The sequence below is a fragment of the Muscardinus avellanarius genome (genome assembly GCF_963383645.1).
Source record: "Muscardinus avellanarius genome assembly, chromosome: 1".
Taxonomy (NCBI): Eukaryota; Metazoa; Chordata; class Mammalia; order Rodentia; family Gliridae; genus Muscardinus; species Muscardinus avellanarius.
In genome coordinates this window covers 225,468,406-225,540,494 of record NC_137786.1, presented here as the reverse complement: position 1 = coordinate 225,540,494, position 72,089 = coordinate 225,468,406, and the positions used below count along the sequence as shown (strand labels likewise).

The 72,089-nt window shown below is 40.4% G+C and overlaps 3 protein-coding genes across 3 annotated transcripts; all 3 read left to right on the top strand.

The window, feature by feature from the left end:
* Window positions 1-6,863: 6,863 nt before the first annotated feature.
* LOC308279696 (glycine N-phenylacetyltransferase-like) lies at window positions 6,864-19,509 on the top strand (the record flags this gene model as incomplete). The annotated part of the gene is made up of 5 exons (XM_080719813.1): window positions 6,864-6,941; window positions 12,301-12,408; window positions 13,726-13,852; window positions 16,541-16,712; window positions 19,107-19,509. The coding sequence occupies 5 exons, from the start codon at window positions 6,864-6,866 to the stop codon at window positions 19,507-19,509; spliced, it is 888 nt and encodes a 295-aa protein (XP_080575939.1).
* Window positions 19,510-29,521: 10,012 nt separating this feature from the next.
* Window positions 29,522-39,327, top strand: LOC308279698 (glycine N-acyltransferase-like; the record flags this gene model as incomplete). The annotated part of the gene is made up of 5 exons (XM_080719814.1): window positions 29,522-29,599; window positions 31,021-31,128; window positions 33,933-34,059; window positions 36,434-36,605; window positions 38,925-39,327. The coding sequence occupies 5 exons, from the start codon at window positions 29,522-29,524 to the stop codon at window positions 39,325-39,327; spliced, it is 888 nt and encodes a 295-aa protein (XP_080575940.1).
* Window positions 39,328-53,727: 14,400 nt separating this feature from the next.
* LOC308279681 (olfactory receptor 5B3-like) lies at window positions 53,728-54,666 on the top strand (the record flags this gene model as incomplete). The annotated part of the gene is made up of 1 exon (XM_080719799.1): window positions 53,728-54,666. The coding sequence occupies one exon, from the start codon at window positions 53,728-53,730 to the stop codon at window positions 54,664-54,666; it is 939 nt and encodes a 312-aa protein (XP_080575925.1).
* Between the last annotated feature and the right edge of the window lie 17,423 nt (window positions 54,667-72,089).

Below are 72,089 nucleotides of genomic sequence, written 5' to 3'. Positions count from 1 at the left end.
TATTTTGCATAATTGTGTCAGGATTAAAGGAAATAAACTCGATACGTGCTTATCATTGTATAGCTTGGGAGACTAAAAGTGTTTCTGAAGCATTTTTCCTGTTTGAATCGGTAATAATTACTTTACAGTGGAATCAGACTCTGCACAACAGAATTCCCTTGTCAGCTATGATCCATCTCATGATCCTGTACTGGCATCTCCCCCATCCCTTGTAAAAACAATATAGATTCAGCCGGGTTCGTGCACACCCCTTAGCCAGACAATTCCAACTGATCCCAGAGGTAAAATTAGCTCTAAAAACTATTGTACAAGTCTCAGATACTCAAACCAATTCCCCAGGGTACTTGCTAGAGTTTGATCTTTCTTTGAACCCAGAGATGGTGAGTCGTCATCAGTTTCTGCCTTAGTGTGATTTTTACAGTGGCTACAATCTTGCATGAAACTAAAACTAGGGGATGATTCCAACTTTGTTACTCTAGGGGATGCAAGGTAAGTAGACTGTGGGGATTGCAGTGTAGCCCTTGGTTTCTGGCCCTTAGCTGACACTTAGAGAAGATGAGCTGTCTCCAAAGCCAATGAATGGTTAAAAATTTATCAAAGTTGATTAGCTAAGACAACTTAGGTTCAAGTAACAAAAATCAACCTGTGCTACCAAGATAAGAACCAAGATACTATATTTACATAAAAATAAGTTTAAAAAATTTTTCTCAGCCAGAAATGTAGACAGTCCAGGAAAAAGGATAGACCCTGGAAATGGAAGACTGATATGAGCTCAAAGAATACTCCCTGTGTTTTGTTTTCCCTGGACAGACAGGCTTTAAAACCCATAGTGTTCTTTGTTCAGAGATGGATGTAACATTTCTGCTTTCCCTGACTTAGTAAGCAACAAATTCAGCTATTTGTTTCAGATATTGAGTAATATATCTTTTCTTCCAACCATCTCCCTCAATAACGAGACTTTTTTGGCCTAAGGATATTATTTTTACTGCATATATTTAAGATATACAAGATATTTTGCTATACGTAATAAAATGGTGACTATAATCAAACAAATTAACATATCCATCAACTCACACAGTTATCTTTTTGCATGCATGCGTACATGTGTGTGTGTGTGGCAAGAGAAACTAAAATCTAATCTTTTAGCAAACATTTCATATACAATGCCATTTTACTAACACAGTTCTTATGCTGTACATTGAATCTCTAGACTTATGTCTTCTATACATCTGCAATTTTGTATTCTTTCTCCTACATCTCCCATTTCCCCAACCCTGCCCTGCTTCTGGTAACCACTGTTTCATTCTAAATATTTTCTTTCCATCTTTCCTTGATGCACATAAAAGAGAAACCATATAGAATTTTTCCTTCACACACAGGGGAACAGTCTTCAACCTTAGGAGATCGTGCCCTATGCCACAATATGGATGCATCACTGAGATCAACTTGAAGACAAGAACTTGATGGGCTCTTGGTCAAATGGGCATGCTTCTAAGGCCCTCATTCCCAGACCTAGTCTTGATCCAGTGCCAGGTAAGTTATTTTAAAAAAAATGACTTGAGCTTTCATTGCTGATTTTTTCTAAATCTTAGGATCTGTAAGCAAACCGATATTTGTATAATATAATTAGGTCTATTGTTTTAAGGATACTGTGTTTGGCAAATGCTCTCTTTACTTTTGCTTTTGGCCTACCGGTACAGAAATCTTATTTGTGATAGTATGTTTTTGACAGTGTTGTATTCCTGATTATCTTGTGTCTAGTAACTGTAAGGAGGATTCTTTAAGGAAGCTGAGGCCTGGTAGAACTTACATCCAGTCCTAAGGACCAACAACCATAATTCCATTAGAACAGTAAACAACCAGACACAATTGGTCTAACTTTGCCTTAGAAATCTCATCAGAATTTCCCTAAGGATTTTTCACTTACAAAATCGTGCAAAGAAAGGTCACTTGGCCAAATCCTTATTTTGAGGTCCAGAGCTGTGAAATCATTGGCCACTTGGCCTTTTATAGCCTTTACAGAACTGGTTAAAAATTAAAATAACTGATTTAATAAAATGTTTAAACTTTCTTACAGTCAATAAAATTACTCTATGGTTGTGTTTCAATGTATTGAAATGGGCAACTCATTTCTGTGATCCAGGCCCCTTTAAGAAATGAGTACAAAGGCACCTCGAAATTCACTAACAAATCCAACCAGGGCAACAAGCCCAACCAGGGTAACGAGCCCTAACTGACCAAATGGCTAAACCACTCTGATGGTTAAGGGAGCATGGAGCCGTTCTAATCAATCAACCATGAAGCCTGTACAAGTTTTTGTTGCCCCAGTGACTGCAGGTTAAAACTTTACACTGCAAGATGTAATGTAACCTTAATTTCACCTTTTCAGCTAGCCAGTCAACAAGTTACAAGTCTTTGCTATCTGCTTCAGTCTCCTGCGAGGGGTATAAAACTAGCCCAAGCCTTTTGTTCGGGGCTCTCATTCCTCACAGCTGTGTCTGTAGAGCTGAGAGACCAGACTCAAGTGTGTAATAAAGCGTCTTTCAAATTCACTATTGGCTACTGGTGTTTCTCTCCTGAAGGCGACCCATATCAGTATCATTTTGCAATCTGTTTTATATTTGTTCTTTGTTCCTCTTTTCCTATTCCCTTTTTCTGCAGCTAATACAGTCTATCTCCTGTATTGGCTTTTAGCCATTCATTCCTCTTGGTATCTGCTTTTAGTAGTTAATTTCATAGTTACAACATTGCTTCAGCCAGCGTTCTCATGGCTGTCATCCTAAACACATGACCAGTGCACAATTTGTAGGACAGGAGTCTTATGTGCTCACAGCTCTGGAGAATTCAGGGGTTCAGTTACAACCTGCAGAGCTCAGGTATGACAGCGGGGGACAGAGAGTGAGAAAGAGCAAGAATTCTGCTCTCAAGACGGGTGTGGTGACCCACGCTTGTAATCCCAGCATTTGGGAGGCTGAGACAGGAGAATCGTGGTTCACAGACACCTCGGCTACTTAGTGAGGCCCTTTGCAATTCAGTGAGACCCTGTTTCAAAAAAAAAAAAAAAGAAAAAAAAAGAAAATGGGGCGGGGGAGAAGATTCAAAGATAGAAGCACAGTCCCCAAGCCACACCCCCAGGGACCCCTCCTCAGCAATGAAGCACCATTTACAACATGGCTGCCTTGTTTTCATGAGGTCTAGGGGTGATTCTAAACTCAAACCATTAAAATAGGCATTTTTAACCTATCACACTCTTTTTTAAAAAGATTAATGAGAAGCCACATATAAGTATCTAACAATATAATCTGTTTTCTCTCTTGTGCTATTTTTAAGTAATTTATTTCTACATTTGCTCAAACACTACAGAAAAGTTATAGTTGAAGTAAGCAGCCAATATTTTAAAACTTAAGAATGAAAACATGTTAGACTCTATTTGAACGCTTTTTTTTCTTTAAGTCTAAAATTCTATTGAGTGGGATTTTCTTTTGGCCTGCTATCAGTATTCCTTGCAGGGCACCACGGTTTTACTCATCTGAAAATGTTCTCATTTTGCTTCCAGTTTAAAAGATACCTTATTTTTAATGAAACCTTATGTTGAAGGTTGTTTTTTGTCCCTCAGCATTTAAAAAATGTCATCTTCTTGTCTTCTGTACTTATTCTGTAGCTTCTGAATGTCAGCCATCATCTGTATTATTTCTCTATGTAATGAATCTTTTTTTCTTCCCTCTGATGCTTTTAAGATTTTAGCTTTATACCCAGTTGTAGGTAGTTTAATGATAAGGAATCAGGCTCTGGGTTTCTTTCTATTTATCCTGAATGAAGTTTACTGAAGTCATTAAAAAAGTATAGGCTCCTTATCCAGTTTGTCTTTCTGACTAGGTAGTCACTTTTAACCCCAGTGGTTGGGGAAATAACTCTGAACTCTGATTCTAAACATTTAATCTTGATTTGCTTCTTGCACTTGTGAAGAAGAGAGGGAGAGGGAGAGGGAGAGAGGGAGAGAGAGAGAGAGAGAGGAAGGGAGGGAAGGAGAGAGGGAGAGAGAGAGGAGAGAGAAGGAGAGAGAGAGGGAGAGAGGGAGGGAGGGAAAGAGGGAGAGAGAGGAGAGAGAGAAGGAGAGAGAGAGGGAGAGAGGGAAGGAGAGAGAGGGGAGAGAGAGGAGAGAGAAAGAGGAGAGAGAGGAGAGAGAAAGAGGAGAGAGAGGGAGGGAGGGAAGGAGAGAGGGAGAGAGGAGAGAGAAGAGAGAGAGAGGGAGAGAGGGAGAGAGAGGAGAAAGGAGAGAGAGGGAGAGAGGGAGAGAGAGGAGAGAGGAGAGAGAGGAGACAGAGAGGAGAGAGAGAGGGAGGGAGGGAAGGAGAGAGAGAGGAGAGAGGAGACAGAGGAGACAGAGAGGAGAGAGAGAGGAGAGAGAGGAGAGAGAGAGGGAGGGTGGGAAGGAGAGAGAGAGGGAGAGGGAGAGAGAGAGAGAAAAGAAAAACAAAGTAACATAGAGAGATCTACCTGCTCCTAGCCCTGGGCCAACTGGTTTCACAGCTCAGAGTTCTGAATAGTGAGTAGACCTATGGAAGCAGAAAGAAGCTCATCTTTCTGTAGACGAGTTTCAGAATGCTCAGAGCCAACCTCTTTGACAGCTATAGAGCCACCTCCCGATCTGGGACCCAGAGGGAGGGGCTTGACCTCACACTCAGCTGTGGGAAGTCTGCACGGCTTGGTGCAGGGGTGCTATCAAGCACTTCAACTCAGCAGTTTCTGGAAACACAGACCAAAGACACCTTTCAAATCGGTATACTCAGAGGATACCTTTTATGTTCTAGAACAGTCTGCTGACGCTTGTCTTTTCATAGAGGCCTCTGCAGAGTCTGCATGGGAGGACAGCTTTGCAGGTGAGAATGAAGGAGAATTTACATTCTGGGACTCCACATCCTCATCTCCTTTCGCTTCCTTCTGAAATGCAATGAATCAAAACACTCCTGCTGGACGGGCATGAGAATTTCTGGACTCATTTGCACTGAGAATTTTTCCAGGGGAAAAGGAAGTTAGTTCTTCTATTTGCAAAACCTATATCAGGCAGCTACTATATTCAGGAAAATATGCCAGATCTGTCAGAAATTCTTAACTGGATGTTTCCAGGTGTGGTAAACATGAAGAGTCTCGAGAGTTTGACATTAGTAGGTGGGTGGTGACCTCCGGGAAGCAGTATATTGTTATATATAACATAAGGTGTATACATTCTAAGCAAACATTATTTTATGTAATCCTCTGGTGACATTCTATTGTAGTCAGCACTAACCTGGGTAATTGCTATGTAGGGAAATTGAGTGATTTTTTTTTTTTTTTTTTGCAGTACTGGGGATGGAATGCAGGGGCATTCTACCTTCGAGCTACACACCCAGTCCTACTTTTTATTCTATATTTCGAAATAGTGTCTCACTGAGTTGCAAAGGGCCTTACTAAGTAACGGAGGCTGTCTTCTAACCGCAGTCCTCCTGTCTCAGCCTCCCAAATGCTGGGATTACAAACGTGCGCCACCACGCCCGACTTGAGTGATCTGTTTTAAAGTCACAAAGAGACCAGGTAGATTCACACACAGAAACTATATGCAGTGGGGATGGATTGCTTATTTAAAACCATAAGAAGGAAATGCAAGTTAAAAACTCATCTATAATGTTACAGCGCCGCTTTGTGTTTCCTTCTAAATTATATCTTTATATGTGTTAACTACAGATGTGGCCAACAAAAGACTATGTGTCTATGCTTTGTATACTTTCTTCTTCAGTCTAAGTACCCAAATGACGACTGCTGAAAAGGTTTCACAATGTCTCTTTTAGGACTTTGCTCATTGCCAACGTTGGCAGCTTACCAAAGTGTTCTAGCTCCTTTGGGTTTCCTATGAAGAGGCTCAGAGGAAAATAATTTTCATTTTTTGTCTCCATTGTCAGGAAAAGCTATGCTTTATTTAGGCATCAATGCTAGTGATACTGGTAATGGCTGACACCTGTTGAGTAATACTGTAGCCAGGCACTTTTTTGTTGTTGTTGTATACTTACAACACATTTACCTCGTGCCAGGTTACATGCATTACTCCCATCTAATTATTTTCAGTTTTTTTTTTCAGTCGACAAGGATGTTATGCAGAAGCTAAATCACTTAACAAAGTATTTTGGGATGGCAGATTAGGTTGCCTGTTGCTTCTGCTAAAGACAGAACTGTTAACTAGCCTGCTGTGATCATTATACACTACACACTTATATCAAATCATCACACGCTAACTCATTAATTGGTATAATTGCATTAATAAATAAGAGAAATAGTAATCATAATAACTGAGGCCTACTGTGTTCCAGATACAGCTCCAGGTTCCTTACATGCATCGTTACCTTATTTAATTATCTCATCCACTTTAGGAAATAAGTGTTATAGTCATTGCAATCTATAAATGAGACAAACAAACAAGTCAAGACTTATGGAACTTTCTCAATATTTTAAAGGTTCAAAATGGTGGACTCATGCTCACCTGGATGAAAATTTAACCTCTGATGATGCTCATATATGCTTAGAAAATAGACTGGTTAACCTCAGTGCATCCTTAATTGTTGGAATTCAGGGGGTCATAAAAACAAAAATGAAAATTGTAGAAATATTTTAAGAGCTTAAAAAGTTTTATTAAAGATAATTGAAGCAGCAAAAGGCACCTGCACTTACCACTAGCCCTATTTTTTCTTGAAGTTCTGGAGAAGTTAAGTGAATGGGGCACCAGTGAGACCACAGGCCAAGGATTAAAACTGCCTGTGGTGTTGTGTGTCTTCTAGCTCTTCTTATTCCTTGATATTTCTTGAATTTCTCTCTAGGCCTAAGTACCTGCCAAAATGCTCCATTTGAAAAGTCCACAGCTGCTGCAGGTGCTGGAGAAGTCATTAAGAAAGAGCCTGCCCGAGTCCTTGAAGGTGAGAGTGGAACATTCTCAGGGAAAACAACTACTTACTGCCTATGAAGGAGGTGTCCAAGGGAGGGCAGATTCAGGAGCACCTGTTGTGTTCCTGGTACCTTGGTGAAAGGCAGGTGCATTTTATAACTGAAGAGGAAGTGGAGGCTCCATTGTGTGGCCTTTTTAAGAATACAGCAATAATGAGTTGCAGTACTATGACTTGAATCTTGATTGATCTTTGTTATATGATGATTGAAAACATCCCCTTGTCATCTACCAAAAGATGTCTTCAATAACCCTGGGAGTTTTTCAGAATTGTAAGGGTTGACCAAACACATTAACATTATTTTGTTTTTCTAAATGATCCTGTATATGATTAAGGGTTGTCTACATGATTCTTCATTGATATTAATAATTAGCCAATTCCTGTTTTGTCAAATCCCAAATGGTATGTGTAATGTTGAGTGAGCAAGAAATTCCTTTTAGAAATGGATCAGTATTCTTGTTCATGGGTGGTTTTCCCACACTACTATATGTTGAAAAAGGAAAAAAAACCTTATCATTAGGAATAAGGAATATGTTTGTATTATGGTAAATGCATCAACTTACCAAGAAGACATAAAACACTGCTAAAATTTATACACTTGCCAAAAGAGACTCAAACTACATGAGACAAAATCAGAAAGAACTGAAAAGAAAAATAAACTCAGTAGTATAATTATAGACTTCAACATTCCTTCAGGAATTTTTATTTTATTTATTTTATTTTTTCAGCTTTTTATTTTTTATTTATTTTATTTATTTATTTATTTTTAAAATTTTTATTGGTGCATTATATTCATACATCATATTGGGGTAAAAAACTTGTGTGTAGAGACATGCACACATCACTGATTTAACCCCTACCCAATTTCCACCACATTCCCTCCCCGTCCCTCCCTCCCTTGCTTGGCTTAGTGATTGAATTCGATATGTTTAAGTACATTGTGTGTTTTAGAGATTTTCCTCATCCCCCCTCCTTTCTCCTCCTTTAGGTTGTCTTGTTTGTTCCTCCATAGGATTTTCTTTTTCATCTAGAGTTCCTCCTATGACCCATTTCTCCCTAACTCTCACATATTAGGGAAAGCATCTGATTTCTTATTTTTTGTGACTGACTAATCTCACTTAGCATAATGTCCTCCAGTTCCTTCCATTTCCCTGAAAATGATGTAATTGAGGGTTTTTTTTAATGGCTGAGTAAAATTCCATTGTGTACATATTCCACAGTTTTGTAATCCATTCATCTGTTGATGAATGGATCATCTTGGCTGGTTCCATAGTTTGGCTATGGTGAATTGTGCAGCTATGAATATAGATGCACATGCATTAGTTTGGTAGTTTGGCTTCCTATCTTTTGGGTAGATACCCAGAAGTGGTATTGCTGGATCAAATGGTAGATTTGTTTCCATTCTTCTGAGGATTCTCCATAGTGTTTTCCAAAGTGGTTGCACTAATTTGCAATCCCACCAACAATGTCTTAGAGTTCCCACTTCTCCACATCCTCGCCAGCATCTGTTGTTGTTTATGTTTTGAATGATTGCCATTCTAGTTGGAGTTAGGTGAAATCTCAGGGTAGTTTTGATTTGCATCTCTCTGATTGCCAGTGGTGTTGAGCATTTTTTCATGCATTTATTGGCCATTTGAATTTCTTCTTTTGTGAAGTGTCTATTTAGTTCACTTGCCCATTTTGTTATTGGATGCTTTGTTTTCTTAGTGTTGAGTTTCTTGAGTTCTCTGTATATTCTAGATATTAGTCCTCTATCGGAGGGGTAGGTGGCAAAAATCTTCTCCCATTCTGTTGGCTCTCAATTGAGGTTCTTGACAGTTTCCTTTGCTGAACAGAAGCTCTTCAGTTTCATGCAATCCCATGTATTGATTCGCCTTTTAATTTGTTGTGCCTTTGAGGTCTATACAAGGGACAGGGAATTTTTAGAATAAACAAAAAACATAAGTATATTAGAAACCTGAAAAATCTGAGGAATCAACACAAGCTAATTGACATTAAAGGAATGCTTTCCTCAAAAAGAGCATAATGGGTAATTCTGTTCAAGTGCTCTTGGAACATTTACCAATATCATATATTTTAGAATGCTCTAATAATTAAATCATATTAAATAGGTCATATAAAATAGTGGAATTAAACTTAAGAATTTAAAAAGTAAAAGTAACTAGAAATTCCCCCAAATTCTGCAGAGCTCCACTCTGAGTCCCTGGAGGGCATGCTGAGCCTGGCCCCTGGGAGCTTTAGACACTTCTTGCATGGAAAAAACTGCTGAATTACACCCGGTTGTTCCGCAGCTGCTCACCTCAGCTCCCTGTCCACCCCTCCTCTCTGGAGCCTGGTGGGTTGTTGAGTGTGTTGATCTGGAGCCGTCGCAGGCCTGGTGAACTTGTCGCAGCCACCGGAAGTATGGCGCTGCTGCCGCGCCCGGATGGCATATCTCCTCTCTGGTTTTGAGCTCCGTTCTGAGTCCCCCTCCTCTCTGGAGCCTGGTGCTGTGAGAGAAGATGGCACCAGCATGGCTCCACCGCAGCACTGAGGGCTGGTTTCTTTTTCTGGTGTTTGGCTGTTCTTCTAGCCTTCTTTTTCTCTGTTCCTTGTATTTACAGTTTTTATTTCTCTATTGATGGTGTTTTCTGGCTATGAAAAGCACTGATTTTGTAGTAATAGAGATCAATTGTTAGCGGGACTCATAAATGCCACTTTTCTCAGTCGCCATCTTCCCAGAAGTCTGTTCTGTTTTAATGATTTCTATATGCTGTTGACTGTGCTTTCAGTTTTGAATGAACTGTCTTCTAACAGTGATATTCTGTTTTCCGTTTCTTCTAATCTTTCAGATTTTTTCCTATTGCTGTTTTCATTTCATTTATTGACTCATTTTATTTCAGACCTCTTTCTGATTGTTTCTTAATGTCTGCATTTCCTCTTTCATTTCCTGTACACTTGTTGTGAGGCTTTCATTATACTGAAGATTAGGATTCAGAATTCTCCTTCTTGCATTTCTTCTAGTATTCATTATTTTCCTTATTTCCTCACTGTTCCTAGTTCTCATATTTTCAGGGTTCTCAGACTTGTTTTTCTCATGTTTTGACATCTTCTCTTTTGTGTGTGATTCTGTGGCTATTCTCTCTGATCCAATCTTAGTAGTAGGGATTTAGAAGTGTCAGCAGGTAAGCAGTGCTTTTTTCAGTGGCAAGGGTTGGGTAAGGGGTAGAGGAGCTGGAGTGATGGGTACAGGAGTTGGGTAAAGTAGAGGATATGATTAGGTTGAGTAAGAAATAATTTAAGTATAATAAGCTATTATCTGGTGGAGAATGAGAGAAGGTTAGATAGTATGGATATGAAATAGCGTTAATATACAACAAGGAGATATAGTAAGGGGAAAATAAAAGTTTTGAGAGAAGAAAGTAGATAGGCTAGAGTGAGGAAGTTTGTGAAAGAGATGAGAGGAAGGAGCAAACAAACACAAATAAAGTAATAAAACAGATTATAAAAACTAACAATTATAAATTAAAGACAAAAAAAGAAAAAAACAACCAAAAGAAAAAAAAAAGAAATAAGAAAGAGAAAAAAGGACAAAATAAAATAAAAAATAACTAGCAACAGTGTGATAGAAAACAAAACAAAACAAACTAAATACAAAAAAAAAGCAGTCCTGCTAATTTACATATATATATATGGCCGGGACCCTCATAATATCTGTATGTCTGTTCACTGTGGTAGATTCTGGAGTATATTCCAATGTCTCTCATTTGTTCTATTGTCATTTGTAACCTATTGTCAGCTTTTGAATCCACTCTATGAGTGTTTGCACCCCTCTCTTGCCTTGACAGCTTTGTGTTTAGGTGTCAGGGCATTGCACCAGCAGAGGGTGTCCAGTGTAATCTTGGAATGTCGCTCTGTGACCCTGTGCAGGTACCATTCCTTGAGCACCTTTCCTGTGTCTCTGGAGGTTCTAACTGGACTATTTCTAGAATGGGCCGCCTAGCCTTAGCTTGAGAGGGTCCTGCAGCTACGCTTTGTGGTTTTCCACTGAATACTCAGTAATGCAAGCGGTTACCTGGCTGTCCTGCTGCCAGGTCTCTGGAGGGCATGGTGAGCCACTGTGGGTGCTGCCTCTGGTGAGCGCGTGAGCTTTTGGATCTTTTTCTGTGTCCTTAAAGCGTGTTGCTGGTTGCTTAACATGTTGGAGCTCTGCCGCCACTTTCTGCACTTCAAGTTCTTGGATTATTTTGGGGTATTTTCTTGGGGCTGCAGCACCAAAGTCAGTAGGGCTAGAGCCGGCACTTGTAGTTCAGGCAGCTGGCCCAAGATGGTGCTGGCAGTCAGGCTGGTGGCCACACTAAATCAGTCATACACTCGGTTTTTTTGCAGTGGATCTCGTAGTTCAGAGTACCGGATTTCTTCCACCATGGTTTCTGTTTCTGTTTTGGTTCATGGGCTTTATTTGTTTGTCAAGATGATGCCTTCTCAGTAGTTGAACTTTATTTGTTCCAGCTACTGAGATGTGATGAGTCCTGCAGTTGTCATTTTGAATCTCCCCTATATTAGGTAGTTTTATTGTTTATAAAATTGCATGTCGGTATAATTATGTAAAGGAAAATGGAAAGAATATAAGACTAAATACCACTGTATAAGTGTGAGTGATTGCTAATTAATTTGTTTATCTGGAAACAATATAAAGCTAAATACCACAGTATAAATATGAGTGATTGCTAATTAATTTGTTTTCATTATCTGGATATTTCACTATTTATTCACACACATATATTATCATTATAATTTAGTGCATAAATCTATTTCTTCCTTCTGGGCATAGTGTTGCATGACTGTAATCCCTATTTGGTAGGTTGAGGCAGGAGGATCAGTCTCCACAACAACTTATCAAGACCCTGTTTCAAAAACAAATAAATAAATAAATAAGTGAATAAATAAATAAGTAAATAAATTAATAAAGCTAGGGCGTTAGCTCAGATAGAATGCCTCAGTAAAATAAATAATAAATAAATAAATAAATAAATAGAATTAGAGGTGTACCTCATAGGTAGAATGCCTCAGTAAAACAAACAAACAAACAAACAAACAAATAAATAAATAAAATTTAAAATGGCCTGTGGGTGTGGCTCGGTGGTAGAACATCTCTGGGTTTAGTTCCCAGTACCACACACATAAAAATCAATTTATTTGGGTAGTTATATATTACTTCAGCACCTACCTAGATGCTCCATCAGTTATACACCTCAATTTCAAAGAAGCAAGTCTTGCCCTTGCCAGAAATAAGCCACTTCACAGTCACTTTGTAGCGTGCCGATCCTCTCACCTTGTTGCAATGCCGTAGGTCTATGGAACTGTCTTCCACATGAACCAGGGAAATCCATTCAAGCTGAAGGCTTTGGTGGACAAGTGGCCTGATTTTAATACAGTAGTTGTCCGTCCTCAGGAACAGGTAAGTTGCCAGATGTGAAATGAATGTGACTTTATGTTCATGGTTGCTGTGTATGTGACATAAACCTGGGTGTTTGGTAGACCCAGGGAAACAGAAATGAACCATAGCAATTGCGGATGAATCTTGACCTCAAGAAGCTCAGAGCCTGGAAGAAAACACAGATAAGTAGGTGAATTGCAACACAGTGTAAAATTGGGTAGCACATACGAGACCATTTATGTTTTTTGTTATTAAAAACGTTCCTGATTAAAGATTAGACTCTAAAAACACAGATGTCACACTTACTGAGAGATGACTAAAACTAATGATTTCAGAGGGTATGGGAAGAGGATTACAGAGTCTTCAATGTAGACATTTCACCAAAACTATTCAAATTAATTTTGAACTGATGCATTATAATTTTACATAATAGTGTGATTCATTCTGATATATTTGAAACATGCATGTAGCATAATTTGGTCACTTTTACTTCCCTGCAACTCCCTCATCCACTCTTTCTCCCTTCTTCTGGGCTTCAACTCCTAATCTGTTGGTCTCTTTCATTTTTCATGAGATTAACACACCCACTTCTCCCTGTTTCTCTCCACTTTCTACATATGAGAGAAAACATACAACTCTTAACTTTATGAGTCTGACTTATTTCTTTTAACATAATGCTCTGAAGTATAATTCATTTTCCTGTAAAGACATAAATGTATTCTTCTTTATTGCTGAGTAACACTCTTATGTATGTATGTATATATATATATATATATATATATATATATTATATATACCACATTTTCTTTTTCCACTTATTTGTTGATGGACACCTGGGCTGGTTCCATAATTTAGCTATTGTGAATTGTGCTGCTATAAATATGAGCATGCATGTACCTTTATAGTTTACTATTTTCATTCTTTTGGGTAAACACTGTAGGGTGATGTAGCTGGGTCATGTACTGGGTTCATTCCTAGTCTCCCAAACTAGATTTTGATATGAAATAGATTTTGAGAGGATGAAGAGTTTAACCCTAACCCTAAACAGAAGAAATAATTTCTGAAATATATGAAGGTAAATATGAATGGAATATATAAATATTTGGTTCAGCAAAAGTTTTTTTTAACATTAATTGAATACAATCATTGATTTGGTGTGATGTAAATGGTCCAGGAATGGTGATGTTATGTAAGGGAAATAAGCATATTTAATATAGTAAGTAGTAAAATGAAATACTAGAGACAAGTAAAATAGTAGTCAAATAAAATGCTAGAGACAAGTATTGCAATTGCATGGTATAAGCAGTTGAATTTATTCCATGTGGCCCAACCAAACAGGAGATGACAGATGACCTTGATCACTACACCAACACCTACCAAGTCTATTCCAAGGACCTGGAGAGCTGTCGGGAATTCCTTGGCACCTCAGATGTCATCAACTGGGGACAACATTTGCAGATACAAAGTAAGGGGGCTGGAATGTGTGCTAGCTGCTGGGGTCCCCCAAGTCTACCACTGCGGGGTCGCTCTCCATTCCCGTCACCTTCCCATATAACCTTAGCCACCTTCCACCAAACCTCACAATACCAACCTAATTAACAGATTTTTTTTTATCTATCTATCTGCCGTGGATTACAATTCAAATATCGCAGATTATGTGGTTGATCTTAGGAACCACGAGTAAGGTAATTTCTTGTCAGAGGAAGATTCATGATATATTTTTATACTTTTACTGGTGCAATGTAATTACACATCACAATGAGATTCAAAGTAATGCAAACATCCACGTGCATATCACTTGGTGTTTCCCTCTGTATACCCGCCCACTTCCTCCTTTCTCCCTCCCCATATTTGATGGTGAGATTGATAGTGAAAACTTATATACATAGAACCTTATTAGAACTGTTTCCTTCCTCGATCCTTGTTTTTCTCCTCCTCGCTTACCTTCCCCAATCCCCTTCCACTATTTTACCATTTTATATCCTTATTTGACTGAAGTCCCCTTTGCTCCCTATTTTCATCCTCAACTTTTGCATATGAAAGAAAATATTTGACCCTTGACTTTCTGAAACTGGCTGAACTCACTCAGAATAATATTCACTAGTTCTATCCATTTTTGGATAGAACCAAAAAAATGACATAATTTTGTTCTTTATGGCCGAGTAAAACTGTGGTATAAACACCACGGTTTCATAATCCATTCATCTGTTGACAGACACCAGGGTGAATTCCCTAATTTGGCTATTGTGAATTGTGCCGCTACAAACATGGGTATGCATGCATTGCTATAATATTCCGATTTTAATTCTTTAGGAAAGATACCAAGGAGTGGGATAGTTGTTTTTAGGAACCTCCAAACTGATTTCCATGGTGATAGTACTAATTTACAATGCCACTAACAGAGCATAGGATGCACAGGAGTTTCTTTTTTCCCACATTCTCACCAGCATTTGTTATTGTTTGTGTTCTTTTTATTTTTTTGTGGTACTGGGGATGGAACCCAGGGCCATTGTACCTCTGAGATACACCCCAGCCCTACTTTTTAGTCTTTTAATTTTTTGAAACAGGGTCTCACTGAGTTGTGAAGGGCCTCTCTCAGTAGCTGAAGCTGTCCCCAATTTTTGATCCTCTGGTCTCTGCCCCCCAAATGTTGGGATTACAAGTGGACACCAACACATCAGGCTCTGTTTGTGCTCCTGGTGATTGCTGTTCTAACTTGAGGGAAACTTCCATGTAGTTTAGGTTTGCATTTCCCTGATTGCTAGTAATGTCCAACACTTTTCATTCATTGACTGGGTTATTGTAGTTCTTGTTTTAGTCAAGTTTTATTTATTTTTTTTTGAGTTCTTTATATGTTTCAGGCATTAGTTCCCTATCTGAGGAGTATCTGGCAAAGATTTTCTCCTATTCCATATTCTCTATTTAGGCTCTTGATTGTTTCCTTTTCTGGGCAGAAGTTTTTCTAATTTAATGCCATTCTATTTACCGATTCTTGGTTTTATTTCTGGAGCTTTGGGGATCCTACTGAGGAAGTCTCTACCAATGCTCATGTGTTTGAGATGTCAACGCAGGTTCTTGTTCTTAGCTAGTTAAGAAAAAATAGCCAGAAGTACACTGCTGCAAGCTTAAGCAAATTTTATTATTACAAGGTAGAAAGAAGGGGCAGAACAATCAAACCACTGCATTAGACGGACACAGTGGAGGGCCTTGAAAGTAAGACACTGAGGTTTCTGAACGTACACATTTTTTATAAGAATTTACCATCTCCCTTTCCCACACAGTCTAACCAATAATCTTTTTTTCCCCCAAATGCAAGTGCAGCCTGCCACTTATCTCTGCCATGCAAGCCCTCTTTGTTAGCCTTTTTTGCTCACCTTTATAGGGACAGACTGGTCTGATACCACTGATCAAAATGTGTTTGTTGGTGAGCAAGGTCAAGGGCTACATGGATTATGTCCACTTTGTCTTTGGCTTTATTTTTACTCTCAGATTTAAAGCATGTATTGTCCACCTATGTCCTTGGTGAGTTCTCAGCCTTTCCCTGTCTCTGTCTGCTAAAAGTTTCTTATTATATTAAAAACTTGTCTTATAATAAAGAAAAGAAAGATAAAGGAATATAGTCTTTTAAAGTATGAAGGTTTGGGTCTATAACTATTTTTTGTAATTAGTAATTAATATTGGGTTAATACAGCTTATTTTTTAATCTTTTAACTTTAGCCTAAACTATTGTGAAAATCTATATAATTCTTTTTTTCTAAGTGCAAGTTAGGTTTTTGTGTTTTAACATTTAGTACTCAGCTGGGCTAACATTCAGCTTTTAGCTGACCAAGGTCAATCCTGGCTGACAGTTTAGAGACAGAGAAAGGGATTTTATTGTTCTGCCTAAGTATGAAAGCTTGTTCTTATTAGCAATTAATACAGCTCTTATTAACAATCAGTACAGGCTCCATCCCTATCAGGAAACATCCACCAAACTTAAGATCAAGTATTATTTTTGTTTTGAGTAAGAGGAAACCTGCTAAGGAAGTGACTTCATCAGTTAGTAGCAATGCCAGAAGTAAGAGCTGACCCCGATTTTGCACACTTCCACTGGGCCACTTCTTGTATCTGCTACATGGATGGTCATTTCTTTCTTTACTTTGCTCCCTTCCAGGTTCACAGTCCAGCTTGGATGAGGTGATACAGAGTCTTGCAGCTGCTAAATTGGTCAAGGTCAAGAGAACACAGTGCATTCTCTATATGATGCCTAAGACAGCAAAGAAACTGGTGCCATCCCTGCTTGATTCGAAGAACTTGGGTCCTACGTCTGGACCATCCAAGACCATGTGAGTCATACTGGAGATGTCCTGCATTATTAACATCTATCGCTAAAGTAGCTCTTCATTTCCCTCCCTGCATTCGCTCTCGCCTCCTCCTACTGGTTTCCAGGGTGACCTTTTTAATATATATGCACCTTGGGTTATGTCATTCTTCTGAATAAAACCACCAACATTTCTCACCTCATCTTGAATAAAATCCACTCCTTCCTTTTTTCTTTCTTTCTTTCTTCTTTCTTTCTTTCTTTCTTTCTTTCTTTCTTTCTTTCTTTCTTTCTTTCTCTTTTTGGTGGTACTGGGGTTCCTGGAAACCATTCTACCTCCAGGCTACACTCCTAGACCTATTTTATATTATTTTTATTTGGAAACAGGGTCTCTTAAACCAACGAGGCTGACTTCAAAGCTGCACAATCCTTCTGTCTCCACCTCCCAAGTGTGGGGATTATAAGTGTGCGCCACCATGCCTGGCTCTTTTCTTTATTTAAATAGATTAATTTAAAAATTTTTAGTCGCCAGGGATTGGACTCAGGAGTATTCTACCTCCAGGGTCTACCTCGAGCACTATTTTTTTTTTTTAAACAGGTTCTTGCTAAGTTGCTGAGACTGGTATCCTCCTGTCTCAACCTTACAGGTATGTACCACCAAGCCCAGCCAAATCCAAATTCTTTTATGGGCCCCACAGGATCTGCACCCATCATCTCTGGAACTTCATCTTGCCCCCTCTGGTCATTTCCCCAGCAGCCCTGGCCTTCTCGCTGCCTCTTGATTATCATGCATTCACACAGACCTTTGAGTCATTGCATTTACTCTTTGCCTAAAATGTCCTATCTGGTCTTTGCTTATTATGATCTTTTTGTTTCTCCTATCTATATTCTCAAATTTTATTTCCTTAGACACTTCTTTTCAGAACCATTGTTTAAAACAAATCTCAAAGCTGGGCATGGCAGTGCACGCTTGTATTCCCCACACTTGGGAGGCTGAGACAGGAGGATTGCACAGGTTTGAAGCCATCCTCAGCTACTGAGTGAGGCTCTCAGCAACTTAGTGAGACCCTGTTTCCAAATAAAGTATAAAATAGGTCTGGGAGTATGTCCCAAAGGTAGAAAAGCCCTAGGGTTCCACTTCCAGTACTACCCCCCCAAAAAAAACCTCACATAATTCTTTATTCTGAAAACTCAATTTTTCTTTTCACTGTTGCACCTATCATTATGTGGAAACAGTTTATTAGTGTATGTGTCTACCTGCTTCTTGTTTGAAGACACACTGCAATACTTGGAAGTCCTGTAAAAGCGGGTGTCCTCTCTGATGAGGGTACTCACTGATGGATCCACGGTAGCCTGGACAGTGCCTGTTACCAATTAGGTTCTTAATAAATATGCATTAAATAAATCCACATCACAGAGATGTTTTCCAGTGAAGAACATGTAAACAAATCATGTCTTCTCTCCCACTGATTTCCAGTGTAACAAGAGTCAGAACTGAAAACTGATGATGGGAATCCAATCTGCAGGTGACAATTGCCTTGCCCTTCTTATCTTAACACACCTGAAGAAGCTTATTAATGTTGTGAAGGGAATTCCAGCCGGAAAGCACCTCCTCCTCTAGAATCTCTTTGGATCCTCTTGTCCACCCTATGAGATAGTCAGGGTAGGAGCCATTTTCTCCTGTTTGCTCAAGTCCTGATGACAGAGTGACTTGATCACCAGGTGGATAGTGAAGGCATCAGTAGTGGCTTGAGTCCAGCTTTGTGGACTGAGCTCTTTGCAGGATCCCTCCCAAAGCCCCTTCCACTGTAGTAGGAGGATTGAGACATCCATATCCCATAGTGGAGCCATCTGTCCTCCATATTGTTGGCTCTCTCTGAACTTTAACTTTTTCTTGTGATCCTCCTGGTGGCCAAGGACCCGTGGACAACAACATTCTAGGATTCCGTGGCTCTAAACTCTGGCTTTGCTGCTTTCTAACACGTGTCTTTAGCATTTATTTCTGTTCTGTGTACCCGCTTTCCCTATCTGCCCAATGGGGGAAATATCTTCAGCTCCATCTGATGTGGAGGACCACAGCAATGTTGAGAACAAGACTTAGTTTTTACTGTTTCGTGGCACAGTCTTAGGGAATTGTCATGCAGCATCTCCTGTAACATTCATTTCTTTGTTTTCCAGAGTGCTGTGAATATCCCCGTTTAGTGCAGAAAGCAATGGGGATAAAGAGGCATTAAGTTACTCTCCCAACTTCACACAGCTACTCTGATCATGAATGATAATTACAGATGTTGCTGAGAGTATAGTATATGTCCTATGTTCTAATTGCCGCTTATCCAAATTTGGGGGGAAAAAACCCCAACGTTATGCTTTACAGTGTGCACAATATTATGGGCTGTTCTTTTCCCTTTTTTCTCAACAGTAACCAAGACATGTTTAAACTTTCATCGCTAGATGTTACCCACGCTGCCTTGGTCAATAAATTCTGGCATTTTGGTGGCAACGAGAGGAGCCAGAGATTCATCGAGCGCTGTATTCGAACCTTCCCCAGCTTCTGTCTGCTGGGGCCCGAGGGGACACCCGTAACCTGGGGCCTGATAGACCAGACCGGAGAAATGAGGATGGGAGGCACCGTGCCCGAGTACCGGTCCCAAGGCCTCATCTCCTATATTGCTGGCGTGCAAGTTCAGATGATGGAAGAACTTGGCTTCCCTGTGTATAACCACACAGACAGAGCCAACAAAATCATACAGAAAATGAGCCGCAACCTGCAGCACATCCCCATGCCCTGTGACTGGAACCAGTGGGTCTGCGTGCCCCTGTGAAGCTGGCCCCGAAGGCGACAGTTCTGGGTGGGCAGTGGTGCATCTGGAAGAGTGAGGAGTTAGAGAGAACGACAAATTGTAACCACTGCGCTCTGGGGAAGCAGTGTGAATGGTCAACAAGGACGCCATAGTCCTTGCACTCAAATTATCCCTGGCAGCCAGCAGACCTGGCAGAGCCAGACCTCTTTGTAGTAGCCACTGGCTCCTTCACTTTGCTATGCTTCTGGATCCCAGTGACATTTTTTATTCAGCTGCGTGCTGCCCCTGTGCTCTTCCAGAACACTGGCCTGTCTCTCAGGAGGACCGTTGCCATTGGCCAGCTCTTGACAGTTTGGCCAAGATATGGTGCCATCTTGTGGATAGCATATTTTTTGTCTCTCTTTTGCTCGCTCTCTCTCTCTCTCTCTCTCTCCCCCTCCCTCCCTCCCTCTCTCTTCTACAACTCCTTTATTTAGTGACCAAAATAAGTGCCACCTCTTTAGTAGCTATTTTTAAGTGATTCTTTGCTCATTTATCTCTGTTTAATAACCATGTTAAATTTTATACAAAGAAGTGTATGATAGTAGTTGTATACAATACCTGGAAGGCTTCTTTTTCTTTTTTTTTTTTTTCTATATTTCTTTCTCAGTACTGGGGATGGGACCCAGGGGCATTCTACCTCCAAGCTACACGCCCAGCCCTATTTTTTTTATTCTTTATTTTGAAACAGGGTCTTACTGAGTTGCAAGGGGACTCACTAAGTAGTAGCTGAGGCTGTCTGAAAACTGCGATCCTCCTGTCTCAGCCTCCCAAATGCTGAGATTAACAATGTGAGCCGCCACACCTGTCTTGGAAGGCTTATTTTTAAAAATAAATTTTATTAAATGCAGTATATATAGCACGATTTTTAGAATATATATTAAATTTAATATATTTATATATAATGTCATATATTTACATTTAATATATATTAAAACAGTTACCACAGTCAGCCAAATTAATAGATGTATTATCTGACAGAGTTATCCAATTTTGTGTGCGTGCAGGAACAGCTAAAATCTCAGCACAAACCTCAAAAACAATATAATTTTGTTACTTATAGCCTTCATGTTGTACATTATCTCTTCAGACGTATTCCTCCTGCTTATAACTACTATTTCATTCTCTAACTTTATAAAATTTGAGATTTAAAAAATTTTATATATAAGTGAGATCTCTCTCTCTCTCTGAAAGTGGTCTGTGTTCTCTCTTGAACACGTATTTATCTTCCTAAATAAAACTTTCTGCCTCTTACTGATGCATGCTGAAATTCCTTTCCATCACACAAGCCAAAGACCCTAAAGATCCTGAATTGATAAATCAACCCTTCTCCCGTGACATTGTGAGTGTCTTACAGGACTGCGAGTTTCCCTCAGTTCTGATCTCCCCAAAAGAAAGTGTTTTATTTGGGGGACACATATAGGGTGAGCCAATGAGTTTTATTGGGTGAGTTCAACAGGAGAGTCACGGAGCTTGCTAGTTTGGGATCAGAAAAAAAAAGTGTGGGGGGTGCGAGTCTGCCATATGATGAGTTTCTATACTGTCCAGAAATCCCACCCCTACTCATACAGAATAATTTTGGGGTGATTTCTTTGGGGTGTTCATACCACAGATTAATGCACCTAGAACCTAAAACTGCAATATAATAGGCTGAAAGACTCTGACCACAGCCGGGTGAGACAATCTCCCTATCTCCTCTCAGGAAAGCTCCTCCCTGTCCCCTTCTCCCTGCCTTGCTCGTATCTAGCTATCAATCGAATGGAATTGTTTTTTAGATTTCCTTTTCGATAGACTCGTGCTTGGTTTATAGAAAAGCTACTGATTGGAGCTGGGCATGGTGGAGCACATCTATAATCCCAGTACTTTGGAGACTGAGACCGGAGCACGCAGGTCTAAGGCCAGCCTCAGCCACTTAACAAGGCCCTTTTACCAAAAGAGAAAAAAAAGAAAGAAAAGAAGTAAAAGAAAAGCTATTGATCTGGGAGATGGAGTATAAAGTAAGGAATTTAGAGAAAAGAAGTCAAGATAATGGGGAGGGACAAAAAAGTTAAAATATGGGAGCAATAGAAAAGGTGGGGATTGATGTGAGTGAGGAGGAGTTGGGGCGGGGGGTCTGATTAACTGACACCACCCTTGGTATTAAGTATGACTGCAGCGCCCCCTAGAGTGTAAGGGAGAGCCCAAGTCCCTAGTATTAAAAAGGTCTTGTAGTTCTCATCCAGCAGCTGCTTATTTCTGAGGCTGCAGTGATCCTCTGCAGTCGGGAGGCTTCGGTGATACAAATGTCACTGTTTAACTAAGTCCAGGGTCTCTCCTCTTCTACCCAGTCACTTCTACTAGTCCCAGGGAATGAGCAGGGATTATTGTCTATCTATGAGGAGCTGACGTTCCATCTCCCACATCAACTTAGAAAATCAATAGCTTTTCATTCACGTTTTCGCCACTGCCTGGTTTCCACTGCAGAGTCTCGAGCATTGGAAGGGGAGGAAGAGGGCATTATCTGCATAACTGGAGAATTCTTGCAGTATCCAGCCCCTAGTTTCACACATTTTTTGTTTGCACAGAAATGGCAGGGCCTTGGGGAGCAAAGAGCGTGTGGCGTTTTGGAAAGGGAAGCTCAGGGGGCACCTGCCAGCCTCCAACACTTGCAAAGTCCACTCATTTGACAGAAAACCGTGTGGAGAAGGGTTGGATTCCATGAGCTAGTCATTTATGATGACCTAGGGCAAAGTCCACCTATCAAGGCTCCACTCAGTGATTTCTGGAGGAGACATGAGAAAACTCACTCACTCTTCCAGATCCTGCTGAACTGGCTACATCAGAGGGAAATTTCATTGCCTAGAAGTCTGATTCTAGGGACGGCTGTGGAGATCAGCATGGAGATAGCCTTTCAGGTGAGAACCCAGCTCAAAGTAAACGTTATTTAGTATAAACAAGTCTAGAGATGGAATGTACAACATGGGAGCTATAGGCAATAAACTTACATAGTATGTGAGAGTAATGCTAAATGATGAATTTAACTGCTCTTTGTCACATACAAAAAAAATTAAGTTACTATGTGACATGAAAGAGTATGTCAATTTGATCTACTCTGCTATTTTTCTACTATCTCTATGCATTCCATTAGAGCATGTGGTATATCTTAAATATGCACAATAACGTATATATTTTTAAAAATAATAATTGGTTTGGGGCATCCTCCTTTTAAGTGAGTCAAATGAAAATAGTCATACTGAGCTATGCTTATAATAGTCCCAAGGAAAAATAATAACTTCACATTAAGAAACCTATATTTAGGCTGGGCGTGGGGGTGCACGCTTGTAATCCCCACGCTTGGGAGGCAGAGACAGGAGGATCGCGCAGGTTCGAAGCCAGCCGCTTGCTCTGGTTTAAGAGAACCTGTTTCCAAATAAAAAAGTATAAAATAGGTCTGGAAGTGTAGCCCGGAGGTAGAAGGGTTTCCAGGAACCCCAGTACCACCAAAGAAAGAAAGAAAGAAAGAAAGAAAGAAAGAAAGAAAGAAAGAAAGAAAGAAAGAAAGAAAGAGAGAGAGAAGGAAAGAAAGAAAGAAAGAAAGAAAGAAAGAAAGAAAGAAAGAAAGAAGAAAGAAAGGTATATTTGACAACTACACTGTAAGTGGGTAGTTTATCAAGTATAAGGGAGAATTCTTAGAATTTTCTTTTCTGAAATAAAAAACAGTTGAGAAATTTGGATGACTTTCTGAAAACAAGTGGGTGAATGGAGTATAGTGTGTGGAAACATTCAAAATTCCCATATTTCATCTTTCTGGTTACAGTATACAGTGAGTAGTTTTCTCCTTGCATGTGTGGTATGAAGATTGACCTTAAACTGGGTGTTGTAGGGCACATCTGTAATCCCATACTTGAGAGGCTGAGTTGGAAGGATTGCAGTTTTGAGGACAGCCTCAGCAATGTAATGAGATTCTCAACAACCTAGCAAGACCTTGTTTCAAAACAAAAAAATTTAAAAAAAGAATGGGAGTGTAATTCAGAGGTAGAAGGCCCCTTGCTTCAACCCCCAGAATCGGGGGGGGGGGAGAAAGAGAGAGAGAGAGAGGGAGGGAGGGAGGGAGGGAGGGAGAGAGAGAGAGAGAGAGAGAGAGAGAGAGAGAGAGAGAGAGAGAGAGAGAGAAAGAGAGAGAGAGAGAGAGGCTTGAGCTTAAAGTCAGAAAGGAAACAAGAATACAGACCAGATTGTTCATTTAAATTATCCAGCAAACAAATATCACTTTAAAGAGTTCACCTGTAATATTTCTACTGAACTCTATTATTTGCCTATGTTCTTTTTAAAAATTTATGTTAATATGGTTTATGTGTACTGTTTAATGTCCTCTATTTTCTAACTTAAATTTAAATTTCTCATATGTCTTCTGTGTATTATATATAATGCCTGAGTGTAATATTTTAATGCCTCAAAATTGTATCACCCGGCTAGCTCATATTTTTCTTTACCTTCTCCTATTTCTGGACATTAGAATTTTAATTAGGACTTTTTTGTGTCTGTGTGGCTTTGTAAAATTCTATTTGGAACTCTTTTGTCCTTTTGAGTTGATTTCTTTGGATTAATGTTCACTTCTGGAATGCCAGGGTGAATGATTCTGAAGTTCACACGCAAGGACTTTGACCATTACCTGGCACTCCCAGCCACAGTGAGTATGTTAGGTTTTAAGAAAAATATCACTCTCAGTAGTTTTCAAAGTCCCCTGTTTATGTGGCTCCATGCTTGAATAATTTTGTGCGTTCAGCCTTAGAGCATGACTCCCATCAGCACAACCCCCAAAACACAGTCATATGACACCCTGCCTACTCAGCATTAAACTATACTTTGAACCTTATACTCCTGCAAGTTCCCTATGTAAACAACGGTCCCCAGCAGTTACAGTACAAGAAGGTAATCCTGAGATCTGAGGAGTCAAAGTCAACAGAGAACAGTAGGGTGCCCTAGGAACAGGTGCCGGAGCTCCATGGTGACGAATTCCAAAGGCCACCCGGAACACGCCTGTAATCTGACAAGATTGGGCTTCCTGTCGTCTGTCATGATGAGAGAAGCAGCCCACTGTGAGGAGAGGTGTACATTCTCAGCAAGCGTGTAGGAGGACTTGAAGTCGGTGATGTGGGGAAGGGATCAAGAAGTCCTGGTTTTGGTCCATCTTGGCTCCTGCCAGAAAGTAGGGCAGTTACCTGGTCCTGCTGCAAGTTTGGAACCAAGCTAGGTCTCCATCAACAGATGAATGGATTGCAAAAATTATGGGAAATATACACAATGGAATTCTACTCAGCTATAAAGAAGAACAAAATCATGGCATTCTCAAGAAGATGGGAAGATCTGGAGAACATTATGTTAAGTGAGATCAGCCAAGCACAGAAAGAGAAGGGAAATATGTTTCTTCTAATATGCCCAAACTGGGGACTATTAGGAATACCAGATAATGGAGGGGAAGCCTCAACAAAGCTAGAATGGAAGGGTAGGAGAGGAAGAAGGCTGAGGTTGATTAATGGAGGAGCTACATCCGATTATGTGTGAAAGTATGAATGTAGCTGGTTAATCTGGACAGTCATTGGTGGGGGAAAAGGGGAAATTGAGGGAGGAGAGGGCACCAAGCACAGTCTAAATGTATGCCATTTTCAATATGCTCTACATAAAAAACAACAAATGAAGACATTTAATAATTATTATATTGTGTAATTGTATACAGTAACACATCTTCTACAAATTCTTAGTAGAAATGAAAAAGGATTATTAAAATCAAAGAATACAAGATGCATATGGTGTCATCTTTAATATGCTGAAATACTTAATATGCACAGAAAAATGGAAATGAACATACCAAAATATTAACAAAAAGCAGGGCAGGTTTACTTAATATATCCAAGAGGCAGGAGTGAAGAAGCAACCACCGCAAGTTAATGAGGAGAGGACGTTCAGTTGGTTGTACAGATGAGACTGTCTTCTTGCTTCTGTCTATGTGCAAACATGATTAAGAAGTGGTCTTGGTTTATTTATTTTATCTTACTTTATTATCACAGATTGGCCTTGTCTAATGTTGCTTTTCTGTGAAAACCTTATGTTTTAAGGACTGCTTTTTTCGCTTTCTCAGGTGCACAAAGGACTGAAATGAAATAGGAAACTATTTTGTAAAAAAAATACTTTTAGAGCTGGGCGTGGTGGCACATGCTTGTAATCCCAGCACTTCGGAGACTAAAACAGGAGGATCACACAGGTTCGAAGCCACCCTCAGCTACTTAGTGAGGCTCTCAGCAACTTAGGGAGACCCTGTTTCCAAATAAAATACAAAATAGGTCTGGGAGGATAGTCAGAGGTAGAAGAGCCTCTGGGTTCCACTTCTAGTACCACACAAAAAATACTTTTTATTGGTATATGATAGTTATAGTCACGTATCATAATGCAGTTCATAGTGATGGTAATATCCATACACGGAGCACTTGACGGGCTTTCCCTTCCCTCCTTCTCCATCCCCCTTCCCCATACAAGGTATTGAGATTTACACTGGTGTTCTCAGATATGTACAGAATGTTTATGAAAGTGATTCCTTCACTGACCCTCTGTCTCCTCATCCCCTTCCCCTAGACCATGTCCCTGACTCCACTAGAGTTTCTCCTCCATTATCTGAAGTATCTCTGATATTCTGATTACTCCCTACCTTCCACATAGGAGAGAAAATATATGGCCCTTCACTTTCTCAGACTGGCTAATGTAACTTAACATAATATTCTCCAGGTCCATCCATTTTCCTGCAAATCACATTAATTTGTTATCCTTTATCACTGAGTAGAATTTCATTGTGTGTATATCCCATAATTTTGTAACCCATTCATCTGTTGATAGACATCTAGGTTGGTTCCATAATTCAGCTATTGTGAACTGTGTTGATATGAACATGGATATGCATATATTATTGTAATCCTCTGATTTGGGTCCTTTGGGTATACCTACGAGTGGTATACCTATAGAGAACTATTGTTGATAAATGACCCAAGGCCATATATAAGCACAGAGTCAGAAAAACATACCCAGCCATAACTTTCTTCTAATATCTGTAGTCAGAAACTTAGAACTATCAGTAAGTTGTCTCATCTGCTTAACAATAAAAATCAGCACCGTTTGTTGAAAAGACTTTTATTCTATCTTCAGATAGAATTTCTGAGACATCTTTTTAGAAAATCAGCTGGTCGCAACAATCCAGTTTGTTCTAAGCTATTTCTAGAGGATTGTTTGGGGGCCTGTTTTTACTGAATTATTTCTCTCCTGATAATGGACCCATTTTCAAGCTTCTTTGCATCTCTAACATTTAACATTTTTAATTGGATCCCGGATAATGTGAAGGACACACTTTTAGTCGATAGATTTTGTTGGAATTATTGCGTTATATTTTGTTCTGACGCAGTTAGTGGAGTCAACTGAATCGTTTCAAGGTTTTCTCTGAACCAGTGTAGTGTAGATCTAGACCAGACAGGCCCCAGTTTACTCCCCTGGCTAAGCCTGAGCATTGTGCCTGATGTCATTGTTTTAAGATTTTTTTTTTCAGTCTAGTTTGTAGAGCACAATCTATTCCTAGCCTTGTGGGGACTATAGAGATGTTTCTACCTACTCTTTTCCAGTGGCACTTTCCCTGGAATAAAGTTCTAAGGTAGTTTCTTGTTCTATATATAGTCAGATGCGTCATTAGCCAAAGATTCTAGAGGATCTCTCTTTGCTTGTCTTGGATCTCCATAAACCAAACCAAAACAATAAGCTCCCTCTCTTGTTCTCTCCTCTCGAACTCCCCTCCCACCTTGACTGTGGCACCTCCAAACTCCCGTCTCTGTGTGTTCGAGTGAGTAAGAGACCCTACGCTCTGGTTGGAGTCCATGCCACTGGGCTGCAATCTGTAAACTGAGGCAATTCCAGGGCTCACCGTTCCCTGTTTTTCTTTCTCAGAGCTCATACAGTCCTGCAGTGTTCAAATGATGACACAGGATAATTGTCACCATTTCAAATGTGAAGGTAACCAGGTCCTAAGACCATATCTTGACCAGATGAAAAAGTCCCCTCCCTGCTTTCAAAAAAGCATACAGTTCTAGCCGGGCGTGGTGGCGCACGCTTGTAATCCCAGCATTCGGGAGGCTGAGACCGGAGGATCGTGGTTTGTGGACAGCCTCAGCTACTTAGTGAGGCCCTCTGCAACTCAGTGAGACCCAGTTTCAAAATAAAGAATAAAAAATAGGGCAGGGGGTGTAGCTCAGAGGTCGAATGCCCCTGGGTTCCATCCCCAAACCCGAAAAAAAAAAAAATACAGTTCTGCAGGTCTGGCTTGAAGCCTGACATATCACACACAGGCAGTTCTATGCAATTTCTTTAAAAGCTCTCCAATGCCATCACTTAGAAATTTACTCTTCTGCACAAATATCTCAGTTCCAAACAAAACACAGCAGCATTATTTCTTTTTAGTCTTTTTCTTTCTTTCTTTTTTCCTTATTTACCTTTTTATTTACTTGTGTTTAGGTAAGCACAACTTAATAAAACGAGTCAAGTTTGTAAAGATGCCATTTTTTAGCTGGGTACAGTGTTACATGTCTGTAATCCCGATATTTAAGAGGCTGAGAAAGGAGGATCACAGGTCCAAGGCTAGACCCTGTTTCAAAATTTAAAAAATAATAAATAGGGTTGGGGGTGTCGCTTGGAGATAGAATTGGTTCAGTTCCAAATACAAAAAATGCTGTTTTTATATAACCTAATAATTTTTTTTAACAACTTGCATCATAAATCCAAGAGGGAGACTCAGAGGTGAACTTGAGGCTCAAAAAGAGTGTGAATTTCAGTGCTGAGAGGAGACCACTAGCTTTGAATATGACTTGGTAATAATAACTGTTTACATTTAGACCATGTTAAAATGCCCTATATTGAAATGCTTGCATCAAAATATCATACAACATAAAGCATTTTAACTCAGGTGGGGAGAAGAAGGAGAGGAACAGTGTTACTAGGGATAAAATAAATATGTTCAGTACTTTCTACAGCCAACACTCTCCTACGTACATTCATGTATCCACCCACTCAATCCTCACAAAAATTCTGTGACTTGGATAGTGCTTTTATCTTATCTACTTTTGAGAAAGCCAAGGCACAGAGGGGCTAGATAGCTTTCCTGAGGTTACACAGCTTGTTACTGGAGGAGCCAGGAAATCATTAATAGTAACTAAAAATAAAAGTTGTGTGTATTTGTTTTTTTGGTGGTGGTGGTAGTGGGGTTCCTGGAAACCCTTCTACCTCCGGGCTACGCTCCCAAACCTATGTTTTATATTTTTATTTGGAAACAGGGTCTCTGAAGCCAGCACAGCTGGCTCCGAACCAATGCGGTCCTCCTGTCTCCGCCTCCCAAGCGCGGGGATTACAAGCATGCGCCACCACCCCCGGCAAGTTGTGTGTATTTTAAAGTGTGCAGAGAATATCATGCTAAGTGAGATCAGCCAGTCTCAGAAAGTCAAGAGTCATATGTTTTCTTTCATATGTAGAAGCTGGAGAGAAAAATAGGAAAAAAAAAAAAGAACTTCAGATAAACAAAGGGAAAGACCAGTAGAACAGCTGAATGAGGACTGAAGAAAGAAACAGTTGGGAAAAGATTGTATCTATACATAAAGTCTTCACTATGAATCTCACATGTACAGGGAGGGAGTAGAGGGGAGGAGATACACCAGGTGCTGTGTGCACGTGTGTTTGTATCCCTTTGAATCCCGCTATGATGCATCATTACCATGCACCAATAAGTATAAAAAAGTAAAATGAAATGAATGGCTGGGGCTCAGAAAAGAAAGGGAAAAATTAAACAAGTGACCCCTGTGCTTTCTGCTGATCTTGATCTTTCCTCAGAGCTGGTGAGGACTTCAGCAAAGGAACTCTGAAGAAAGACAAGGCCGTTCAAACAAAACTTACTTCTGAATTTCCACCGGCTCTTCCCATTCCCGAAGGTGCTGCAATGTTCCTGCTGCAAGGTGCACAGATGCTGCAGACACTGGAGATGTCCCTGATGAAGAGCCTTCCTGAATCCTTAAAGGTGACAATGTGAAACACTGAGGGTAGTAAAGGAGAGAGAGAGCGCGCCATACCCATGCTTAGCTTGCGCCTATTTTGAGCCTTGACAACATCATGCTAAGTGAAATCAGCCAGACTCAGAAAGACAAGGGTCATATGTCTTCTCTTACTTGTGGAAGGTAGAGAGGAAAAAGGGGCCAAAACGAATTTTCCTGAGAGTAGAAGGGAGACTTGATAACATGAATGATAGGAATGGAAGAGGTACTGGTCAGTGGGATTGATCAAATTATGTTATGTGCATGGAAGAACGCATCACAAGGAATTGCACTATTTGTATAATTAGAACCCACTAATAAACAATTAATCAGTGAAAAAGAAAATATCACGAACTCATGAGATAATTTCTATGTAAGCATGTTCTAGGAAGAATTACTTGTTCAAGTGAAAAGTTGGAAGCAATTTAAATGGTTATCAATTGGCAAATGAACAAATAAACCATAAGATATCCTTATAATAGTCTTATTCAGCCTTTAGAAAATATTTAAAAATTAATTTTTACATTCGTGAATGCAGAAATAGGCCCATAACACATTCAGTGGGGGAAAATCAAGTATCAGTCATTTTATTTTTATAAAATTTTCTCTGCATATGAAAGTCTGGAAAAATAGATTAAGTCCTATAATATGATCTCCAGTTCAAAAAATTCTATAATAAAAAATGGTGCCCCTAAAATCATTATTATTTTTAGCTGAATACTTTACTACATGCATTATGACAGAGAGAAAAAAAGGTTCTATCAATCAAAATGAAAAAAATAGTACATGAGCCAGGTGTGGTGGCTCACGTTTGTAATCCCAGCATTCTGGAGGCTGAGACCCAAGGATCATGGTTCGCGGACAGCCTCAGCTACTTAGTGAGGCCCTCCGCAACGTAGTGAGACCCTGTTTCAAAATAAAGAATAAAAACAGGGTGGGGTGTAGCTCAGAGGTCGAATGCCCCTAGGTTCCATCCCTAGACCCGCAAAAATTATAAAAAGTACATGCTTTGAATTGGATTCTCTACTTGGGTCGTGTGTGTGTGTGTGTGTGTGTGTGTGTGTGTGTGTGTGTGTGTGGTACAAGGGATGGAACCTAGGGGTATTCTATCTCTGAGCTACACTCCCAGCCCTACCCTAGTTTTTATTCTTTATTTTAAAACAGGTCTCACTGAGTTGCAAAGGGCCTAAGTAGCCAAGGCTGTCCACGAACCATGATCCTCCTATCTCAGCCTCCTAAATGCTGGGATTAGAATCGTGCAACACCACCACCCCCAGCTTACTTGGCTCTTTTTTTTTAATTTGAAACGTCACCATTTTGTAGACAGAATCCTTTTCCTGATCACATGAGGTATTCTGCCACTCCTTCCTAATAAGCTGACTTTTTTCTCTTTCATGGAATCCCACAGGTTTATGGGACCATTTTTCACATGACCCATGGAAACCCATTCAAGCTGAAGGCACTAGTAGACAAGTGGCCTGCCTTTACCACAGTGGTTGTCCGCCCTCAGGAGGAGGTAAGCTGTTGTACTAGAAGACAATGCTGCTTTGTTCATATTGGCCGTGTGTCCACCATGTACCTGGCAATACAGTAAAACCTAGGAACACTGAAATGAATCCCAGTGATGGCAAATAAGACCCTGTTCTCAATAAGCTCACATCCTGGGGGAAAAGAAATCGATAAGTAGGTAAATTAATGGGAGGCATGAAGCATGAGGATAGACACAATATACAGAAAGAGCATAAGGAAAACTTGATTAAACTGTGGAGGCTGGAGGTGGAGGCTTTGGGATAATGTTTGGGACACTTCTTGGTAGAGGTTTCAGCTGAAATTTACTTTGTAGGTAAATGCATTTTTGTCAGGCTGATAAAGAAAAAGTGTACATTCTCAGAAGAGATACTGGAAAGGGCAAAAATATAAAGATATGATAATAAAAATTGAGTCAGGGTGGCCATAAAGAGAAATTTCAAAGATAATTCTAGAAATTTTTGCATGCTAATTAATAGATTTCAAAGATAAAAATCTATAAGCTTATTTTAAATTTTCAAAAAAGAGCCGGGCATCATGGCGCACACTTGTAATCCCAGCATTTGGGAGGCTAAGACAGGAGGATCGCGATTCGTGGACAGCCTCAGCTACTTAGTGAGGCCCTCTGAAACTCAATGAGACCCTGTTTCAAAATAAAGAATAAAAAATAGAGCTGGGGGTGTAGCTGAGAGGTAGAATGCCCCTGGGTTCCATCTCTAGTACTGCAAAAAAAAAAAAAAAGTCAAAAAATTAGAGGAAAAGGTGAACATGACGGTAGAACAGGTCTCTCCAGCAATCACCCACACACAGAACCATGAATTGAAGTAAGTCTCCATGCAGAAAATACCTTTATGAGAGCTAAGAAGATAAGGCACAAAATTACACTACCTGGTTGTATCACAATAATAAGAAAGACCACATTGAAGAAAGTAAGATAACCATTCCATCCCCAGCTTCATGCAGCTCATTGGGACCAACACACACACACACACACACACACACACACACACACACACACACACACACGAGAGAGAGAGAGAGAGAACGAACCAGGCAGACCTCAGTGGTCCTGAACTCCAGGATGACCTCCACATGTTTGAGCCTCCAGACCTGCCTTGGCACCAAGTGGCATCTCACCACCCTGGGCATCAGGCCTGAACGCTGGCCCTGCTCCCCAACCCATATTATTGCCAGGTTGATCTCTGTGGCCCGGGATGCTGGACAGCCCTCAGCAACAGGCGGGCCACAGTAGAGCCTGGTTTCTGGAGCTCTTCAGGGGCACACCAGTTAGGGTGGCTCTGGACCGTGTGTGTGCTCCAACACCATGAATGCTGTAGCAATCCTGGGCTTTGCACCACCCCAGATAACTGCCCAGAATCCCTGGAAGGCCTTTTGCAAATAACGTCTGTCTACAAAGACTGGAATAAATACCCATTTTTTTCAGAAGTGCAGACATCAGTGCATAGTCACAAGAATCAAGAAGAGTTAGGGAAATATGATGTCACCAAAGGGACAAAACAAAGTGCCAGTAATTGCCCTGTAAATACATGGAGATATATTTCTGGGCATAGGGACACATATCTATAATCCCAGTACTTGGGAGGCTGAGACAGGAGGATAACAGGTTCAAGGACAGCGTCACCAAGTAGTAAGACTTTCATCAACCTAGTGAGACCCTGTTTTAAAATAAAAATTATAAAATAGGGCTGGGGGGTGTGTGGCTTGGAGGTAAAATGCCCCTGGGTTCAATCCCCAGTAAAACACACACACACACACACACACACACACACACACACACACACACACAATGAATTAATTGCCTCACAAAGGCAGTTGTTTTAAGGACATTCAGCAAACTTTAAAAAAACAAAATGATTCACAATGTGAGGATAGTTAGTAAATGACAAGAACAAGAAATCCAATAAAGACTGAAATATAAAAAAGTAAAAGAGAAATCCTAGAGCTGAAGAATTCAATGAGTAAAATGAAAAAATGTGCAATCTTTTACACATGATCTTCAGCAACAAAATACATTAATGATGTATTGCTGGCAGTAGGTTATTTTATGCAGCATTTTCCAACTATTTTTCAAGAATTTATTTAATTTATTTTTTGTGGTACTGGGGTTCCTGGAAGCCCTTCTACCTCCGGGCTACACTCCCAGACCTATTTTTTATATTTTTATTTGGAAACAGGGTCTCTTAAGCCAGCGCAACTGGCTCCGAACCAGCGCCATCCTCCTGTCTCCGCCTCCCAAGTGCTGGGAATACAAGCGTGCGCCACCACGCCCGGCTAGACAGAGTATTTTTAAATAAAGTATTTTAATGGGTTTTTTAAAAAATATTTTTTGGTTTTATTACATATCAATGGAGATTTTAATCTAGAGTTATTTGTATTAAATTTAAAACTGTCCTGTTTATGTTTGTGTGTTCTGTATTTTTAGTAAAAGTAAAATATATTCTTGCAGGAGCAGCTCTCCTTCATCAGCCTTCTTTTCTCTTCCTTATGATGGAGATAATTGATAAAAGAATACTGTCTAAATGACTGTGTCCTTGACTTGAATGGTAGTGCTATATACGGGCAGAGGATAGTATTGTTCTGTAATTTTTCATCAAGAATCGAATATTTGAACCTCTGTCTTTATTTCATGACTTAAATGACTCAGAAATAATTAAACTGTGCCAATAAAAACACCTATATTTTGTTTTTTAAACGTCTCAGTATAATGGAACTAGAAGAACAATCATAAATGCTAAGGAATTCAGTCTATTCTCCCTTTCCCAATGATAATAGGATATGACGGATGACCTTGATCACTACACCAATACTTACCAAGTCTACTCGAAGGACCCCCGAAACTGTCAAGAATTCCTTGGCGCTCCCAAAGTCATCAATTGGAAACAGCATTTGCAGATTCAAAGTAAGAGAAGTGTGCTGACTCACTTTTGTGTCCCCATATGACTCATACTTTCTTCCTTTAGGCTGTAGAGCCTTAACCTGATGTCAATTTTTTTTTTTTTTTTTTTGTGTGTGTGTGTGGTACTGGGGGTGGAACCCAGGGGTTTTTCTACCTCCGAGCTATCCTCCCAGACCTATTTTTATACTTTATTTGGAAACAGGGTCTCACTAAGTTGCTGAGAGCCTCACTAAGTAGCTGAGGCTGGCTTCGAACCTGTGTGATCCTCCTGTCTCAGCTTCCCAAGTGCTGGGATTACAAGGGTGCGCCACCACGCCCGGCTGATGTCAAATTTTTTTACTCACCTGCATCTATACCTGTATCCACAAATATGGCAAAGAATAAGTTTCATATAGAGAACCATAAAGTGCTTCTTATTACCACAAAATTATGCCATATTCTGCAGATGTTTCCAGCATGCTTAGAGTGATTACTAGGTGCCTGAGAAGAGCTTCACCTCTGGACTTTCATTCCTGAATGGCAATTCCTTGTGCCACAGACCACCTCCATGGTCACCAAGGGCAACTGTGGTGGTTACAAGCATGTCCTCTAGAGTGGGATCTCCTAGGATGACCTCTGCCTGTTCCTTTCTATGAGGTTCTAGCAAAGTGACTTACCCTCTGAGATCATACTTCTCACATTAAAAAGGAGAATAGTATTGACAAGTAAAGCACAGGACACTGAAAAAAGTTTAAATGAAAGTTTGACTTGAAAGAGCTTAATACAATACCAGGATGTGTTCGTTAATTTTTGCTGTAGAACAAACTTTAAAATTAAATGGATCAACCATTTAGGCTGGGCTTTGATGGTGAGTGAGTCCATTAGCACGGCCTCGCTCACATGTGTTAATGAGAATTCTGACTGTCGGTGCTGGCTGTTGGCTACAGTAACACCATGATAGAAGCCCTGTCTCCACCAAGATAGCCTAGGCCTATTTTTATGCCATTGTTTTCAAGATAATGAGGTGCAAAGAGAGAGGGAAAGCCCCAAGACACAGACACTTTTAAGCCTCTCCATTCATTAAATTTGCTCTTTTCTTAGTGAATGCAAGTTTCATAACCAAGGCCAGATGTGGTGCAGGAGTGGACTATCCCAGAGCATGAATACAAGGAGATAAGGCCACATTGTGAGTTATTACTACACTAATCTAGCCCAATAGGAACATGGCCCGGTAGATGTTGGCTGTCATTTTTATAACTCACCCCTTTGATGGTCAAAACTATGTAACTAGATAGCATAGGAAAACTTAGTTTCTGTCTTGGTATCACCATAAACTGCATGACTGTTTCAGTCAGTATTCTTATTGCTGTAATCCAAAACAACCAATCAAACCGGGCGTGGTGGCGCATGCTTGTAATCCCCGCGCTTGGAAGGCGGAGACAGGAGGATTGCGCTGGTTCGGAGCCAGCCTTGCTCGCTTAAGAGACCCTGTTTCCAAATAAAAATATAAAAAATAGGTCTGGGAGTGTAGCCCGGAGGTAGAAGGGCTTCGAGGAACCCCAGTACCACCACCAAAAAAACAAAACAAAACAAAACAAAACAACCAACCAAAACTTAGAGAAATGGGGATTTATTTGCTCGCAGTTTTGAAGAATTCAGGGTTTTAGTCCATATAAGGCCAGTTTAAATTAGCAGAGCTTGCGGGCATTGTGATAACAGACAAGAGAGAGGCCAGGCGTGGTGGTGCACGCTTGTAATCCCCACACGTGGGAGGCGGAGACAGGAGGATGGATGGCGCTGGTTCAAAGCCAGCCTCACTGGCTTAAGAGACCCTGTCTCCAAATAAGAAATATAAAATTGGTCTGGGAGTTAGCCCGGAGGTAAAATGGTTTTCAGGAACCCCAGTACCCCCCCCCACACACACACACCAGAGAGAGCAAGGTTTCTGCTCTTATACCATGGTGGCCAGAAACAAGAAAGTAAGCAAGGGAATTGGAATACAGATCACAGTCTCCGAAGCTACACCCCCAGTGATCTCCCTCCCCCAGCCACAGCTCACCTGCCTAGGTAACACCCAATAAATTACAATGGCTTTATCCACTCATGAGATTATAGCCCTCAATTTTATATCAACTCTGAACATCAATACATGAGCTCTTTCAGGGGGCATTCTACACATAAACCATATCTACAATCATGAGTGAATTCATTTCTGGACATGTTTTTACTTATGTAAAACAGGGAAAGTTATTTGAATCCCGACTCTGTAACTATTCACACGGTGGCAGCACCCGGCCTGCAACCAAAGTGACCGGAGCCTGTGACACTCACCTCTCCACTGGTGAGCTCTCCCGCAATGGCATTTTAACTATCACGTGTCTCCTATAAATCCATCCAGGTTCCCAGCCCAGCCTGAATGAGGCCATACAAAACCTCGCAGCTGCTAAATCTTTCAAAGTCAAGCGTTCAGAAAACTTACTCTATATGGCATCTGAGACAGTCAGTACACTGGTTCCTTCCCTGCTGAACATAAAGAATTTAGCACCAGGTGATGGCAAGCCGAAAGACATGTGAGTAATCAGATCAGTCTATGTTCCCCACTTCTCTCCACCTGGACCGCTTTCCACCTGCTCTCCCCATCTCCCTCCCGCTTGCCTACCGTGTTCTCCAAAGCAATCAGGATCATCTTTTTTTAACTTATTGGTGCATTTCAATTATACATCACAGTAAGGTTCAACCTCTCTAGCTTCCACAAATGAGAGAAAAAAAAATACCGCCCTTGACTTCCTGAAACTGACTATTCTCACTTAGCATAATTTTCTCCAGTTCCAGCCATTTCTGCAAATGCCATAATTTTGTTCTTGTTTATAGCCGAGTAAAATTTCATTCTGTGTATAGACCACATGTTCTTTTTCTAGACTTTTATTGGTGCTATGAGATTCAGTTCTCAGCATAATGAGATTCAAAGGGACAGAAACATCCATGCACACAACACTTGGTGTATTACCCCCTGGTTTCCTCCCCTTCCCCTTCCTCTCTTCCCATACATGTTAGTGAGATTGGCACTGAGACTTTGTATGGACTTAATCTAATTTGAATTGTTCCCTTCCTCAATCTTCCTTTTCCCCTTCCTCCTCTAGTCCCCTCCCACTATTTTACTGTTTTCTCTCCTCGTTTGAATGAAATTTCTTTTGCTTCCTATTTTTGTTCTAGCATCCACATACAAGAAAAATCATCACCTTTGACTTTCTGAGACTGATCTCACTTCACATAATTTTCTCTAGCTCAATCCATTTTACTGCAAATGGTATAATCTTGTTCTTTATGGCTAACTAAAATCCCATTATGTGTATATACCATAGTTTCATTATCCATTCATCTGTTGATGGACACCGAGGTTGGTTTTATCATTAAATTACGTTGGATCGTGCTGCTATAAACACGGATATGCATGTATCATGATAGTGTTCTAATTTCAGTTCCTTTGGAAAGATGCCAAGGAGTGCTATGACTGAGTCATAGAGTGCTTCCATCCCTAGTCTTCTGAGGAATCTCCATTATGATCTACAAAATATAACAGTTTCTTTATCCATCCATCTGTTGACAGATAACCTGGGTCGGTTCTATAATTTGGCTTTTGTGATTGCTCTGCTATAACCACGGGTATGCATACATCACTGCAATCGGACCTTGATCTCTTTCCTAAAGAACTAAAGTCAGAATAATTTTTTGAAAAGTGTAACTCAGTCTAGGGGAGAGTTCACCAAGTGCTATGTGCATGTATATCCTTATCACTCTGAACTTCATTATGATGTCATTCCAGTGCACAATAAAAGTATTTTTCACATTTTATTTTATTTATATGTGGGACATATTGAAAATGCTATACATTTAGAATTTTCTTGGTGCCCTCTCCCACCTCATTTCCCCTTCCCCCTCCCAACAATGAGTGTCCAGTTTAACCAGGCTATATTAATACTTTTTCACATACGTGGATGTAGCTCCTCCATTAATCAACCTCAGCCTTCTTCCTCTCCTACTCTTCCATTCTAGCTTTGCTGAGATTGCCCCTCCATTATCAAGAGTCCCTCTGGTATTCCCTACTCCCTAGTTTGGACATATTAGAGAAAACATATGTCCCTTCTCTTTCTGTGCTTGACTAATCTCACTTAACATAATGTTCTCCATATCTTACCATCTTCTTGCGAATGCTATGATTTTATTCTTCTTTATAGCTGAATAGAATTCCACTGTGTGTATTTCCCATAATTTTGCAATCCATTCATCTGTTGGTGGAGACGTAGGTTGGTTTCATATTTTGTCTATTACAAATTTTGCTGTAATGAACATGGGTATGCATATGTTATTGTAGTTCTCTGATTTCAAGCCCTTTGGAAAGATACCCAGGAGTGGTATAGCCGGATCAAATGTTGGATCTATTCCCAGTTTTCTTAAGAATCTCCATACTGATCTCCATAGTGGCTGAACTAGTTTGCACTCCCACCAACAGTGTAAAAGAGTTCCTCTTTCCCCACATCCTCACCAGCATTTGTTATTATTTGATTTCTTTATGCTTGCCACTCTGACTGGGGTTAGATGGAATCTCAGCATAGTTTTGCTTTGCCTCTCCCTGGTGGCTAATGATGTGGAACATCTTTTTTAAAAATTGTAACTCAGACCTGTGCCTCCTCTGCTTGCATGACTCCACCATCTTCCTTCTCACCTGGAATCAATCTCTTGCTTTGCCCTTGACCTTCTTGTTGGCTTCCTTCAACACGCTGGCCTTCTCTTTCTTGTTTCTTCTACTTTCTTTTTCAAGGTAACAGAGCTTAGAACAAATATACACCTTCACACTAATAGACTTTGCCTCTTTCTTGGGTTCTCCCTAGCAACAAGGACATGTTTAAACTCTCATCCATGGACATTGCCCACGCTCCCTTGGTCAATAAATTCTGGCATTTTGGTGGCAATGAGAGGAGCCAGAGATTCATCGAGCGTTGTATCCAGAACTTTCCAAGCACCTGTCTGCTGGGGCCTGAGGGGACTCCTGTTTCCTGGACCCTGATGGACCAGACAGGGGAAATGAGGATGGGAGGCACTGTGCCTGAATACCGGAGCCAGGGCCTCATCTCCTATGTTGTCTATTACCAGGCCCAGAATATGTACAGACTCGGCTTTCCCATCTATTCTCACACAGAGAGGAGCAACAAAATTATGCAAAAAATGAGTTACAGTCTACATCATATACTCATGCCCTGTGACTGGAACCAGTGGAACTGTGTGCCTCTGTGAGGCTGGCCTAAAACACAACCAAGTTGGACCTGGGTGCCTAACAAGAGGAGTGGGTGATGCAAGAAAAGAAAATATAAATTTTAATCAGCAATTCAGTAATCATTGGGTTCTGGGGAGCAGTGTGAGTGGTCAACAGGACCACCACGGTCCCAGTGCTCAAGCTCTCATGGGCTTCCCCCTAGGTTCTTCAATGTGAAGTGGGCCTAGATTCTCCCGGGTTGAATACATATAATTTTTTTTTCTTGTGTAGTCAGTACTTTATTTTATTTTATTTTATTAATTTATTTTTTAAATTGGTGGATTGTGGTCATGTATCAATCACATTGGAGTACAAGACTTGAGAGGATATACAAGCACACATCATCCAATTAGCCCTCATCCAGCCCCCATCCCATTCTCTCCCCCTCCCTCGATCCCATGCTTCTTTGGTGATTAACTTTGATACATTTGTTTATGTACCTCCTGCGTTTTAAAGAGGCTCCGTCCTCCAGTATTCCATACCCTCTGATTGGTCACATTAGTTGCTTCACTATAGGGCCCTTTCTATAGCTCAACCTCTTCCTGTTGCCCCTTTCTTCCTAGTTATTGCTGATTAGGGGAAGCGTCTAATTTATATTTTCTGCGATATTTCTCTGTGCATGCTGTGTTGCAAGTACCGATCCCACTCTTGACAGCCCCAGTAGTGGTCTGGCTACTCAGTGGACTGATCCAGACCTCGCTGGCTCAAGCAGCGGCCGTGACTCATGGGAAGCCCCGGTTCTGGTCTCGCTGGCCCCCACACCAGCCTAACCCTTCAGCTGGCTTCGATCCCAGCCTCAGAGGCCACAGTAGTGGCCTTGCCTCACAGCAGGCTCCAATGCTGGCCATTGGCCCCGGCACTGGCCTAACCCCTTGGCAGGATTCCAATCCCGGCCTCGGAGGCCCCAGCACCGGCCTTGCCTCATGGCAGGCTCCAATGCTGGCCATTGGCCCCAGCACCGGCCTAACCCCTTGGCAGGCTCCAATCCCGGCCTCGCTGGCCCCAGGACTGGCCTAACCCCTCAGCAGGCTCTTATCCTGGCCTCGGAGGCCCCAGTACCGGCCTTACCTCACGGCAGGCTCTGATGCCAGCCTCGCTGGCCCCAGCACCGACCTAACCCCTCGGCAGGCTCCGATCCCGGCCTCAGAGGCCCCAGTACTGGCCTTGCCTCACGGCAGGCTCCGATGCCGGCCTCGCTGGCCCCAGCACCGGCCTAACCCCTCAGCAGGCTCCGATCCCGTCCTGGAGGCCTCAGCACCAGCCTTGCCTCACGGCAGGCTCCGATGCCAGCCTCCTTGGCCCCAGCACCGGCCTAACCCCTCGGCAGGCTCCAATCCCGGCATTGGAGGCCTCAGTAGTGGCCTTGCCTCACGGCAAGCTCCGATGTCAGCCATTGGCCCCGGCACCCACCTAACCCCTCAGCAGGCTCCGATCACTGTCTCTGAGGTTATTATTTCAAAGGTTCCAGGTGTAATGTATCAGATCTCTGCCTCCCCTGAGTACTGGCCAAGGCCATTGCCACTGCCTCCACCATTTCAAATCCTTCCCGGGCTCTTTTTCCACTCTGAATGTTGTCCAGTGTTCCTAAGCATGCGTGACGGTAGCATTCGACATTTGGTGTAATTTCTCCAAAAAAATAAGGTTGGTAGGATCTAGTTTCTGCTTCTCCTGAATACAAGTCTCCACCGCCATCGCGGAGACCTCTTTCTACACCGCCTTTCTCCTTGGTCTCTGCTAAACTCTCTCCTTACAGGTGATGTCCAAGATTCTTAATGATATAGAAAAACAGCAGTCCTCCTTCACAGAAAATTTTTCCATAAGTTCCATTGCATTTAGATAAGTTTTGTCTGCATCTCCAGTGTCCTGGCATCCGCAACGGCTTTCTTAACTCCTCTTCAATATTTTTCTTTTTCTTTTTCTTTTCCTTTTTTTTTTTTTTTAAATAAGTGAAGACAGTATATGTGGTTTGAGGAGGTAGTGGGATCAGGCACTCACTCAGTAGCACTGTAACCCAGTCGATTTCCCCATGGGTCCAGAGTGCTCCTCACAACTCCACCTGGGGCCCAGGGTCCCGCTACCCGGCCTGGCTGGCGTGCCCCGCGCGACCCCTGCCTGGAACCCAGGGTACTGAGCCCGGTTTCTCCAGGGGTCTGGTGTGCTACGCGCAGTTCGGCCAGGGGCCCAGAGTCCCGCGACCCAGGCCCCAGCTGGCATGCCCTGCCTGACCCCTGCCCGGGTCCCAGGGTACTGGGCCCGGTTTTTCCAGGGGTCTGGTGTGCTACGCGCGTTCCGACCCGGGGCTCAGAGTCCCACGACCCGGCCCTGGCTGGCGTGCCCCGCGTTCCCCGCGTGCCCCCCGCCCAGGTCCCAGGGCACTGGGCCCGGTTTCTCCAGGGGTCTGGCGTGATACGCGTGTTTTGGCCCGGGGCCCAGAGTCTCGCAACCTGGGCCCCAGCTTGAATACATATAATATAACATTCAATACATGTAGGTTCTCTGGGACACTCCTTACACAGCTACATAATGCTCCAGATCTCTGCCTCTGGAACTCGTATTGAGTTGCTTGGGAGATCCTTGCCAATCTTGCTGACAATATTTTCTGGCCATGATGACCTTTCTGTAGCCTTTCCTTCAGGGATCAGCAAGTGGACTCTGCTCATTAGATATTTGAAGAGTAGCTTTTCCTCTCTTTGCTGCTTTATAGATGTGTTAAGTACATCACACACATATATAGGATATTAAACGATATACATAACATAACAAGGAAAACTTTATTAAGAAAAAGATGTCACCTGTTATCCCATTGTTTGGGAGGACCATGGGTTCAAGGCCAGTCTCAGAAATTTAGCAAGACCCTGTTTTAAAATAAAAAATACAAAGGGTTGAAGGTTACCTTAGGGGTAGAATGTCTCTGAGTTCTATCTCCAGTGCAGAAAAGAAGTAAAGAAAAAAGAAGGAAGGAAGGAAGGGAGGGAGGGAGGGAGGGAGGGAGGGAGGGAGGGAGGAGAAAAAAGAAAAATAAGTTAGCCTGTCCTCTCCCAGCTTCATTCCAGGGAAGACAATCCAATGTTTCTATAAAGGCAAATCTTGCCAGACGTGGTGGTGCACGCTTGTAATCCCAGTTTTCAGGAAGCAGAGACGGGAGGAGCATGGTTCGCAAACAGCCTCAGCTACTACTTAGTGAGGCCCTTCGCAACTTAGTGAGACCCGGTTTCAAATATAAAAAGGAAAAAATAGAGCTGGGGTGTAGCTGGGAGGTAGAATGTCCATGGGTTTCATTCCCAGTACCACAAAAAAGGCTAATCTTCCTAAAACCCCTCTAACTACCAAATAATAAAGATATTTTGCCCTTGATTGTACATGTATAAGCTAAATGTTTCAAAATGGGGAGAGCACAGGATGAGTGTATGGGGAGAGACAGATGGGAGTATGCAGGCCCAGGGAGGTGGACATTTAGGACATTCATTGAGAACAGTCAGGCGTTGAGGGGAGAGGGGTAGAGCAGGGATTCCACTGTCCCATTTGAACCTGGTACATTACTTCAGGAAGCCTGAACTCTATGATGTTGAGGCAAACATCTCACAGATGAATCTGTGGTTGGTGGCAACGACAGTAGAGATATTCTTCTCTCTTGGAACATGTTTGCTGAGATAGTCTCCTGAGCACTCAACACCAGCACCAGGCAGCCAAGAGAGGACTGGAATGAAGGCAATCATCTGGACTAAGAACCTGTTCCTCTGTGGTCCAACTAAACCTGGAGTTAGGCTGTGGATGATGAAGGCAAAGCCCAGTCCCATCCACTCAGTGCCTAAATAATGGCTGAGGTTTAATTTCCTGGGCAGTCCAGAGACTCAAGGTTCAGTGTAGAGCAGGGTTTCTCTATCTTGGCACAGTGAACATTTTGAACTGTATAATTCTTTGTTTGGCGGTCTCTCCTATAGATTGTAGGATATTAGCAGACTCCGTGGCTTCTACCCACTAGTGACAGTAACATTATTCAGTCTCTTCTTTTTGTGTATTACTGGGGATTGAACCCAGGGGATTCTACCTCTAGCTATACCCCTAAACCTTTTTATTTTGAAATAAGATCTAAGTTGGTGAGGCTCTCACTAAGTTGCTGAGACTGGCCTCGAACCTATGCTCCTCCTGTCTCAGTTTCTCAGATACTTGAATAACAGGCATGTGTCTCTGTACCAGGCTTCCAAGCCCCTTTTTGTTAACTGAAATGTTTCTAGATATTGACACATATCCACTGGAGAAAAAAATGTCTCTGGTTGAGAACTCCTGGTTTGGAGTAGTGGTTCTCAAATTCAACTGTGCATCAGAATCACGTAGCATGGTAGACAGGCATGGTGGTGTGCACCTGTAGTCCCAACACTCAGGAGGTTGAGACAGGAGAATCTCTTGAGCCTAACTGTCAAGACCAGCCTGAGCAACTAATGAGATTCCCAGCTCAAAAATGAACTGACATTCTAAAGGCATTGGCAAGGAGCGAATCAAATTATTGCTGAAATCCAAGAGACACATCTTTGGTGAAGAGCTGTGTAACACAGACTGTTGACTCAAATCTGCCAGTACTGCCTACTTGAGTAGAATTTCATTTATGAACTCCTGTGTATTGCAATGGTAGGAATCCAGTCCTGTGAAGACTGGCTATAAACTGAAAAGTGTACTTTGCATTACAGAGCAAATCACACATATAATTCAAATAATAAATTGCTGTTTCTCAATTTAAAAAATCACCCATAGGCTTGTTAAAACGAAGAGTGTGGGAGATCAATCCTAGTTTTTGTAACTCAATAGATCTTGGTAAGAACTCCGGAATGTATATTTTCAGTGAGTTTTCTGGTAATGCTGATGGCAACAGGACAGGGACCATGGTTTGAGAACCACTGGTTTAGAGAAATAATAAAACATGCCTTATTACCTAGGACTACAGATGAAAATTCATATCCAACTCTACATACTATATTTTGCCTTTGTAGTGATAATGAAAGTTTGTGTTAATTGATCCATGCTATGATGCCACGAAAAAGCTGTGAAAGTGTCTATAAATTACCCTTTTCAATGGTGATAAAATATTTCATTTTACTGAAATAATATCCTTTAATTAAACTTTCCTTATTGGTAAACCTTGACATTTATTTTGTTTCTTTTTTCTTTATTATTTTTTCTTTCTTTCCTTCTTCATCCCTTTCAACTTTATTTCTTTTCTTAAAATGTATATTTTGATATGCTGGAGTGAATCTAGGGGCATTCTACATCCTCAGCCCATTTTATTTTGAAACAAGGTCTTGCTAAGTTGCTGAAGGTGTTGCTAAGTTGCTGACGCTGGCATTGAACCTGTAATCCTCCTGTCTCAACCTCCCACATACTGGAATTAAAGACGTGCACTACCATGGCCAGCGCCTTTGCTCATTTCTAAATTGAAATGTCTGTTTTTTTGTAGTTGACTTGTAGAGAATCATAATATGATACTAAACTCTTATCAGATAGCTGATTTTCAAGTATTTTCTCATGTTCTGTAGTTTATCTGCATTTTCTTGATAGCATCCACTGATGAATGAAAATTGAAATCATCTATATGTTCTTTTTCTTATGATGGCATATCCAAGAATCTGTTACCAAATCCAAACTCATGAAGCTTTCACCCATATGTTTTCTTCTAATAGTTTTATAGTGCTTTTGAAATTGCATTGGGGCTACACTCCAAGCCCTATTTTATTTTTATTTTTAAACTGGATCACACTGTTACCATACACTGGCTTCATACTTGAGATCCTCCTGTCTTGGCCTCCATTTTATACTCTTTTTGTGTGTTGTCTATTGCCAGTGTATTGTTTGGAAATCTTGAGCACTACCACTTTTCTGAATAAGCTTACTAGTCAATATATTTTTGTGCATTCTTTAAGATTGCATATAAGAATATCACGTAAATATAGTGTTTCAGCCGGGCGTGGTGGCGCACGCTTGTAATCCCAGCATTTGGGAGGCTGAGACAGGAGGATCGTGGTTCACAGACAGACTCAGCTACTTAGTGAGGCCCTTTGCAACTCAATGAGACCTGGTTCAAAATAAAGAATAAAAAATGGGTTGGGGTGTAGCTCGAGAGAAAATGCCCCTGGGTTCCATCCTCAGTACCACAAAATAAAATAAAATATAGTGTTACAGCAGGTGTGATGGCGCACACTTGTAATTCCAGCATTTGGGAGGCTGAGACAGGAGGATCACAGGTTTGCGGCCAGCCTTGGCTACTTAGTGAGACCCTTCGCAACTCAGTGAGACTCTGTTTCAAAAATCAAAAATAAAAAATAGTGTTTGGGGTATAAATCAGAGGTAGAGTGCCTCTGGGTTTCATTCCCAATACTGCAAAAAATAGTAATAAAATAAAATAAAATATCGTGTTATAGCCAGGCAGGTATGCATGTGTCATTGCAGTGGAGCCTTGATCTCTTTCCTTAAGAACTAAAGTCAGAATAATTTTTTTGAAAAGAGTAACTCACTCTATGGAAAGCTCACCAAGTGCTATGTGCATGTATATCCATATCACTCTGAACTTCATTATGATGTCAATCCAATGCACCAATAAATGTATATTTCATATTTTATTTATATGTGGGACATATTGAAAATGGTGTACATTTAGACTTTTCTTGGTACCCGCTACCCCTCGTTTCCTCTTCACCCTCCCAACAATGAGTGTCCTGGTTAACCATGCTATATTCATACTTCTACACATATTTGGATGCAGCTCCTCCATTAATCAATCTCAGCCTTCTTCCTCTCCTGCCCTTCCATTCTAGCTTTGCTGAGGTTTCCCCTCCATCATCTGGAATCCCTCTGGTATTACCACTACTCTCTGGCTTGGGCATATTAGAGAAAACATATGTCCCTTCTCTTTCTGTCCTTGACTAATCTCACTTAACATAATGTTCTCCAGGTCTTTCCATTTTTTTTTTGTGAATGCTATGATTTTAGTCTCCTTTATAGCTGAGTAGAATTCCATTGTATATATTTCCCATAATTTTGCAATCCATTCATCTGTTGGTGGAGACCTAGGTTGGTTTCATATTTTGTCTATTACAAATTTTGCTGTAATGAACATGGGTATGCATATGTTAATGTAGTTCTCTGATTTCAAGCCCTTTGGAAAGATACCCAGGAGTGGTATAGCCGGATCAAATGTTGGATCTATTCCCAGTTTTCTTAGGAATCTCCACACTGATCTCCATAGTGGCTGAACTAGTTTGCACTCCCACCAACAGTGTAAAAGAGTTCCTCTTTCCCCACATCCTCACCAGCATTTGTTATTATTTGATTTCTTTATGCTTGCCACTCTGACTGGGGTTAGATGGAATCTCAGCATAGTTTTGCTTTGCCTCTCCCTGGTGGCTAATGATGTTGAACATCTTTTTTAAAAATTGTAACTCAGACCTGTGCCTCCTCTGCTTGCATGACTCCACCATCTTCCTTCTCACCTGGAATCAATCTCTTGCTTTGCCCTTGACCTTCTTGTTGGCTTCCTTCAACACGCTGGCCTTCTCTTTCTTGTTTCTCCTACTTTCCCTTTCAAGGTAACAGCTTAGAACAAATATACACCTTCACACTAATAGACTTTGCCTCTTTCTTGGGTTCTCCCTAGCAACAAGGACATGTTTAAACTCTCATCCATGGACATTGCCCACGCTCCCTTGGTCAATAAATTCTGGAATTTTGGTGGCAATGAGAGGAGCCAGAGATTCATCGAGCGTTGTATCCAGAACTTTCCAAGCACCTGTCTGCTGGGGCCTGAGGGCACCCCTGTTTCCTGGACCCTGATGGACCAGACTGGAGAAATGAGGATGGGCAGCACTGTGCCTGAATACCGGAGCCAGGGCCTCATCTCCTATGTCATCTATTACCAGGCCCAGAATATGTACAGACTCGGCTTTCCCATCTACTCTCATACAGACAGGAGCAACAAAATCATTCAAAAAATGAGTTATAGTCTACATCATATACTCATGCCCTGTGACTGGAACCAGTGGAACTGTGTGCCTCTGTGAGGCTGGCCTAGAACACAAGACCAAGTTGGACCTGGGTGCCTAGAAAGAGGAGTGGGTGGTGCAAGAAAAGAAAACGTAAATTTTCATCAGCAATTCAGTAATCATTGGGTTCTGGGGAGCAGTGTGAGTGGTCAACAGGACCACCACGGTCCTGGTGCTCAAGCTCTCATGGGCTTCCCCCTAGTTCTTCAATATAAAGTGGGCCTAGATTCTCCTGGGTTAAATTCATATAATTTAGCATTCAATAATTGTAGGTTCTCTGGGGCACTCCTTACTCAGCTACATAATGCTCCAGATCTCTGCCTCTGGTTGAGAACTCCTGGTTTGGAGTAGTGGTTCTCAAATTCAAGTGTGTATCATAATCACGTAGCATGGTAGACAGGCATGGTGGTGTGCACCTGTAGTCCCAACACTCAGGAGGTTGAGACAGGAGAATCTCTTGAGCCTAACTGTCAAGACCAGCCTGAGCAACTAATGAGATTCCCAGCTCAAAAATGAACTGACATTCTAAAGGCATTGGCAAGGAGCGAATCAAATTATTGCTGAAATCCAAGAGACACATCTTTGGTGAAGAGCTGTGTAACACAGACTGTTGACTCAAATCTGCCAGTACTGCCTACTTGAGTAGAATTTCATTTATGAACTCCTGTGTATTGCAATGGTAGGAATCCAGTCCTGTGAAGACTGGCTATAAACTGAAAAGTGTACTTTGCATTACAGAGCAAATCACACATATAATTCAAATAATAAATTGCTGTTTCTCAATTTAAAAAATCACCCATAGGCTTGTTAAAACGAATAGTGTGGGGGATCAACCCTAGTTTTTGTAACTCAATAGATCCTGGTAAGAATATAGTCAATATATTTTTGTGCATTCTTTAAGATTGCATATAAGAATATACCATGTAAATATAGTGTTTCAGACGCTCGTGGTGGTACATGCTTATAATCCCAGTATTTGGGAGGCTGAGGCAGAGGTTCAAGGTTCACAGACAGCCTCAGCTACTTAGTGAGGCCGTTTGCAACTCAATAAGACCCTGTTTCAAAATAAAGAATAAAAAATGAGCTGGGGTGTAGCTCAGAGGCAGAATGCCCCTGGGTTCCATCCCTAGTACCACAGAATAAAACAAAATATAGTGTTACAGCAGGTGTGATGGCACACACTTGTAATTCCAGCAGTCGGGAGGCTGAGACAGGAGGATCACAGGTTTGTGGCCAGCCTTAGCTACTTAGTGAGACCCTTCGCAACTAGTGAGACTCTGTTTCAAAATCAAAAATAAAAAATAGGGTTGGGAGTATAAATCAAAGGAAGAATGCCTCTGGGTTTTATTCCAGTACTGCAAAAAATAATAATAAAATAAAATAAAATATAGTGTTACAGCCAGGCATGGTGGCATATGCCTGTAATCCCAGTACTTGAGAGGCTGAGACATAAGGATCACAGTTCACCACCCACCTCAGCAACCTCATGAGGCTCTCCACAACTTAGGGAGACCCTGTTTCCAAAAAATAAAATAGGGCTGAGGTTGTAGCTAAGAGGTAGAATGCCTCTGGGTAGCACCCCCAGTATCACACACACGGCAACAAAATATAGTTTTACTTATTTCCAGCTAGATCTTCCTTCCTTCCTTCCTTCCTTCCATCCATCCTTCCTTCCTTCCTTCCTTCCTTCCTTCCTTCCTTCCTTCCTTCCTTCTTTCCTTCCTTTCTTCCTTCTTCTTCCTTCCTTCCTTCTTTTTTCCTCCCTTTATTTTGCCTAAATAGAACTTCTAGTATAATTTTGAATAGAAGTGATGAAATTAGGAATATTTTCCTTGTATCTGATCTTATGTGGGAGTTTTTTAGCCTTTCACTTTTTTCTTTTGTGTATGGTACTAGGGGAATGAATCCAGGTTCTACTACTTCTGAAATATACCCTAGCCCTATTTTTTAAATTTTTGAAACAGGGTCTCACTAAGTTGTGGAGGACCTCCCTAAGTTGCTGAGGCTGGCTGCAAACATGAAATCTTTCTGTCTCAGCCTCCAAGTACAGGAATGACATCTGGTTAGCCTTTCACTTTTGAGTGTGACATTAGCCTTTGATTTTTATAAATGTTCTTTGTACCTTGTGAAAGGTCACGTCTCTTCCTAGATTTCTGAATGCTTTCACTATGAAAAAAATATGTAAAACTTCGGCAAATACTTATCCTGCATTTATAATATTATAATTTTTCCTTTGTTATGTTACTTTAGTTTATTGCATTGATTTGATTTTCATGTATTGATGCACCTTTACATTCTTGGAATAAATCCTAAATAATAATGGTTCATGATTATGTCAGTATGCTATTGGATTTTGTTTGTTAGTATTTTTAGTATTGCTGCATGTACATTAAAAAAGGATTGGTCTGTGATTTTCTGTCTTTGATATTTTTGTCCAGCTTTGGTATTCTGTAACGCTGGCTTCACAGAATGAGTTAGAAAGTTATTTCCTATGCTCACAAAAATAACTTTAAGGAAATATAAACTTAGATCAGCTTTATTTATAATCAGCAAGCAGCAGAGAAAAGCACAAATGTGCCTCAACTGAGAAATAGAAAAACAATGTGTAGAGTGCATGGAATGGAATATCACTTCACAATAAAAAAAGACACCACTATTAATACAGGCCATAGCGCCAAGGAAACTCAGATACATCATTCTAATTGCAAAATGTTAGAACCAAAGACTACATTAGGGGTCTAGTGAAGAAAAGGAAGCAAACACAAAATTATTTAGACAAAATGTATGTTTGCCAGGTGCAGTGGATGGAAGGGCTTGACCACAAAGAAGCTTGAAAATATAGTTATGAGGGATCAGGGTAGCCATAACATGAATATGTGCTTGACCAAATTTTTAGAGCTTGATACTAAAAAAAAGTTTGTAAACTGGAAATTAATTACTTCCTGATTGTAAATTACACATTAATTAGAAGTGAAAAATACAGGACATAACAACGTGTGATATAAATGTGTATGGGCTCACTCTAACTATCCAACTGAGTCCCAACTAAGTAGTTTAATTGCCTCTTAGGTAGTTTAATTGCCTCTTCCTTAGTAAAGTAGAAAGAGGAATACAGAAGCCCTCAGAGGCTCAGTGTTTCTATAAATCCCCACTGGCTCACATGCACTACCCTCTGAGGTCCAGCAGGAATTCAGATGACTTCATTTTTAAAAGGGCCAGACGCAGCCTGGACACCTTCGGTCAACATTTACTCGCTTGAATGTCTGTGTGTTCGGGTCTTCTTCTGGCCTGAGGCCTTCACAGGAGTCCACAACCATGGTCAAGGAAGACCTCCGAGATAAAAAGTACATGGAGTGACCTGAAAAGAGTCACCGGTTAGCAAATTGTTTCGCTCACTTTCCTTTATTTGCGACTTACAAGCATAACTTTGTGGATTCTGCGAGAGAGGAAATTCTGTTGTCCTTATTTTACAAATAAAGAGGAAATAAGGAATCTTTCAAGGACACAGAAAGAATGCCTGGTAGATTCCTGGCCTGAATACAGGAATATTCACAGTAGTACGTTCTCCCAACTTAGAAACCTCAGGACCTTTTGAATATCACCTGCCAGAGACTTTTTCTAACAATACTTATGTATCATTCAGCAGAAGAATGTCTAATTGCAAACACACTATTCAGAATTGACTGTAACTTTTGCTCAAGAAAGGTAAGCTCCTATACTCAATACGTAATTTTAATGAAAAGTATAATTAATCCAAAAGTAGTTGCAACTTAGATACTATGAGTTTCTTTTAGCACAGCAATAGAGGTTGTGAACATTGTTCTACAACACTGAAATTAAACTGTTATCAATATTAGAATCCCATCACTAGAGATATTAAAGATACTTATGAAACACATCATGCTGCTCTCTGTAAAAAATACAAAAATATTGCAAATGAGGCTCTGGTTGATATGGTAGTAATTTGAGTCTGTTCACTGTCTGTGGTCTTCCCATTTGGAAGTATTTGAGAAACAAAGAGTAAACTGAACTATCTTTAAACCAGGTGGGTGCAACTGGCCATCACTTTTCATTTAACTGGAAGTAAAATGTACGAAGGCTTTCTTCTGACTTGAGGATTTGCTAGGAATCTGCAGCCATGATCAAGAAAGTAGAAAATAAAACTAAGGTTTTAAGCAATATTAGAATTTCATTTTAACATTATCTCCCAAATCAAACAATATTATTGTTGAAACATCTACCCTTGTAGATGGTGATGTGGCTAAAAGCAAGGGCTTTTGACTAGTATAAAACTGGGTTTAAGCCAGACACAGTGATGTATGCCTGTAATCCTGGTACTTGGGAGGCCAAGACAGGAGAATCTCAGGTTCGAGGCCAGCCTTAGCAAGTTAGCAAGACACTCAATACTTAGTGAGATGCTGTTTCCAAATTAAAAAATGGCTGAGGGACTAGCTTGGATGTAGAATGCCTTGGGTTCAATTCCCAGTAAAAACAAAAAATAAAAAATGGGTTTAAATATTGAACATTTAATCTTCATACTAACTTCATACTAACACAATATAATTTAATTTCAGAAATAATCAATTATATTTAGGGTAAACAATGATACTATATATATATATATACACATACACACAGCCACATTATACTTATATATAAAGCTTTTATATGTTTCATATGTTGTAGAGTCTAGTGTGTACTAAAAGTGGTTGTTTATGTGTGTTAAGGTTGTCTAACACACACCCACACACACATAGGCTTGTTAGATGAAGCTGGGAATGGAATAGAAGGAGAATAATAGGAAATAGTGTTGGCAGAGGAGAGATATGCATCTACAGGCTTACAATTTAAGTCAAAAGATCTAAATGTGTTGTTGCTGCACTAGAAAATGTCCAAATGAAAAATTATTAAACATGGACTTTCCACCAAAACAGATTTTCAGTTTGAATATAACCCCAAACAATGAGCTTTCAACCAGCGATATTTGTGAACAACTTGACAGTAATGAGAAAAAGGGAAGCCAGGTATGGTGGCGCACCTGTAATCTGAGTACATGGGAGGCTGAGACAGGACAGCAGGGTTGAGACCAACCTCAGCAAGTTTGTGAGGCTCTCCGCAACTTAGCAAGATGCTGTTTCAAAACAAAATAGGTTCAATGACCAATACTGAGAGGGAGGGATAGAGGGATGGATGGATAGAGAGACAGAAGGAGGAGGAGGAAGAGAAAGGAAGACTTGGACTCAATCTGAAATGTGGGATTCAAAGGAGGTATTGAGCAAAAGAATGAAGGGAGCCACCAATCCAAAGGGCAGACCAGGAATGAAGTATGAACTATTAGCAAATAACATCTAGTGGACCTAGTGTGTGCAAAAAGCAGATTAAAGAGTGAGGCTTCAAGACTTTAGATCTCAACCACACCTGAAGCCCCACTAACTGTCACTCACCCTCCTCAAATCACATGTAGCCCACCATTCTATCCTCATAATAGTAGTACAGCTGGCAATTATCCTGCGGTAATAAATAGGCAATATTGAACTCATTTAAAAATGGATTGGTTCATTTAATTCTTGGAATTATACCATAAGGTAGAAGTCAGTATGATTGCTCTTTTTAGAGGAAGATAATGTGGCAAAGGGACGTTAGGGTGGTCCCAAAGATTCTTAGTCCATAAATATAGGACTGGTATGCCCCTCTTTCCCAGAGCCCAAGCCCCCTGCTGATGGTACTTCCTCCCCTGCCAGAATTGTCTCTGCTGGTCATACATACCTCTCCAGGACCAGGTAGATCACCACATCTATTATGCAAAGAATCGCTGTGAAACACCCAAAACTGAGACATTGAGAAGTTGTAAAAAAGTATAGAAATATGCATTCATGCAGCACCCAGCATTTTAACTTTAGATTTTAAAGATGATCTGTGAAGACCTTTTGATTCAACAGCCTGAGGCTTGCTGGGTGTAGTGAGACAAGTTTGTAATCCCAGTATTTGTGAGGCTAAAACAGGAAGATCACAGGTTTTCACAAACCTCAGCAACTTGGTCTCCTTAGTAACTTACTGAAACCCTGTTTCAAAATAAAAAATAGGAATGAAATCTAGCTCAGAGGTAGAATGCACCTGGGTTCATTTTCCAGTTTAAAAAATATGGCCCGAGGCTCCACAGGTAAGTAGTACACAAAATTTTGTTGCTAATTTCATGCTTTAGTTATGGAGACTCTTGAAACACATATGCTTATTACAATGAAATAATGCCTAAAAGTATAAAAATAATAAATTTCATTGCAATAACCACTATACTTAGTACTCTATTCCTTCATTTCTTTGCTAAGGATATCTCCTAATTCCCTAATAACTTTGATGGAGAACAGGACAGAGGTGACAGAGTTCATCCTCCTGGGACTCACCGATGCCCCAGCCCTACAGGTTCCCTTCTTCATAATGTTCACTCTGATCTACCTCATCAACGTGGTTGGGAACCTGGGCATGATCGTATTGATTCTCTGGGATTCTCGTCTCCACACTCCCATGTACTTTTTCCTCGGTCACCTGTCTCTGGTGGACATCTGCTACTCTTCTGCTGTCACTCCCACAGTTGTGGCTGGGCTCCTCGTGGGAGACAAGGTCATCTCCTACAACGCCTGCGCTGCTCAAATGTTCATGTTTGCAGCCTTTGCCACTGCAGAAAATTTCATCTTGGCAGCAATGGCCTATGACCGTTATGCAGCAGTGTGCAAACCCCTGCATTACACCACCACCATGACAACAAGTGTGTGTGCCTGTCTGACAGCGGGCTGCTACGCCGGGGGGTTTGTTAACGCCTCCATTCACACTGGGGACACGTTCAGTTTGTCCTTCTGTAAGAGCAATGAGGTTCACCATTTCTTCTGTGATGTTCCAGCAGTCATGGTTCTCTCCTGCTCTGACCGACATGTCAGTGAGATGGTTCTTGTTTATGCGGCCAGCTTTGTTATCTGTTCTGCTCTCCTTGTTATTTTGATATCCTACACATTCATTTTTATCACCATCTTCAAGATGCGCTCAGCTGCAGGGTACCAGAAAGCTTTGTCCACCTGTGTTTCTCATTTCACTGCCGTCTCCATTTTCTATGGAACCCTTATCTTCATGTACTTACAGCCCAGCTCCAGCCACTCCTTGGACACTGACAAGATCGTATCTGTGTTCTACACCATGGTCATCCCCATGCTCAACCCGATGGTCTACAGCCTGAGGAACAAGGAGGTGAAGAGCGCATTCAGGAAGGTGGTAGAGAAGGCAAAGTATTCTCTGGGGTCATGAGTTTCACCTTGTAGGATGCACATTAACCTTGTTTGATTCCTCTCTGGTCTTTCCAGGCACCTTCTAACATATTAAGGCCCAGAATGATGTTAAATTCCAGAATTGACAGCTTTACCTCAAGTCTTTGTTTCTTAGGAAAAGAAAATAATGTTAAAAATGTCATACTTGAATGGAGATGGCTAAAAGGGAGTAAAAGCTTGGTGGTTATGCTTTGTTGAAATGCTGGTGAAGCAGATTTGATGTGCTCACTCTTTCTACATACATTTGTCTCTGTCCTATGTGACAACAAACATACATGTAAAACAGGCAGCAAAACTAAGTTCATGATCAGAAGTATCTAGGTGGGCTCCACATGGGCACATGTACTCGGGACAGAAAATTATCCAGAGGTAAATGGAATGCTGCTAGTGGTTAATAAAAATTTCTTAAATTTATTTTAAAAAATAAATTTCTTAAATTTATTTTATTATTTTTATGTGGATTATATTAAAAATGGCATACATTCAGACTGTGTGTGGTGCCCTCTCGCACCCCTGCTTCCCCTTCCCACCCTCCCAACCATAAGTGTCCAGGTTAACCATGCTATATTCATATTTTTACACATATTCAGATGTAGCTCCTCCATTAATCAACCTCAGCCTTCTTCCTCTCCTCTCCTTCCATTCTAGCTTTGCTGAGATTTCCTCTCCATTATCTGGAGTCTTTACAGTACTCCTAATAGTCCCTAGTTGGGCATATTAGAGAAAACATCAGTCCCTTCTCTTTCTGTGCCTGGCTGATCCCACTTAACATAATGTTCTCCAGATCTTTCCATCTTCTTGCGAATGACATGATTTTCTTCTTCAATAAAAATGATTTAGATAGTTAATTGGGGCATTAGAATATCAACTTACACCTAATTGCTATGATTTGGGTCTAATCCCCCCTAAAACTCAGGTGTTGAAAGCATGACCCTGAAGCAGCCAGGCTCAGAGGAGCATAGTTGGAGGAGACTGGTCACTACAGGTGTGCCCTTGCCTTGAGGACTGTCTTTGTTCCAGGTTCTCTCCTCTTTCTCTCTCTGCTTCCTGGCTGCCACGAGCAGAGCATCTTTCCTCCACTGGACCCTGCCATCGTGGTGTTTCTGTCCTGAGGCTGGTCAGCCATGGATTGAACGTCTGAAGCAGTGAGCCCAAATAAACCTTTCTCCCTCTAAGTGCTTCTTGTCAGTTATTTTGGTCACAGGGAAGAAAATTAATCTTCACACTCATGTTTCTTTTTTTTAAGCATTCCAATTTGAGAGATAAGTGATACGGTTTTATATGTGAATGTGTGTTCCTATTGTTGACACGTTTTATTGGAGGATTTAAAGCAATCATCTGAAATGAATTAAAATTTCTGTCTGGGCCAATTCATTTGATAGAATCTATATTTTCAAATTACACGTGTTGAAAAGATAAAACACCCTGAATAAAAACTAAAAGTGGAGGAAAAACAAAGGCATTTTAAGGTCTATTTAGACATGAATACCAATAATCCCATTATCTTAAAAATGCCCTGAGATGGTAGTAATGCTCTATCTTTCAGAGCTTTGAAATGGCCAGTGCCCCTTGTTAACTCTTGGATAGCTCTCAATCTTTTTTTCCAGGCTGTTCACACTGCCTCCTCAGTATTTCCGTACAGTTCCTTGTATGCTGGCATCTCAGGGCACTAGGGCTTGCTGTTCTCTTTGTGGAAGTTTGTCTTACCCCATTCAGATTGCTGTTCAAACATTTGTTATCTATCCTGGAAGCCTGTCCTGATTCTTTTCCAAAATAGTCACTTCCCCCTCCTCATTAACACTGCCCCACCACCCTGCATTATTGTTCCTTGTACTTATCAGTAGTACTCTCCTGCTATATGCTTACTTGTTTGTTATCTATCATCTACAACTAGAATTTAAATTTAAGCCCCATGAGAGCAGTGATTTTGATCTATTTTGCTTCCATGATCCTGCACAGTACCTGTTATGGTTTGGATCTGGAATGTTCCAGAGTCTCATGTGTTAAAAAGCCTTGGTACCCAATTCAGTGGTGTTCAGAGGTTGGGTGTGGGCAGTGATAGGATCAGGAGGGAGCTGTATTTCATCAGTGGATGTGTCCATTGATGAATTCACAATCCCCAGCCCCTTTTTCTCCCCTAACCCCTGCTATCTGACTGTGACAATATGAGAAGTTTTCTTCCATCACGCCCTTCCGCAAAGATGTTCTACCTTGCCTCAGACCCCAAACAGTGGAGCCAGCTCACCATGGACTGAACCTCTGAAGCCATGAGCCAAAATAAGCCTTTCCTCCTTTGTTTTCTTAAGAGATGTAAATCACGGCGATGAAAAGCTGACTGAAATCATACCTAAATGGAAGCCTGATTTATAGATTCTCAATAACTATTGATAAATGAATGAAAAAATAAGTAAGCTTTGAGTTAAGTTCAATCAGTATATTGAATCTTTGACTCATTGAAGACTATAATGAGCATCTCTAATGTAAAAGTTTTAGACAGAAGTGTTGTACATTTCATAGAGGTACCACTTATTTTCTGTTTTGATGAAATATTTCAGACTACATTCTGTGTGTTTACACTCCATACTTTTGAACCCAGTGATTTATCTAGGAATCCCATTTTCAGTATAATGGTTGATATTCTTTACTTAGGACCCAGGAGACAAACATGAAGCAGAATTGCCAAAGCAAACAGTTGTTGATACTCTGGGATAGCTTAGCAATAGTCACATTTTTCTTCCTTTTTTTTGTTCTAATGACATTGAAGTATAATTTCCATAAGAATGGGGGTAGTTTTCTTTTTAATTTTTTATTTGTGCATTGCATTCATGCATCTTAATGGGGTGCAAGATGGTGGAGACATACATGCACACACTACCCATTTAGCCCTTACCCAGTACCCACCCAATTCCCTCCTCTTCCCTCCTTCTCATGTTTAGCTTAGTATATTTTTAAATTTTTTTGCATTTTTAAAAAATTTTTATTGGTGCATTATATTCATACATCATATTGGGGTAAAAAACTTGTGCGTATATACATGTACACATCACTGATTTAACCCCTACCCAATTCCCACCCCATTCCCTCCCCATTCCTCCCTCCCTTGCTTGGCTTAGTGGTTGACTTTGATATGTCTAAGTACATTGTGTGTTTTAGAGATTTTCCTCTTCCCTCCTCCTTTCTCCTTCTTTAGGTTGTCTTTAGGTTGTCTCTATAGAATTTCCTTTTTCATCTAGAATTCCTCCTATGACCCATTTCTCCTTAGCTTTCACATATTAGGGAAAGCATCTTATTTCTCATTTTTTGTGACTGACTAATCTCACTTAGCATAATGTCCTCCAGTTCCATCCATTTCCCTGAAAATGATGTAATTGAGTTATTTTTTTAATGGCTGAGTAAAAATCCATTGTGTACATGTCCCACAGTTTTGTAATCCATTCATCTGTTGATGGACATCTTGGCTGGTTCCATAGTTTGGCTATGGTGAATTGTGCAGCTATGACCATAGATACACATGCATTAGTTTGGTAGTTTGGTTTACTTTCTTTTGGGTAGATACCCAGAAGTGGTATTGCTGGATCAAATGGTAGATTTGTTCCCATTCTTCTAAGGATTCTCCATACTTTTTTCCAAAGTAGTAGCACTAATTTCCAATTCCACCAACAATGTTTGAGTTCCCACTTCTCCACATCCTCACCAGCATCTGTTGTTGTTTGTGTTTTGAATGATTGCCATTCTAGTTGGAGTTAGGTGAAATCTCAGAGTAGTTTTGATTTGCATCTCTCTGATTGGCAATGATGTTGAGCATTTTTAATGCATTTGTTGGCCATTTGAATTTTTTCTTTTTTGAAGTGTCTAGTTCACTTGCCCATTTTTTTATTGGATGCTTGTGTTTTCTTAGTGTTGAGTTTCTTGAATTCTCTGTATATTCTAGATATTAGTCCTCTATTGGAGGGATAGGTGGCAAAAATCTTCTCCCATTCTGTTGGCTCTCGATTGAAGTTCTTGACAGTTTCCTTTGCTGAACAGAAGCTCTTCAATTTCATGCAATACCATGTATTGATTCACCTTTTCATTTGTTGTGCCTTTGGAGTCTTGTTGAGAAAGTGTTTATCTGTGCCTAGGTGTTGCAGTGTTGGACCTATGCTCTCTTCAAGGAGCTTCATGGTCTCTGGTTTGATTTCCAAGTCTTTGATCAATCTTGAATTGACTCTTGTACAGGGTGAGAAAGTGGGATTAATTTGCAATTTTCTGCATATGGTTAACCAGTTTTGCCAAAACCATTTGTTGAACAGGGTATCTTTTTTCCAGTGTATGTTTTTGGCCCCTTTGTCAAAAATCAATTGGCTGAAAGTGTGTGGACTTGTTTCTGGGTCTTCTATTCTGCTCCATTGGTCTATATCTGTTTTTGTGCCAGTACCATAGTGTTTTTTTTTTTTTTATTACAGTGGCTTTATAGTATAGTTTAAAGTCAGGTATTGTGATTCCTCCTGCATTGTTTTTGTTGCTGAAAACTACTTTGGCTATTCTGGGCTTTTTGTTATTCCAAATAAATTTAAGGACTGATTTTTCTATGTCTGTGAGGTATGAACTTGGTAGTTTAATACGCATTGCATTAAATCTGTAGATCACTTTTGGAAGAATGGCCATTTTAATGATATTTATTCTGTCTATCCGTGAACATGGAAGATCTTTCCATCTTCTAAGGTCTTCTTTGATTTCTTTTTTCAATGTTTTATAAGTTCCTTTGTAGAGGTATTTTACCTTTTTGGTTATGTTTATTCCTAAGTATTTTATTTTTTTGTGGGAGATCCTGAGTGGAAGTGTTCTATGAATTTCTTTTTCAGTGGATTAATGTTTGGTGTACAGGAAAGCTTCTGATTTTTTAAGATTAATTTTGTATTCAGATACTTTGCTGAATTTGTTGATCAGTTCTATAAGCCTTTTGGTTGAGTTTGTTGGGTTTTCTAAATACAGTATCATGTCATCTGCAAAGAGTGAAAGTTTGAGTTCTTCTTTTCCTATTTGTACTCCTTTGATTTCCTTTTCTTGTCTTATTGCTCTGGCTAGAGTCTCTAGTACTATGTTGAAGAGAAGTGGTGATAATGGACATCATTGTCTCGTTCCTGTTTTTAGGGGGAATTCTTGAAGTTTTTCCCCATTTAATATGATGTTGGTGGTGGACTTATTGTAGGTTGCCTTTATAATGTTAAGATATGTTCCTTCTCTCCCAATTCTCCACAGTGTTTTTTATCATAAACGGATATTGGATTTTATCAAATACTTTTTAGCATCTATTGAAATGATCATGTGATTTTTGTCCTTGATTCTGTTTATATGATGCATTACATGGATTGATTTTCGTATGTTGAACCAGCCTTGCATCCCTGGGATGAACCCTACCTGGTCATGGTGTATGATTTTCTTGATGTGGTTTTGAATGCGTGTTGTTAGTATTTTGTTTAATAGTTTTGCATTCAAGTTCATCAGAGATATAGGTCTGTCATTTTCCTTCCTTGGACTGTCTTTATTCAGTTTGGGTATTAGTGTGATGTTGGCTTCATAGAATGTATTTGGGAGAGTCCCGGTTTTTTCTATTTTCTAAAATAGTTTGAGGAGTATTGGGGTTAGCTCTTCTATAAAGGTTTTATAGAATTCACTGGGAAACCATCTGGGCCTGGTCTTTGCTTTGATGGCAAACTCTTTATTGCTGTTTCAATCTCTGATTGTTATTGGTTGGTTTAAGTGTTCTATATCTTCTTGACTCAGTTTAGGAAGGTTGTATTTATCTAAGAAGTTGTCAGTTTTCTCCAGATTTTCCATTTTGTTGGAGTATAGTTTGTCAAAGTAGTTTCTGATAATCCTCTGAATTTCTACACTGTCAGTAGTAATGTTTCCTTTTTTCTCTTATCTTCATAATTTGTGTTGATCCTCTTTTTTTAGTTAGGTTGGCTAGTGGTTTATCTATCTTGTTCATTTTTTCAAGAAACCAGCTTTTGGTTTTGTTGATTTTTGTTTTTTTATTCTTTATTTCATTCATTTCTGCTCTAATTTTAATAATTCCCTGTCTTCTACTGGCTTTGGGGTTCAATTGTTCCTGCTTTTCAAGGGCTTTGAGGTGTGTTGTTAGGTTATTTATTTCAAGAGTTTCTGTTTTTCTTATGTGAGCACCCAGTGCTATAAATTTTCCTCTTAATACTGCCTTCAAAGTGTCCCAGAGGTTTTGATATGTTGTGTCTTTATTTTCATTTGTTTCTAGAAATTTCTTGATTTCACCTTTTACATCTTCTATGACCCATTCTTCATTCAGATGTGGGTGTTCAGTCTCCACATGTTTATGTTGTTTCTCTGGGTCTTCTTATAGTTGATTTCTAGTTTCATTCTATTATGGTCTGAAATGAAACAGGGAAGTATGTAACATTTTTTTGTGTGTGTGGTACTGGGGTTCTTGGAAGCCCTTCTACCTCTGGACTACACTCCCAGACTTATTTTTACATTTTTATTTGGAAACAGGGTCTCCTAAGCCAGCGTGCATGACTGGCTTCGAACCTGTGCGATCCTCCTGTCTCTGCCTCCCAAGCGCGGGGATTACAAGCATGCGCCCCAACGCCTGGCCTTATATGTAACATTTTTAAAATTTGCTAGTGCTCATTTTGTGTCCCAGGATGTGATCTATTTTGGAGAAGTTTCCGTGAGCAGCTGAGAAAAATGTAAACTCCGCTGTAGTTGGGTGAAATATTCTATGTCCTACAGGTCCATTTGGTTAATGATGTTCTTTAGGTCTGAGGCATATTTACTGGATGATTGGTCTAATATGAGAGGTGTTTTGAAGTCTCCCAGTATTATTGTATTGAGATTTATGTGTGACTTCATGTCACAAAGAGTTTAATTTATGAAAGTAGCTGCACCTATGTTTGGGGCATAGCTGTTGATTATTGTTATTTCCTCTTGCTGGATTATTCTTTTTTACCAGTAAAATATGACCTTCTTTGTCTCTTCTAATAAGTTTGGGTTTGAAGTCTAACTTGTCTGATATCATAGCTGCTACTACTGATTGCCTTCGAGTTCCGTTAGCATGGATTACCTTGCTCCAGCCCTTTGCCTTGAGTTTGTTCCTATCTTTACTTGTAAGGTGTGTTTCTGGTAAGCAGCAGATGGATGGATTCTGGTTTTTAATCAATTTTGCCACTTTGTGTCTTCTTATTGGGGAGTTGAGGCATTTGCATTCAGTGTGATTATTGAGAGATAATTTTTAATTCCTAACACGTTAAGATTTTCTTTATGTTTGAGATACTGTTTATTCTTCTTTGTTTAGTTGTCTGCTGGATGGGAAATCTTGTTTCTTTGGTTTTGGTGTGTATTATATATTTCTTCTTTGTAGTTAATCTCCTTGAGTATTTTCTCTAGCACTGGTTTTGAAGACATGAATTCCTTCAGCTTCTGTTTGTCTTGGAAGCTTCTTATTTCCCCATCTAATTTTTAGAAAGTTTTTCTGGGTAGAAAATTTTTGGCTGGAAGTTATTTTCTTTCACAGTTTGGAATATGTTACTCCAAGCCCTTCATGACTTGCTTTCGGAAGTCTGGAGTGATACTAATTGTTTTGCCTCTGAATGTCACTTGGCCTTTTGTTTTTGTTGCCTTTAAGATTCTTTTCTTGGCTTCCACATTAGTCATTTTGAAATTTATGTGGCATGGGGAACCTCTTCTCTGATCCTGTCTAAAGGGAGTTCTAAAAGTTTCCTGGACCTGTGTGTCGACCTCTTGCTCTATGTTTGGAATATTTTCCGTTATTACTTCCTTGAAGAGATTATTGGTTTCACCTTCTTTTCCTTCCTCTATTCCAATTATTCTTAGGTTATCTCTCTTAAAATGGGCCCATATTTTTTCAATGTCAAATTCCTGCTGTCGGATTATTTTTTCTAAATTAGAAACTATGCTTTCATTTTTGGAGTAATCATCTTCTAGGAGCGAGATTCTATTCTCCATGTGGTTCAAATGATTTTTTATACTTTGAATTGAGGTTATTATTTCAATGATTGCATCCTTTATCTCTTTTAGACTCTCTCTGAATTCTTTTGGAAGGTCCTGTATTATTTTTAAAGTTATGTTCCTCACTTAATCTTCTAGAGATCTCTGAATTTCTGTGTTATCAGGTTCTGATGTTGTAGGGTTATGGGTATTCATTGCTCCATTGTTATTCCTCTTTCCCATGATTTCAGAAGTTTGTGTCTTCTCTGGGTTCTTCCCTGGGTAACTATGACTTCACTTAGGGTGCTCTGGATCTCATGTTTGTGGTAATCTAAGTCACCACTACTCCTTTATTGGGTTGCATCCCAATATCTCAGACCCAGGGAGCTAATCGAGGCTGCGTGAGACCATGGGGTTGACAGGCTTGGTGTTTTCTCACAGGGAGCTGTGACTAGGGTGTGGTATGTCTGCCACCGGTACTCCTTCACTGGGTTGGACTGCAAAATCTCAGACCCAGGGAGATTATGAAAGCTGTGCAACCCTGGGTTGCAGTACTGGGATTTCTCCTTTAGGGGCCACAATTTGACTCATGGTTGTTGAATGTGCTGATATGGAGCTGTCGCGGACTCTGTGAACTCGCTGCAGCTGCAGCTGGCAACATGGCGCTGCTGCCAAGTCCTCGGCCGTAAGGCTGGTGTATTTCTTTTCTGGTTTTGAGCTTCACTCTGAGTCCCTGGAGGGCATGCTAAGCCCAGCCCCTGAGAGCTTTAGACACTCCTTGTCCTGAAAAAATTGCTGAATTACACCCAGTTGATCTGCAGCTGCTCACCTCAGCTCCCTGTCCACCCCTCCTCTCTGAAGCCTGGTGGGTTGTTGAGTGCACTGATCTGGAGCCGTCGCGGGTCCAGTGAATTCTCCTCTGCCGCCAGCAGTATGGCACTGCAGCCACGCCCTCAGCCCTGAGGCTGGTGTATATCCTCTCTGGTTTTGAGCTCTGTTCTGAGTCCCCCTCCTCCTGGTGCTGCGAGGGAAGACGGGGCCAGGGCCGCTCTGCTGCGGCACTGGGGGCTGGTTTCTTTTCTGGTGTCTGGTTGTTCTTCTAGCCTTCTTTTTCTCTGTCCCTTGTATTTGAAGTTTTTATTTCTCTGCTGATGGTGTTTTCTGGCTATGAAAAGCGCTGATTTTGTGGTAATAGAGATCTATTGTTAGCGGGACTCGTAAACGTCACTTTCCTCAGTCATCATCTTCCCAGAAGCCCTCAAATTTATTTTTTCCTTTTAAAATATTTTTAGCCAGGCGTGGTGGTGCATGCTTGTAATCCCAATGTTTGGAGGCTGAGACAGGAGGATCACACAGGTTCTAAGCCAGCCTCAGGTACTTAGTGAGGCTCTCAGCAACATAGTGAGACCCTGTTTCCAAATAATTATACTTTTATTGGTGCATAATAATTATATGGAATTATGGGTTTCAGGGTGACACATGCATACATGCACATAACATAGTTTGATCAACTTAATCCTCCAGTACCTCACTTTTCCTTCCCCTGGTCCCTACCTTCTACCCTTCTGGTTTTCTTTCTGTATTTAGTAGAAGAGTTTTTGCCTTTTTTCTATCTTCTGCATATGAGAGGAAATATACAACCCTTGACTTTCTGAGTCAGGCTTACTTTGATTAACATAATGCTCTCCAGTTCTATCCATTTTCCTGCAAATGACATAATTTTGTACTTCTTCATGGCCAACTGAAACTTCATTATATGTATTATTATCATATATATATATATATATATATATATATATATATATAATATAAAACTCCATTATATATGTATATATCACATTTTCTTGATACCTTCATCTGCAATGGACTCCTAGGCTGATTTTATAACTTGGATATTTTTACATGCTACTATAAACATTGGATATGCATGTAACTCTGTAGTATTCTGACTTAATTCTTTTGAATAAATACTGAGAAGTGGTAGAACTGGATGATATGGCAGTTCCATTCCTTGTCTTTTGAGAGATTTGCATAATGATCTCCATAGTGGCTGCTCATTTTCCCTATATCCTCATTGAAATCTATGGTTATTTGTATTCTTATTGATTGCCATTCTACCTGGCGTGAGATGAAATATCAGTGTATTTTGGTTTACATTTCTCTGGTTGCTAAAGATGTTGACCATTATTTTTTCACATATTCGTTAGCCATTTGTATTTCTTTTTTTTTTAAACAATTTTTTATTGAACATAAGTAGTATACATTTACACTATATTTGGTGCCCTATCCCGCCCCACCCCCGTTTTCTCTCCCCCCCCCCCCACCAATGGTTGTCCAGGTTAACCATGTCTTATTCATAATTTTACACATTTTCAGGTGTAGACCCTCATCAATCAAGATCGGCCTTTCTCCTCTCCTATCTTTCCATTAAAACTTAGCTAGTATTTCCCCTCTAATATCTGGGGTCCTACTGGTATCCTTTGTGTTTTCTAGTTTGGGCATATTAGAGGAAACATGTGTATCTTCTCCTTCTGTGCTTGGCTGATCTCAACATGATGCTCTCCAGGGCTTTCCATCTTCTTGCAAATAATATAATTTTGTTCTTCTTTATGGCTGAATAGAATTCCATTGTGTGTATTTCCCAAAGCTTTGCTATCCATTCATCTGTTGATGGTGATCTAGGTTGGTTCCATATTTTGGCTATTGCAAATTGTGCTGCTATGAACATAGGTATGCATATGTTGCTGTATTTCTCTGAATTCAACCCCTTTGGAAAGATACCTAGGAGTGGTATAGCTGGATCATATGGTGGATCTATTCCCAACTTTCTCAGGAATCTCCACACAGATCTCCATAGTGGCTGAACTAGTTTGCACTCCCACCAACAGTGTAAAAGAGTTCCTCTTTCCCCATATCCTCGCCAGCATTTGTTGTTGTTTGATTTCTTTATGCTTGCTACTCTGACTGGGGTTAGATGGAATCTCAGTGTAGTTTTGATTTGCATCTCCCTGATGGCCAGTGATGAAGAACATCTTTTCATGTATCTATTAGCCCTTTGTATCTCTTCTTTTGTGAAGTGTCTATTTAGTTCATTTACCCATTTCTTGATTGGGTTGTTTGTTTTGCGAGTGTAGAGCCTTTTGAGCTCTTTGTATACTCTGGATATTAGCCCCCTATCAGAATGGTGGCTGGTAAAGATCCTTTCCCATTCTGTAGGCTTCCTCTTTAGGTTATTGATAGTTTCCTTTGATGAGAAGAAACTTTTTAGTTTGATGTTATCCCACTTGTTTATTCTTGCTTTAATTTCCTGAGCTTTGAAAATTTTGTTGAGAAAGTTACTGCCTGTGCCAATATGTTGTAGTGTTGAACCTATGTTCTCCTCTACTAACTTCACCATCTCAGGTCTAATTTCTAAGTCTTTGATCCATCTTGAGTTGATTCCTGTGTTAGGTGAGATATAGGGGTTTAGATTCATCTTTTTACAAATGGTTAGCCAGTTCTCCCAGCACCACTTGTTGAAAAGGCTGTCTTTTCTCCAGCGTATGTGTTTGGCCCCTTTGTCAAAGATTAATTGACTAAAGATGAGTGGGTTTGTTTCCGTATCTTCTATTCTAATCCACTGGTCAGTATATCTGTTTTTGTGCCAGTACCATGCTGTTTTTACTACTATTGCTCTATAGTATAGTTTGAAGTCTGGGATTGTAATGCCTCCTGTGTGTTTCTTGTTATTGAGAATTGCTTTGGCTATTCTAGGTCTTTTCCTTCTCCATATGAAATTCATGATTGATTTTTCTAGGTCTCTGAAGAATGTCACTGGTATTTTAATGGGAATTGCATTGAACCTATAGATCAGTTTTGGCAGAATGGCCATTTTGATGATATTTATTCTGCCTATCCATGGGCACGGGAGATCTTTCCATCTTCCAAGGTCTTCTTCTATTTCTTTCTTTAATGTTTTATAGTTTTTGTTGTAGAGGTCTTTTACATCTTGGGTTAGGTATTTTATTGGTTTTGAGGTTATAGTGAATGGAATTGTTGTTTTTTTTTCCCCCTTCATTGTGGGTTCGTTGTTGGCATAAAGAAAGGCCACTGATTTCTTTAGGTTGATTTTGTAACCTGCAACTTTGCTGAATTTGTCAATCAGCTCCAGAAGTCTTTTGGTTGAGTTCTTTGGGTCTTCCAGATAAAGGATCATGTCATCTGCGAATAAGGATAGTTTTACTTCCTCTCTTCCTATGTGGATTTCTTTGATTTCCTTCTCTTGTCTGATTGCTGCAGCAAGAGTCTCAATGACTATATTGAAAAGGAGTGGTGATAGTGGGCATCCTTGTCTTGTTCCTGACTGTAGCGGAAATTCTTGCAGTTTTTCCCCATTCAATATAATGTTGGCTTTGGGTTTGCAGTATATTGCCTTGATGATGTTGAAGTACTTTCCTTCTATCCCAATTTTTTGCAGTGTTTTTAACATAAATGGGTGTTGGATTTGTCAAATGCTTTTTCAGCATCTATTGCTATGATGATGTGGTTTTTTTTCTTGGTTCTATTTATGTGGTGAATAACATGTATTGATTTGCATATGTTGAACCAGCCTTGTTTTTCTGGGATGAAACTGACTTGGTCATGATGTATTATTCTCTTGATATAGTTTTGAATGCGTATAGCTAGTATTTTGTTTAGAATTTTTGCATCTATGTTCATTAAGGATATTGGTCTGTAGTTTTCCTTTCTTGAGGTATCTTTATTTGGTTTGGGGATTAATGTGATACTGGCCTCATAGAAGGAATTTGGAAGAGTTCCATCTCTTTCAATTTCCCGGAACATGTTATGAAGTATTGGTATTAGTTGTTCACTGAAGGTTTTGTAGAATTCAGCTGGGAACCCATCTGGGCCTGGGCTTTTCTTTGGTGGAAGAATTTTTATTGCCATTTCTATTTCTTTGGTTGTTATTGGTTGGTTTAGGCTTGCTATGTCCTCTTGGTTGAGTGTAGGAAGGTTAACTGTGCTTAGAAATCTGTCAATTTCATCCAGGTTTTCAAATCTATTAGAGTATAAATTTTTAAAGTAGTTTCTGATAATATTTTGAATTTCTTCACTATCAGTGGTGATATCTCCTTTTTCATTTCTAATTTTGATAATTTGAGTTGATTCTCTTTTTCTTTTGATTAGGTTGGCCAGGGGTTTATCAATTTTATTAATCTTTTCAAAGAACCAACTTTTTGTTTTATTGATTCTTTGAATTTTTTTTGTTCTCTATTTCATTTATTTCTGCCCTAATTTTGATGATTTCTTGCCTTCTGCTGGCTTTGGGAATAGACTGTTGCAGTCTTTCTAGGTCCTTTAGTTGTGTCATTAGGTTCTTTACTTGGAGGTTCTCTGTCCTTCTTATGTGGGCACTCAATGCAATAAACTTTCCTCTTAGTACTGCCTTCATGGTGTCCCATAGGTTTTGGTAAGTTATGTCTCTGTTTTCATTTGTTTCCATAAATTTCTTTATTTCTTCCCTAATTTCTGCTCTTACCCATTCGTCATTCAATAGTGTATCATTCATTCTCCATGAATTTGAGTACTTTCTTTCGAGTTTCCTGTTGTTGATTTCTACTTTTATTCCATTGTGGTCTGAAAAGATGCATGGAATTACATTACATTTTTTTAATTTGCTGGTATTTTCTTTGTGTCCCAGGATGTGATCTATTTTGGAGAAGGTTCCATGGGCTGCTGAGAAGAAAGTGTATTCTGTAGTTCCTGGTTGAAATACTCTGAAAACGTCTATTAGGTCCATTTGGTTTATGGTTTCCTTTAGTTCTAAAGCGTCTTTACTCATCTTTTGCCTTGAAGATCGATCCAGTGGTGTGTGTGAGGCGTATTAAAGTCTCCCAGAATTATTGTATTTGGGTCTACTTGGGATCTTATGTCCAAAAGGGTTTGTTTTACAAATGTGGTTGCACCCACATTTGGGGCATAAATATTTACTATCATTATATCTTCTTGGTGTATTGTTCCTTTTAATAAAAGGAAGTGCCCTGATTTGTCTCTTTTGATGTGTTTTAGTTTAAAGTCTGTTTTGTTGGGTATCAGGGTTGCTACCCCTGCTCTTTTTTGGTCACTGGTGGCATGGTATATCTTTTTCCATCCTTTCACCTTCAGCCTGTGAATGTCTTTGGCTGTGAGGTGAGTTTCTTGCAGACAGCATATATTTGGATTATGTTTCCTAATCCACATTGCCAGTCTATGTCTTTTGATTGGTGAGTTAAGTCCTTTGACATTAAGAGATATTATTGAAATATGATTTTTGTTTTCTGCCATTTTGTGTTCTGTCTATTCTTGGGTGGTGTGATCTTTCTTCTTTACTTAAATGGCCCACTTATTAACTTCCTCTCTTCTCTGATTCTGAAGTCTGCTTCTTTTTTCTTCCTTATGATTTATTTCTTTAAGAATTTTCTCTAGTGATGGCTTTGAATTCATGAATTTTTTGAGATTCTGTTTATCCTGAAAGACTTTGACTTCCCCATTGATCTTGAATAGTAGTTTTGCTGGATAGATGAGTCTTGGCTGGAAGTTATTTTCTTCCAGGGTCTGAATCACCTCGTACCAGTCTCTCCTAGCATTCCTGACCTGGGTTGTATAGTCTTGGGTGATTCTTATTGTTTTGCCTCTATATGTCACCCGTCCTTTTGTTCTCACTGCTTTTAAGATTCCTTCCTTGGCCTCTATGCTGGTCAATTTGGTTATTATGTGGCGTGGAGTGGTTTTTCTTTGGTCCTGTCTCAGTGGAGTTCTGTATGCCTCCTGGACTTGAAGATTCAAGTCTCTTTCCATATTTGGAAAATTCTCTGAGATTATTTCCTTGAAGATATTACAGATGCCGTTGGGTGTACCTCTATCCCTTCCTCGATGCCTATTATCCGTAAATTAGGGCGCTTCATATTATCCCATAATTGCTGGCTGTTTAGGTTTTGTTGCTGTAAAGATTTCTGTATATCGCTGACTGTGTTTTCGGTTTGGGATGTACTGTCTTCTAATGTTGATATTCTGTTTTCCATTTCATCTAATCTTCCAGAATTTCTTTCTATTGCTGTCTTCATTTCACTTATTGCCTCTTTCATTTCATTCCAGACCTTTCTGATTCTTTTTTAGTGTTTCTAATTCACCTTTAACCTCCTCTATACTTGTTTTAAATCCTTTCATCATACTGAACATCAAGATTCTGAACTCCCCTTCTTGCATTTCTAGTAGGTCAGTATTCGTGATTTCTGCTGTCTCTTCATAATTCCTGGTTCTCATATTTATAGCGTTCTCTGTCCTGTTTTTCTGATTTCTACCCATCATTCGTGAGTACTGTGCTTAGTCAAATCTTAATATTAGGAGTTTGGGGGTATTGGTTAGTCAGCAGAGCCTTTCCAGTGTTGAGGGTGGGTGATATGTAAGGAGCTGGGGTGATTGGTAAAGGAGTCGGATTAGGTAGAGGATATGTTAGGTTGAGAAAGACTTTAAGTATGATAAGGTAATAACTTGCTAGGAATGAGAGAGAGTTAACTACTAGGACTCTTGTCGTTGGTAGAGTAATTATGGATATAAGAGATACTTTGAGTATTAAACCAGGGGGTATATTATGGGGAAAAGTTTTGGGGGAGAAAAGTATGTAGGTTAGTGTGGGTAGGTTTGTAAATAGGGATGATGGAAGGAGCAGACAGACATAAAAAAAAAACAAAAAACAAAAAGAATCCACACAAGATACCAAGACTATTATGTAATCCAAGAAAAATGAAGGAAAACCAATCAAAGGAGGAGAGTGAAAAAAAGGAAGGAAAGAGGAAGAAAGATGAAAAAAGAACAAGAATAAAATAAAAGGAACTAGCAGCTGTGTGAAATAAAAAAATAAGGCAAACTATCCAATGTATATATATATATATAAAACAACAAGTTAAAGTAAAAGAAGTGTGGGTTAAAAGAAAAAAAAATAAAACAGCAATAACCCTACCAAAACAAAAGCACTGTAAAAGCAAAATAAAACAAAACATCCACATTAAAAGTAAAACAAACAGTCCTCCTTATTTACGCATATGGGGTCAGGTCCAAATAATATGTGCGTATCTGATTGCTTTGGTAGCTTTCAGAATACCATCCAATGTCTCTTAGTTTTCTTTGTACTCTATTTTTATCTTCTTAAGTCACTCTGGGTGTTTGGACACCTTTCTCTTCTTTAGCTGCTTTAGGTTTATGTGTCCAGATGTCTGATTTCACTGTTATTTGATTCTGTACAATTCACAGGTTCTGCAAAATTCTAACCTGTGGTCAGCACCTCTGCACTCACCACCCTAGCCTCCAGCCTGTTCTTCCCTACAGCAGGGGTGGAGAATGACCAAAGTATAATTAGAACCTCCCCCTGAGGTCCTGAGCAGATTTTGTGGCCCGATGGATTTTCTTGTGTCTCTGGAAATTCCAGCTGGGCTAGCCGGTGTGGTCCCAAGATGTACCCTGGGCAAATGGATGCTGGTTCCTGGATGCCCACACTTACTGCCAGAGCTCTGCCTATTCCAAGAGTGCAGGCTGGATGCGCTGCTAATACTGGACCCAAGTGAGAGTGGATACAGCTGTCTATTGCTGCTGGTATGCTCTTCCAAGGTGTATTGAGCTGTGTTCTCGCTTAGCACTAAGCCTCTGGCTACCAGGAGGGTGGGAACACCCAGCGGTGGTCCAGGGGTGCAGGGTAGGTGCTCAAGGGTCCAGTGCGCGTTGTCCAGCAATGGTCTCTGCCTCCCGCGGGACGTAGAAGCTGGGGGTGCCCCAAGGAGATTTCCGGGTCACCCAGGGCTTTTGCAGCCTGGAAGGCAGGCTCTGGAAAGGTGGCAGGGGCTAGACACACAAGCAGACTCCAATTTAGGGGTAGCAGTGTACAGGTACTGACTACCAGCAGGGGACCGTGGCGCAGGCAAGTTGCGCGAGGAGAGTGCTGGGATCTGAGGCTTGAGCCCGTGCTGGGGGGTTGAGGCTGCACACACACTAGGACCCCAACTTACCAGGGTGCCCTCAGGTACCTGAATTGGTGCAGGAATCCGTGGGAGTCTCTATGCAGTTGTGATCCGGTCGCTGGTGGGCACACAGAATTCTGGTGGCTGCTGCTCGCTGCTTAAGATGCGGTCCTAAGTCCATTTTTAGACCCGAATTATCTTGCTGTGGTAATATCGGGCAGGCAGCTCCTTGGGCAGCTGCAAAAGCAGCCCGCCGATCAGCGTTCCGATCAGCATTCCGATTGTATCTGCAGCAGGTCCCGTGTCCGATCTTTGTTCTTCTTCTTCAAGTTCAGGGTTCCGCCGAGGTACCTGGATGTGTTTTGGTTCCTGGTATGTATTTATTTTGTTGATTTAGACACTGCTTTCTAAGTATTTAAACTTTATTTGCTTCAGCTACTGAGAAGTGCTGTGTCCCTCGGTCGCCATT